The sequence below is a fragment of the Pinus tabuliformis genome, chromosome 7 (genome assembly GCF_031772625.1).
Source record: "Pinus tabuliformis cultivar Carrire ecotype Pingquan chromosome 7, CPIR1, whole genome shotgun sequence".
NCBI lineage: Eukaryota > Viridiplantae > Streptophyta > Pinopsida > Pinales > Pinaceae > Pinus > Pinus tabuliformis.
Genome location: NC_142293.1, coordinates 1,898,540,073 through 1,898,612,161, shown reverse-complemented (window position 1 = coordinate 1,898,612,161; position 72,089 = coordinate 1,898,540,073). Strand labels below are relative to the sequence as shown.

At 39.2% G+C, this 72,089-nt stretch overlaps 1 protein-coding gene across 1 annotated transcript; it reads left to right on the top strand.

Annotated features, from left to right (window-relative positions):
• The first annotated feature begins 27,936 nt into the window (after positions 1-27,936).
• Positions 27,937-65,142, top strand: LOC149256062 (uncharacterized). The gene is made up of 2 exons (XM_089457377.1): positions 27,937-28,259; positions 64,685-65,142. Exons 1-2 carry the CDS (start codon positions 28,062-28,064, stop codon positions 64,844-64,846), a joined length of 360 nt encoding a protein of 119 aa, XP_089313503.1. The 5' UTR covers positions 27,937-28,061; the 3' UTR covers positions 64,847-65,142.
• Positions 65,143-72,089: the final 6,947 nt, after the last annotated feature.

The following is a 72,089-nucleotide window of genomic DNA, read 5'->3' as shown; positions in this document are numbered from 1 at the left end:
TCGGATTACTTTTACTGATGCCTTCTTTAGGTGGTTCGAGCGGCAGGATATGGCTTTTTCCGAGTATCCATATATTGGCATGGATTTCCGAGGTGATCCGGATTTGGTACTACCGGATGGCGAGCAGTGGGGTGATCTTGGTAAATATTTTGACCTTATCACCGTTTATTTTTTTATTTATAATGTCCTTGTGCTTTACTCTATGAAGACTCTAATCAAACTCATGTGTGCATGCAGATGTGGGCCCCGTCTGTCCAACAGTTCGTCCAGGAGTTCCGGCCGCTGCCCTAGCAGGGGAGGCTCCAGGGAGGGCTATTTTCCGTGACCTTGACTTGGCCGAGACTCTTGCTGTTGTGCAGGAACAGGTCGAGGGTCTTACCTTCGGGATTCCAGATGGACGGATTGACGAGTTGCCTCTGCGATTGCAGCGACATACTGCTGGTGTTCCTAGACGATGGTCTCGTCTTCTGCGCATGATCGCACAGGCCGTGGCATGTTATCATGAGCATCACTAGGCTAGGGTGCCCCCCAGCCATTTTTGAGTTTTGGGGTCGTATGACCGATTTTGTCTTGGTTACAGAACATTATATGTAAACCGTAAACAGTTATATATTTTTGATTTTCAGGGTTTATTCCAGTTTTTGTGTGATCCATGTATGAAACATCGATGATGCTTCTCTTTTTATCAACTTTGCAAATTTCTATCTAACACATAGTTTGCTAATGCGTCGGTTAATGTGTTTAAGTTTCTGGAAATGTGCTGATATTGGATAAAATCAAACTGTCTTTCCAAGATTTTAACTCTTAGGAACTTGCGATAAATAGCTGGATTTCGGACAGAGTAGGTACCTTTGAGCTGTAGTACCACGAGCTGTGAGTCTAGCCTGACGACTAGCCGGCGTATGCCCCGGGTGATGGCATCAGAGAGGAGCTCTATCAACGCGCTATACTCAACGATATTATTTGTTGATTGACCAATACATACCCCCCTGAAACTCATTAACTCGCCGCTTGGGTTAAAAATGGCCCATGCTGCTGAGGATAGGTTCCTCGAACTACGACTCGCTCCGTCAGCATATCCAACCCATGGTTCCAATGGATTTGACATCTGCAATAAGTGTAAAAAGCGGATTACTTAAACCGGAACAAACGCTTTAGCGAAAACAAAAATGTAATAAAAGCATACAGGTTACTATTAGGCATAGTAACGCTTAAGGTACAACCCGTTGTAGGGTTGCGCCAGTGGAATTCCGTCATAGTCTACCAACTCGTAGGCACCTTTTGCTAACACACTTTTAACAATATAAGGGCCCATCCATAAGGACTTGAATTTCCCAGCTCCCAATTTATCGGATTCTTGGTCATAAAGCAAGACCAAATCACCTTCCGAGAAGACACGGGGTTTGACATTTTTGTCGAACTGCGCTTTGACTCGTTTCTTATGGGCTTCGTTGGCCAAGGCGGCATCACGACGGGTTTCATCCAGCTGGATTAACTCCAAGAAACGAGCTTCTTCTTCTGAGGTTCCGGGGAGGAGATCAATTGCGAGTTTAAGGGACGAAATTTCACACTAGATTGGTAGGATCGCTTCCAGGCCATACACCAGTTGAAACGGTGTGAACCCAGTGGAATTCCTTACCGATGTTCGATAGGCCCACAAGGCCGAGTACAGGATCAAATGCCATCTTCTTTTGTGAACCCCTACCATCCTTTGCAGCATGCGCTTTAGGACCTTGTTGATCGCTTCAACTTGTCCGTTAGCTTGCGGATAGTATGGAGTAGAGCTGTCGTGAGACAATCCTAGTTTGGCAGTTAATTCAACCATCATGTGATTGCGGAAATGCAATCCATGATCTGTTACTATGGCCTGTGGAACGCCGAATCTAGCGACCACATGATTAAAAAAGAATAGGGCTGCTGTTTCACCAGTGTTATCCAATGTAGGCATCGCCTCGGCCCATTTGGTAAAATAGTCAACTGCGACTATAATATACCCATGCCCCCCGGTCGAGGTGGGGTTACATTGCATGAAATCGATGCCCCACTTGGCGAAAGGCCCCACAGCTATTATTGGCTATAAAGGAGCGGGGGGTCTTCTGGTTTTGCTATCAAAAATCTGACATGCATGGCAACTTCTAACTGCGGTTATGCAATCTTTGAACATGGTTGGCCAGAAGTATCCTGCTCGTAAGATTCTTTGTGCTGTAGCATATCCAGATTGATGCCCCCCACAGGTGCCTGAATGACATTCATTCAGGGCTTTTTCGGCTTCCGCATGGGTTAGACACCTTCTCAGGACCGTATCGACACCCCGACGGTAAAGCGTATCATCGACGATCATGTAGTCTTTTGCTTGGTATCGAATGCGTTTTTGTTCTGAGTGAGAGGTGTTTGGCCGAAACTTTTGGGTTTGGAGATAAACTATTATATCTCCATACCACTCATCACTTGCTGATATCAGAAACAAACTTTCGTCCACGATCGATTCTTTGGACGTTTCATCGTTGGACGATGATGGGAGATCGCATAATAATTTTGCGAAAACTAAAGCTTTCTTTGATTTGGATTTCACAAATTCCAGATCAAACTCTTGAAGGATAGCTATCCACTTTGAATATTTGCCCCCAAGCAACTGTCGCGACAGTATATAAGTCATGGGGTTGCAATCTGACAATATAGTGGTCTTCCTAAAGAGGACGTAATGTTGAAATCTTTGTATCGCTTGAACAGCTGCCAATGCTAGCTTTTCAACATGAGAATATCTACTTTCCGTATCATTTAAGTTTTTACTTAAATAATATATAGGGTGTTCACTTCCATCGACTTCTTGAACTAAAACCATTGCTATGGTCGTATCTGCTGCATCCAGATACAGGTTAAAGTCCCTTAGATAGTCTGGGGCGTACATTAATGATGCTTTGACTAGCGCTTCTTTCAAAGCATCAAAGGAAGTTTGTGCAACCTGGTCCCAGACGAAAGGTACATCCTTTTTCAGGAGACGGGTATAACCTTTAGCAAGTTCTGCGTAATTTGGAAAGAACCTCCTCAGAAAGTTTGCTTTCCCTTGGAGTTTCTGAATCTGAAGCAAGTTCGAAGGTGGAGGCAAATTAATGATCGCCTGCACCTTGCAAGGGTCGAGACGGATCCCATCCTTGGAGACTATAAAGCCAAGTAAATGACCAGAACCGACGCAAAACACACATTTGTGCGGATTGAGTCTTATCTTGTAATGTCGGCAACGCAGAAATATTGCTCTTAAATGATGCGGATGATCAGTCCGCTTTTGCGAATGAGCCGGAAGATCGTCGAGATAAGGTTGAACGATGTTCTTGATGTCATGGAAAGCATAATTCATTGCTCTCTGAAACGTCGCCCCTGCGTTCTTTAAACCAAAGGGTAATTTTCGATAAGCGAAGGTGGCCCACGGACAAATAAATGCAGTCTTTGACTGGTCCTGTGGGCGGATATTAATTTGATTATACCCGGAAAATCCGTCCATAAACAAAAAGATTTCACATCCGGCACATTCATCAATTATCTGGTCGATGAAGGGTGTAGGGTAGTTGTCCTTTGGACAAGCTTGATTTACATCCCTATAATCGACGCACACTCGTATTGTTCCTTGTTTCTTCTAAGGGTAAGAACAACATGTTTAGGGACTTTGGATCCCTTAGATTATGGACATTTCATGCTCTATGCTGTAAGGCACAAAAATGTCTATAACACAACTGTAACTCAGGTTGGATTCCCATCTTGGGAAGTAATCCCTTTGATTCCTGAAACATTTTTTCAGATTGGTTAACAACGTCAACCAAATCAGTTTTCAAATTTGAATTACAACCATAAAATGCTTCATAATCAATATCATTCTAGGGTTTGATGATGGTAAGCACAAGATTCTTGCTCAAATTCACCAGTCTTTTCATCTGCCCTGCATTAAAAATCGAAAGATTTGTTTATTTTTGTTGTGAGCTCTCACAATATATTCTATTCCATTTTTGAATATGTGATATTTGTTTTCATGTCGACAGAAAATAACTCTTTTGTCATAAAGGTATGGGTTGCCCAAAACGATGCCACATATATCTAACGGCACAACGTCAAGCTCCACTTCATCTATGAATTTTGCAGTGATTGTGAATTTTAGTTTACAGTGTCTCGTAACCTACAATTGTGCATTATTGCATAACCATCCAAGGAGATACAGTTTATGATGTGGAACGGTTTCAAGATTTAAACTCTTGACAATGTTTTCTGAGATAAGATTGGCTTGAGAGTTGCTATCAAACAGTGTATCAATCTTGTTATGTTTCGATATCACCCTTATGTGAAACAATTCTATTCTCCTCTTTTCTTTTGGAGTTTCATTATGTAAGTTTGAAGAACTAGTCCTGGCAATGGATTCCTTTCCTTGAAACCCCATGGCTGTCATTTTCATTTCATCACCTGATTAAGATCCCAAATCCTCTTCTTGAGTGATTACAGTTGTCTTTTCTTTTCCCTTGTTGTTGAATTTCTTTGGTTTCATTTCAGGATGAAGCTTCCAACAGTGAACTTCATCGTGACCCTCTCTGGAACAATGTTTATAGATTGTTTTCTCTCCTTCCTTTTTAATGGATGAATTTTTCTTTCCCTTGAAAACCTTTTCTTTCTCTTTAACCTTAAACGACTTTCTACTACCTTCTTCTAAGATGTTTTTCCATCTTTCCTAAAGATGAGTGGCTTTCACACACACATAATCTAGATTATTGGATTAAACATTAAGATAGTATGCCTAAGGTAACTTTGTAAACCTCCTATGTACTTTAGGAATGTGTCCTTTGATTGTAAATCCACACCTAACATCAAAGACATTTTTCTAGATTGTTTTATGTAATCTTGCACTTTTTGACCTTTAATCTGTCTAAATTTTTAGCAATTCATGATGGCCTTTTGCATATAAGCTAGAAGGTATTGCCTTTTGATTGTAGCAATGAAATCATTCCAAGAAATAGAGATATTACCGTATTTTTTAATCTCCTCTTGAGACTTTGATTCCCACCATACCAGTGTTGAACCCTCCATTCTCAAGGAAGTTAACTGATTCTTTATGTCATCCTCTTAAATGTTTTGAATCTTGCAAGAGACCTCCAACTCACGATTCCAATTATCAATCTTCTCTGCATTCACTTCACCATTATACATGGGCAACTCGAATTTAACATCAAGTTTTAAAAAAGGTCATTTACCCGTTCCTTTTGAAGAATGATGATGAGTATGAGTAAGGGTTCTTTTAGTGGAAGAGTGTGAAGATGCTTGTGAAGAAGAAGATTAAGAAGATGATGGAGAGGGTGGAGGTTTGTCTCCATTCCCATTACCTACTTTTCCATTACCTCCTCCTGAAGAGCCTTCTTCTTTGGGAGGTTTGGATCTTTTTCCTTGCAACTTGCTATTCCTCTCTTCATAGAGGACCTTCACCATCTCTATCATATCAAAGAAAGTTTTTTTGAACGTATTCTCATCTTCTATCATGTTTGTACGTTCTCCTTCATGATACATGATCTCTAGAGTCTCAACTGTAACTTGAGGCTAAAATGGTGTTGGAGATTGTAGCAACCTTGCTCTTCTTGCCCTTAACCCAACTTCAAGGCTTCCAACCAGCTTTCCTTCACCTCGTTTAAGTTTTAACCTTGTAAGCATGACATAAACTTTCAAACAATTAAATCCTTCTTTCACAAAACAAAACCTAGTGTTCTAATACCAAATTGATGTGATTTAGAATATTAGTTTGCAGTGCTAAGATCTTCCTTAGTTTAAAAACAAAATGTTTTCATTGTGCTTAAGGATTCATGAATTTTTTTTTGCAAGTGAAATGAAGAGTTTTTATGTTAATTTTATGAGCAATTTAACATAAATTAGAAACTGAACAATACAATAAACATGTACAGAACATCATCAAAATACATTACAACAAACACATGATAAAGGAGTTCACCCCTCTTAGGCTACGTCTACTTGGTCCAACTTTCAATGTCTTGGGCCTCTCTATTACGCTCAAAAGTGTAAAATATGTGTTTGCAATGCTCAAATGCTTTTGAAACCTACTCCAATCAGTTCATAATGTCCAAAAATGGCTATCTAGCCTCTTTTTGCATCCAATTTGGTGAAAAACTAAAGAAGTTATGACTTCTTATTCTTTTCCCACTATTTGTTCCACAAATTGCTCCACAAATTGCTCCAAACCCGAAATGATCCTACAAATTAGCTCTGAAAATCCGCTATCTGTGTGAAAATTTCTCTGCACAGTGGGCCATAATCTGCCGACATTGATTGCCTTATCGCAAATCGCAATCAGTGAGAACTGGCAGGCTTAAGGTTTGTGTACGTGGTGGGCGATTGTGTGATTGCGATGTGGAAGACCCAACGGCACTATAAACTAGAATCGATAAACACCTCGCATTCGAGAACTTATCACAAATCGCAATTCGGCAGTGAATCAGCGGGTAACCATAATGCGAGGCTATGTTTTCCTGCGGTGTGTGATTGTGATTTGCGATCCATCGCATCGCAACTCCAGGTATGTTGGGTCTGATTTTTTGTAATGCCTTCGCTTCGCTAATGTGAGATTGCGATCCATCGCATCACACCTCCGACCGATTCTTAAAGGCCTTCACGCCTGCCTTATCACATCGCACCTTGGCTATTCTGGGGCCGGATTTTAATTCCAACCCGCTTACGATTGTGATTTGCGGCATGCAAGGGCCAATGGTAGCTTGCCACTTGGCTCCTCCTCATTCGCTGAAGGAGCTGCCACATCATCCAATCCAGCCATGTGTCCAAGTCAAACCTGAACTTTGGCTTGCTCTAACTTCTGCATATGAGCTTGGATTTGAGTGTCGTTCACACCTTTGGAATTATAATGACAAGCTCTTCGATCTGAAGCTAACTTTATTAATATTCTGACACATTGATTTTTGAACCTAATTTTGAGCACCTGATCATGTGGCCATACGGCCTAAAATATACATGAAGTCAAAATATGGCTATAAGCCTCCTAGTAGACTAATCATAGTACTCATGGTAGCACGCCACTATGTGAGCCATATTGCACAGTGGTTGATTGATATGCCAGGCACACCAATAGTATGTCGCTACAGTATCATAGGGAGATCGTCAACCCTAGTCTCATCGATGCCATGGGTCAACCCCTCCCCGTGATGCTCAACCTCTGCTAGGGTCTTGGCCACATTGAGATCCTATAGTACCTCTCGTCCTATTGCAACAACCTCTATTATTGATGGTTCCTATTTTGGGTCTCCTACATGATGAAGATAATAAGATCCCACTGGTTGAATGAGTCCAATATTTGCATGTGTACAAACCAATAGTTTAATCTCGGATACATAAAAAATCACAAAAAAAATGTAAAACTTATAAACACAAAAATGGTTAAAATATTTTACCTATGGCTCCCCATCGCTCACCATCAAGAAGCATGAGCTCTAGGTCTCTATGGAAGTCCACCCTTGCGTATGGATAATCTTCTATCATAATGAGTTGTATGTGCATCCAACTGAAGAAGATAGGTGTGAAGCTCATTGATGATGGACCTACATGCCAAGATATGAGATCCACCCACCTCCTCATCCGTGGGACTCTCAGATATGCGGGCTCAAGCGCGATATGTTGTGGCCCAAGCAATGGAATCCACTCTAAAGAAAAAGAAACAAAAATTAAACCATAGCCAAAAATATCTAATTGTCCATCTTTTGCATTAGTCAACTACTCTTTCATGTTTATGAATACCCATTCACTCCAGTTGAATACTGTCGGCTCCATACATTCTAGAGCATATTTCATATGTGACTTATTTGCCACATGAAAAGATGCACTGCCAGCCAATCTGACAATAATGAATAGGATCATTCTTAAAGGCAAACATACTACATCCTTGATGTTGATTTTTCCATCCTTAGTCGGTTGGGATCTCGGTCAACAATATGCACTAACAAAATATTTGACTATCTCTCCACCACTCCTTGAACTAGATAAAGAGAAAGTGGCACCTCTCCTTGATAAACCAGTCAAGAAATATATATCATCTACCTGTATTTATAGTGTATGTGCACAAAGTAAGAATGCTTGCACTTGAACGTCCCATGCATGGACAAGATACCTCAATAATTATATTTTATGCCTCATACCAGAAAGCGAGAAGAACTTTAAGAGTCCACAATCTCTTAAAGCCTGGAATGTGGCAAGATCATTAGCTACAGTCAAATCTTATTCTTCATGTTCTCTTTTCCTCCATATTAAGGCCATTTTGTTCCAATATATACCTAAAACATCACAAGGACGATCAGTAGGATGATTTCCATGAAAAAAACTAGAGAAATTTTGAGGCAAAGAAGAAAAACAAAGTTGGGAATTTCGCCCCAACACACCCTCCTAAGGGAAGATAGTGCGTTGCAACACTGCCCCCAGTGTCTTTTTCCCTTTTTCAGCGCAACTTTCGACCTTCTGGGGTTGAGTTTGACCTAATGTGAGGTATTAGAGCCCTAGGTCCCTCAAAAACTTGAAAAATGTGCATGAAATCACAAAATGGGGCCATGAAAGGAAAGAGAAAGGTTCTAGCTCCTACTTGGAAGTGATGACGCTTGAAATGATCCACTAGATTTATCACAATCAGCTGCATAAGATTGGGGGAAAAAACACTCAGAACTCACTCTCCAAGAGGTAAATGTGAAATGGTAAAAATGAGTTACCTTTTTCCCATTTTATGGTCATTTTCATTATTAATTTATTAATGTTTTGACGTAAATATGACTTAGTTTTGCTATAAAACATGTATTTTTAATCTTTCGGTGGTGTTTTGAGCAAGATGACAGTGGTTTTAATGGATTTGACGATGTTTGAATTGAAATGGGTCATTTTGACCAAGGAGCATACTTTTATCACTTTTTTGGCTCTATAAACCTATGAAAGAGGAACATAATGGAGTCCTCTTCCAGCTCTTTTCAGACTCCCTAAACATGAAAATAATTTCGAGCTCTTGTCTTTTTGAACTCGTTAAAGCAAATGAAAAGATGTCTACTTAGCATAAGTTTAATCCTTTTCTAGACCTAGCTAGACTATCTATGAAAAAGGAATACCTTAGTTGAAAATGGCTAAGAGGTTCTCCTGAGTATTGTTTTCTACCTTTTCAGACTCAAGAGACTATCTATGAAGAGGAACCTTTGGAGTTTTCATTTTTCACCTCTTTTTCAAACTATCTAAATATGAAAAATGAGCCAAGTTAAACTCTCACTGGACTCGTTAAAACATCAAATAGTGATGGACCCGTCGAACATGACAAGACTGAACCACTCCTTCTTAGGGTGCGTTAAACATACTCACAGGGACTCATCCAAAGGATGAACTTACAGATCAAGCATATGTTATCTTCCTCAAGCTTGTTAAAAAATAAAGAGGTATTGGCTAACAATGGTTGGGTAAATTTGGAAAATAGGATACTCTACCTATTATGGCAACGAGTCACTCTTAAACACGACACTCTTCCACTTCATCTCCGTGCTAGTTAGGTTGAGAAATATGCTTGTCTTTTGGTTCATCACACCATTTCAAAGCCTCCATTTTTGGTTTTGGGTCAATGCGTCCAACTCCATTCAGTTTCACTGATGTGTTCAAGAGAATTCATTCAATTGATTTATGCTACAATACTCTTAATATTTCATTCCATGTTTGTCATTCTTGAACCAGTTTCAAATGAAAGTCATTTTGTCTTAAATCATGATACTTGTTTCATGTCATTGATGAGGGATACATCATGTCCCTCCTACAACGAGTTGCTTCATGTCGACATCAACTTATTATCTAGGAAGTTGACTTGGAGACTCTTCCTTAAATACCTTGGATCTTTCATACATCAATGGAGAGTTTCCTCACTCTCGGCAACAGGTTTTCATCACTGGCCTATGATTGACATATTTTGTGTGGTGTTCCAATTCAACTCATTCATTCACACCATACATATTGTACTGTTGTAACTTAAGATGCATTAACATCATCATTGTTTTCTCTCACGTATGTTAATGACTTACATCATGGATCAATAATCAGATGGTGTCTTCCATGCTTAACTCCAGTTCATGTATTCGCATGGTTAGACTTGTACATTAGACGATCCAGTGAATGAGATATAAGACCTTGGATATAGTTCCATCCATCTGAGCCGCGATTTCAGGATTAATACAAGAACACAATGTATGATGACTATGATCATGCAAACAGTTATCCAATCATGGGTCAACCCTTTGTCATCAGTGGACATGTCTTATTGATCATTGTACATGTAATGTTAAGCTTATGTGGTGAGAATGGGTATGCCTCCCTAAACAAAGATATCACGATGAAAATGTATTGTAACAGATGATGATCCAACCAGTTGTTCTTGATCCAAACTTGTCACAAGGTAACTCACTTCAGTCACCAGTTTCCATTTTTGATTTTGTGCTTTAGGGGATAATCTGTTATAGTCCATTTTGTCACATCTAGTTAATAGGCCTACAAATTGGATCCATCAACATCCATGAACACCTTGTTATCATCCCTACACAAAGGCTTAAGCATGACTCTCTCGAATCCTTGAGTTTTTGACCTTGACTGCTTCATTCTAGTGATTTTAAGGCCCAACGCACCCTGGCCCTTTAGGGACCCGTGTTCAGAAACAGGTTGCTCAATTATGCACCTAATCTGATAAGAGCAGGTTATCCCTTATTGGGGGTGCACTAATTCTAGAAATTCGGGAAAAATAAAAAGAATCCCAAAGCTTCCAGGAGTTGTTACAACCAATTACACTGGATAATAATTTCGAATCCTATCTCATCCTACCTTGGAGATTTCACCTCTTATCCCTTGAGCTCATCCTCCCATAAAGAGTGGATCTCAAGCCTAGATTGCTAAATGGATAAGAATTCCTAAACTACCATCCTCTCCTATATATTTATTGCCATCCACAAGCTAGAGGTTGGATTTTGGAGACTAATCATACCCTTATGCTGTTTCTTTGGTCATAAGAGAGTTATCATTCCCATGCATTAGGGTGACCTTGAGGTGTACATCATGGCAAGGAAGGACAATTCAACTTGGGAGATATCTACAAGATCAGCTTCCATTTTTGGTTGTAAACTCTCCCCCTTTCATATTAATACAAAGAGTATATCATTTTCATATATGTGTTATGTTATGTTTACATTCATATATTTAAATGCTATGTTGATCCATTGAATAAAATGATTGGATAATGCTACATAGATGTTGTAGATATTTGGATTGTGTTGATTGTTTATGCAAGTTCTAATTATAGTGATCAGAGCTATGGTTGGAGCTTACAAGCCAAGAGGAGAGAAGAGCTTGCGACAAATCACAAGTAAGCATATTTCCATTCTCTAACTCCTCTAAGGAAAACTTTATAGTCTTTGATTTCTATTTTTCTATACCAGGCCACTAAGTCTAGGGAAGATACTTATGTTCGCAGTCGTCGATCTCGTATAACATGGGGCACCATCCCCTCACTACAATATGTATCTGCAAGAAAAGTATCTCATTTTTCATAGGAAATCACTAATAACTAGAAACCCTTATGAGATAAATTCTCTAATTACCTTCTTGGAGGCTTACCATGAGACCAACAATGAATAAAGAACCTACCATGTGAATTATACCAGCATAATATTTCCTACTTCATGATCCTGAATGGAACCCTAACCACTTTGTGGAGTTTTTCCAATTAAAATATTTTGCGTCATATTTGAACAATCATGTTGTCTAGATAATTACTCACCAAGTAGCTAAGAACAAATACATCTATAACCCTATGGGTCACAAGACAATACTATAGACCCAAGAATGTTCTGGTCACACACTTTAGCTAGGAAAACTCCCATCGACATGCAAAGTTCATGTCCAAAAACAAACGAGAAGCTATTAATCATTGCGGGGCATAGATCGAGGTGCTTTCCAAGGCAGCTAAAGAGGAATGTGCTCAATGGCGGAAAGAAACCACTAAATATGTGTGCCAGAAAGGTCCATTGGATCCCAACAACCTTGAAATGGCTTTAGAAAGGGTGCACACGTAAATTAAATGCATGGAGAACCGTGGGAATGAATGGATAGGCCTTAAGTTTCACTAACCCGTGATTTAGCTACCAACCTAAAAGTATCAGGTTGATTATATCACGACTAAGAAAGAAGAGGTTTCCCACTGGAGGGAAACCGAGAGAAGAAAAGGTTATTTATTCACCTATGATGTAGTTGACGTTGGATACAACATCAACAACCTCCAGAAGGGTCACTCAAGTCTGATTTAGATTGAGTATTGGATTACATGGGGACAAGCAACACTTTTGGCTAGGGGAGATAATGGACATGCAAGTTGGCATCCTTTCAATACCCATTCACTGCTTATTTAATACTTTTTTCCCATCCCCATACTACATTATAACCCATTTTGTTCACAACGATGCATTTTCAACCAAGGCACAATATTTATCTAATTATGTCAATGTTAGTGTTCATTCTTATGTATTAAGGAAAGAATCAAAATTATTATGGTAGCTAGTGCAAAATTAATGAGGAATGCTTCAAAGACTCGTATAGGTACCCTTGGAGGTGAAAACCAAGTATTTTAGGAAGTTCAATTGGTGCAACACCTTTGCGTTGTTGCAACAACTTACATTGGTGCAACACCCTAGATCGCATTGTTGCAACAACTCCAACACATTGTTACTGCAACACCCCACCAAAGTTGTAACATGTCCGTAAGTGTTGATGATGCAATGCAACTAAGTACGATGTTGCAACTTGCTGGAGTATTGATGTGACAACACAACTGAGTATCAAGTTTGTAACACATTGGAGTATAGATGCTACAACACCTCACCACACCAACCATAGAAGCAACCACTACAACTCTTTACCTATTACAAACTCGTCAAAAGTTGTAGTAGCACAAGCACAATCAACTATTAGGTGCACAAATGTTACTTCCCATTTACCATTGGAGGGATCAACAATTTGGTTAAATGGTCATCTAACATGGAGAGCTTGACCATAATAGATTTAACCCAATCTCTCTCCTATCTCAGTGGCTAAGTGAGTTAGCCTATGTTTTAGTTTTCTATCTTTTGGCTATGTTGTTGCAATGACGAAGAATAGCCTAAGAATCATAGATTCTCAATGTTGTCCCTTGATTTTATGATCAATTTGAGAGATTGAAAGATTGTATAAATACCCTACTCTACTTGAGCTAGAAGTGGTTGAGAGAGAGGAAGTAACTGAAGAAAATACTATTGTAATTATCATTGTTGTTAATTAAAAAACTTGTTGGTCCCTATTTCATTTCCTATGTGTGCAATCCATTGATAGTGTAAGCATGTTGCTACAAGTTTAATCAATGCCTCACTTAAGGAGGTAGGCCCCCCTCCTTAATTTGGTATTATCAATATTTTAACTAATGTATTTTTCTTAGTTGCAATTACAATTTAAATAATGTGATTATTTTCTCTATTTCTTAAGTATTCATGTTGTTGCAACTAACTAAGAATTTACTCTATTTTCTAATTCATAATTTTTCTACGACTCGTTAAGCTATTTAATAGGTGTTGAGGAAATTAAGAAATGATTGGTTCTATTTTCCAAATTCTACAACATTAGCCTTGATTCAACATGTTGAGTTATAATTTTTGAATCATAGTTGGCCAATATTGCAGTATCTTATCAATTCATGATCATTTCAATTGTAGAGTTTAAGAATGAGTAGTTAGCTTGATCAAGTCACCCATATACTTCCTTGTCTATGTGTTTACTTTTCAGCAAGAATGATTTATTTTCATGCCTATATGTTTACTTTCCAACAAGAGTGATTTATTTTCTTGTTTGTGTGTTTACTTTCTAGCAAAATGATTTACCTTCTTGTTTGTGTGACTACTTTCCAACAAAGAGTGATTTAGCTTTCTACAAGAGTGTTGTAGTTAGTTTTTCAATTCCTACAAGTGTGAAGAGTGATATTTCAATTCATGTAAGTGTGAAGTGTGTATTTCAATTCTACAAGTGTCAGCCTTTCAATTCCTACAAAGTGTGGACTAGTGACTTGTGAAAAACATTAACATCCAAATCTGTCATACTTAATTATTACTACAACCTCTTTGGCATTTACAATTGTATTAACATATATGGTGCACGATAATTCGCAAGTTACATGTGAACACTGAATTGGCAATTAAATGTACAAATTCTTAATTATCTACTAAGTAATTAAGATGTAATTGAAAGGTTCACCCGGGATAATAATGAATATCATATCCATAATTGCATTTAGAGTTTTCTTGCACCAACATGAAGGTGGGTTGAATAAGGGATTTTTCTTAAAGCAAAGGTTGGAAAAGGAATGTTCACATGGTATTAAGGCTAATGGAAAACCGATTGTTTACCCATAATATTATTTATGAGCCATGTATGAGTCTTTAAGATTCCTCTTCAATATAGCCTAATCGTCAGATATTGTTTTAATAACTATGAGCCCATCTATCTAATTGTCTGCTCTTATTGTTACATTTTGGTTCATAGCCTCAACTTTAGGATGACAATCACGTTAGATTGCCTAATACTAGGAGTAAAATCATTTTTTTCTCCATTCCACATGTTTAAAATGCTTATTAGCATATGATCATCACATTGTATGTTTTATTTTACATAACTGAGTAACATTTTTTTATTATGCACATATTAACTATTTAGATAAAGTACTTGCCAAGATCTTGGAATGCAAATGTCAATGCACAAGTGATGACTCAATGAGTGGTGATTGTTCATGTTGTTTGTATGATTATATCAAGTAAATCTTATTACATTGTATGTATTTAGAATTTAAAGGGTAAATCTTGGTGTTTATGTGTGTGGAATTTCAACACCTAGTTGTCCTAGTGACAAAAGGAGACAACATGAGGTATGTCACAAATTGTGGTGCCAAAGAAGACATAGAAGTGTCAATGGAAATATTATGTGTGAGTGGGGTAAATCTACCGCCCCATTTTATAGGAAAGGAATGTGGGTACACTACAATATGGTATCACAACTATAATATTAACATAATTTTTGCTTATTGGGTACAAATGGAAGTTCTTTGTAATCGCTACTAATTTAGAGAAAGTTATTATATCTTCAATTTTAAAGGACGAGGTCACCTAGGCAATGGATTACTTTGCCTAGGCAATGATTATTTCACCTTTTGAGAAAATAGACAAGATTGGTGAAGGAATTGGTCTGCTTAATAAACATATTGTGTATAAGGGTGAAATCACCTAAGATTTGGATATATCAAAAGAAATCGCTCAACTCAATGAAGAAAACATAGTTGCCCACTTCTAAAGGTGAATTACAAGTATAAATATGTTTGAGTAGGGGAATCTAGGTACTGAATGAAACACTAACAAGGAGGAAAAATTGGTCATTTCAAACTCAAAACTATTAATTGAAAACTACACAAAGAATCATTATATATAATTCCCTACATGCAAAAAAAAAGTGCATAGAAAGAACACAATGGAATTTAATGTGCATTATAATGTGTGTCGAAAAAGTAAGATGCGAGTGGACCTTGTTGGGATAGTAAGAAACCTTGTTGTGTGTATGGAAAGTACAAGAGGAACATAATCAATTGAGTAATCAATTGTTATGAAATTGGTTAGAAAGGAAAAAACAACTTAAATGAAAATATGGTTATTTCGAAGTTGGATTTATATTGTTTCCCTCCTCAACCATGGTGATTCTCGTCGCTAACCATCATGGCCTCACCGAGGGTTTTTTCTCGTCTTTCATTGCTTTTTGCTTGGTGGTTACCATAGCTTTGTCATAGGTTTTGGCAGAACTGTCAGCAGTTGAAGTAGTTCCTCCTCGGGGTTTCATTCCAACGTTACGGTTTCCACTTGCAGGGTCTCATCTGACAGTTTTTTCAGTTTAGGGTCGCCCTCTAACCTTGCTCAGTGGGAGCATGGTTTCCTCTATGATATTCATGGAATGGCCCCGCAAATTTATCCATGGCTGTTGTCAGGTGAATGGAAGAACAACTTCTTGATTATTCTTCAGATTCGCTGGCTCCAGAAGACATCTGGGTCAACTACTCACACCCGTCAACTGTTGAGTCTACACTGGAAGGTAATTGTTTATCGGCCCCTCAGGTAAAGGAACTTACCTCACTTTTTGATATGGAGGTCTCTCTTCAAGACTTGGGCAACTCTCATCTGGTGGTGGCTACGTTAGGTGGTCTTTTTAGCTTGGGTGAAGGTGTTGAATCGCCTTTCCTTTCCATTCCTTCTCCCTCTGAGCTCCAAGAGTGGTCTCGGGCTCCCTTGACTCTCTCAATCCCTCACGGAGGTGCAGGCATCTTGGTTGGGGAGACTAGTGGTTCTCTACTTGCTTCGCAAGGTTTTGACGCACAGGCTGGATCCCGGAACTCAATGCCTTCATCCTCAGCTCACTTTCCCTTTATTTTGATTCCGCCCTCGGGGTCTTTTAGTGGAATTTTAAGGACTGACATAAACATGGAGGAGAATAGGTCTTCAGACTCTGATGACAACGTTCCTGAGGAGGGTGCCCCGGTAACTCTTCCACCATCCCATCGCGAAAAGAAGAAGTCAAAGCTCTCCAAGATACGTGAAAGAAATAGGCGGCTAGTGTTTGGCACCGGTATTACTATGGCTCAGGCAGCCCTTACAGAAAGCATTGTTCTCGTGGGTAGGGTTTGAGGCAAAAATTATACCCCAGCACGGCTGAGGAAATGGACCACCGAGGTTTGGGGAAATCTGTTGGCTCAACTTCCTGGTATCATCACCCTGTCATGGGATGGTTCACCCTGATTTTTTCCTAGCCTGTTCAGGTCGATTGGGTATTAACCAGATACTGGCACATTGAAATGCCTCTGGTGTTGTTAAAGCATTGTCTCTGTTGTTTGATCCGGACAAAGAAAATCTAGGTGCTGGGCCGATTTGGGTTTGTTTGTCGGGGCTACCACTTCAGTTTTGGGTGGACGAGGTCTTCAGAGTCATTGGTGATGATTTAGGGGTATACCTTGATCATGATCGGGCTTATCAGGATATGGGTTGCTTGGCTTTGGCCCGCATTTTGGTTCACCTTGACACCAGAGAGGGTCTGGTGGAGAGCTACCTGCTTCAAATGGGGGATGTTACGCGCAAGAAGATTTTGGACTATGAGGGCATCCCTTTCCGATGCCGAAGATGCCATGAGGTGGGTCATTTATACAAGGATTTCCCTCTCTTGTCCAGGGCTCATCAAGAGCCACCCAAAGATTTGGTCTCAACCAGTACTCAAACGGTGGACTCAGATTTTCCCATTCCAGAGGCGCAACTTGTGGTTATGGAGTCGCATATGTTGGGTGTGCAGATACCTACCTCTCAGCCAGCCTCTTCGACTATTGGGACTGCACTTATCATCCCTCAAGTTAGTGACTCAGCCTTTGTGGGTACTTCTTCCCCCCTTCTCCTCTGATTATTGTTGATTGTATGGTTTCTGATTCTGTTTCTACTTCATTATGTTCTGGGTTGCTCCCTAAGTCTAGCAAGTTGTGCTCCCCGGTATGTCCGATTCTCTCGGCCCCTCCCTCCTTCCCAGAATCTTCTCCTACAACCTCCTCCATGTTATCCATCCCTAGTCGGGGGGGCAGCCTGACCTCCAGTGGCTCTCACTGGTATTTTCTCTGCTCTCTTCCTGCCTCTGAATAACTGGCCTTCGGTCTAGAAGCGGATCCCCTTACCCCCATCCCCCAAAAACCTCCCCGTGGCTAATAGTCCAAAATCTCCAAAGCCATTAAGAGGGCCAATGTGGAAGTGGCCTCGGGAGTGCAACATCCCATCAACTGGGTCCTTAGAGCAAAGGGTAACCCACTTCCTGATCTCCCATGAAGTGCCTATCCTTCAACTGCAGGGGTTTAGCCAGCCCGAAGAAAAAAGCAAAACAAAAACAAAAACAAAACAAAAAACTAGCTTTAAAAGGGCTCTGTCAATCAGATCATTTTGATGTTATTTTCTTGCAAGAAACCCTTGGTGAAGGGAGTTTGGTCAATTCTTTGATTATGAGCTTCCTCCCTGATTGGGAGTTCCACTTTCTGGATGTTTGTGGTCGTTTTGGAGGTTGTGCTCTGGGTATTAACAAAAGAACCATTTCTCTTCACAACGCTTGGGGAGGGGAGGGCATTCTGGGTGTTGATATTACCTTCTTGGAGTTAAACAGACTATTTAGGCTCATTAACATTTATGGGCCATGTCACAACAAGGAACGTTTTTGGCATAGCCTCTTGGATGTTGACTTCATGCAAGTTGATAACCTGATTATTGGCGGAGATCTAAATTTTTCATTAGGATTGGCCGAATCTTGGGGATGTCGGGCCCAAAGTGATCACCTCTCAGCTATTTTCGAAAATTTGTTGGATTCACATGATCTCCTACCCATTGTTTCAGCCAAGATCCTCCCGACTTGGAGAAATAGAAGAACTGGTGTTGGGGTGCTTGCTAGGAGGCTCGACTGTTTTTTGATAAAGGCCCCGCTCCTCGCCAGCTTGAACCTCTTCCACCAGTGGGTGGGCTCGGGGGGTATTTCGGATCATTCCCCTATCTATTTGGAGATCAGGGATAACAATTCTAAACCTCCAGCTCCATTCAAATTCAATCTGAATTGGCTTCCTAAACCAGACTTCCATAAATTAGTCACTGATTCATGGATTCACTGTCAACCTATCGATCATCTCTACCCAGCTGAGGTTTTTTCCAACAATTTATCCCGCATTAAAGCTAAAACTATCATCTGGGCTAGGGAGAAGTGGAGAAGATATGAGGCCAATCTCCTTGAGATTGAAGAAGCCCTCAAAAATCTAGAAGCGTCAAGGATTGACTGTTTTGCTTCAGAGGGTTCAAAGGCCCATTTAACACATCTAGAGTCGAAAAGATCCAAATTACTGTGACAAAAAGAAGACCTCTGGAGACTCAAGAGCAAAGCTCTTTGGTTACAAGCAAGAGATGAAAACTCCAAATTTTTTCACAAATTTTCCTGTGGGAGAAAAGCAATCAACACTATATGGGAGTTGCATGATCAGGATGGAAAAAAGGCTAATAATTTCGAGCAGTTGGCCGATATGGGAGTCTGTCATTTTAGCAAAATTTTCAAGGCCCCCATTGGTGTTTCCCTCCTTGAAATCATTCGAACAGCATAAGATCTACCCAAATTTGTTGCCCCTGATGATTTAGAATCATTAAACTCCCCGGCCATTAGAGGGGAACCGGAGGCGATGCTGAAATGTTTCAAAAGGGATAAAAGTCTTGGTTTGAATGGGTGGCCGGTGAAATTTTCAGTGCCTTTTTTAATCTCATTGGCAATGATCTATTACTGGTCATCGAGGACTGTAGAAGCTCAAGCCGAATGTTTGGGAGTTTTAATGCGACCTTCTTGGCCCTCATCCCCAAATCAAACAATCCCTCATCCTTTAATGATTTTCGCCATATTTCCCTTTGTAACAGTATCTACAAAATCATTGCTAAGATCATCTCTCTGCGTATTAAACCCTTTTTGTCTCAGATGATTTCCCTGGAGCAATTTGCCTTCCTCAGTCAGCGCCAGATTCATGAAGCTATAGGAACAACACTCTTATTCATATAGGTTTCCCCCATGCCTTTGTCGCCTGGATTATGTGTTGTTTCACTTATGTATCCTTCAGTGTTCTCATAAATGGTGCAGCCTCTGGGTTCTTTCATGTGGAACGCGGGCTAAGGCAGGGATGCCCTCTCTCCCCCTTACTCTTCCTTCTCATTATGGAAGGTTTTAGCAGACTGATTAAAAATGCTCATGTGGCTAGAGATCTAGAGGGTGTCAAAATTTCGGACATGACCACTCTCTCCAACCTTCTATTTGTTGATACTTGTTTTTCTAAATGGATCTATTTGCGACTCACAAATGTTCAAGAATATCCTTTCTCTCTTTTGTAAAGCAACAGGTATGGAACCAAATTATGTGAAGTCCTCAATTATATTTGTAACTTGCCTTCCTAATGAGGCAAGATTCACATTACAATTGTATACCTATGTTTGTTACAAGTTGGATGCAGGTTTAAAATATCTAGGTTTTTGTCTGAAGCCGAATGGTTACTGTATTGTCAATTGGGCTTGGCTCCTAGAAAAAATCGAAAATAGAATCAATATTTGGCAGCAGTGCTATCTCTCCAAAGTGGGTCGGCTCACCCTTATAAAAGTTATTCTGGAGGCAATCCCTGTTTACTGAATGTCGTTGGTTTAAATCCCTAAGGGCATCTTAAAAAGAATCCAACAAATATGTTGTCGCTTTCTCTAGAGGTGCAAAAATGTAGGGAATATTTATGCTTGGGTAAGTTGAGACCAGAATTCCAAGCCCAAAAAGTTGGGGGGATGGGGTATAAAAAATCTGTAGTTATTTTCAAGGGCACTTGCAGCAAAAATGGGATGACATATTATCAATTCTCAAAGCCTTTGGCAGCAGGTTATGTATTTCAAATATATCTATCCCCTTCCAATGTTGGATTGGATCCGTAGAGCTATCCTGCCCCTGGCTGGTGCTTCTATAATATGGAAGGCTATTACACAGTCTCTTCCCATCATAAAAAACATGTTGGCTTGGAAAATTGGTCGAGGCACTCCGGTGAGATTAGGTACAGATGCCTGGGGTGAATGCGATAATTCTCACATTCTTCCTCATGATCTATGTCATTTTCTTTCAAGGTCGAGATTCACACATCTCTCACAGATTGTTGTTGTGGGACATGATCAATGGATGCCCTAGCATTGAATGGATCATCGGTACTTAAACATCCCGGATAGATGGATTGAGGACTGGCATGGTTTCATTGGGGCTCTTGAGGATGCCAATATAAGGCTATCTGACCAAGAAGATGTGCTCATTTGGGCCACAGACCCTCACGGTAGATACACTCCCAAAGCTGGTTATTTGGCAGTTATGGCCGATCGGGAATTCGGTGATAGTTTTTGGTGGTGGTGCCATCTCTGGAAATTAAAAGCCCCCCCCAAAAGCAAGATTGTTCATATGGTGCATTCTCTTAGAAAAATCCCCTACAGAGCTAAACCTCAAACGTCGAGCCTTTCATGGCCCCTCAAGATGTTATCTCTGCAAAAAGCAAGAAGAGGACACAAACCACATGTTTCTGTCCTATCTGGTGACGGTTGATTTATGGGTCAACATTACAACAAGTCTGAATATGTCGATGGTCTAGTCTAGGCAAAATGTTGGGGAGGCTTGGCTTAATTGGTGGAACAGGGCCAACACTCACAAAGCTAGAAATCTTCCCCTGATTGTTTGTTGGGGTATCTGGATCAACAGAAATAGGAATATCTTCTTGAACGCCCCGGTCAACTGGTTAACCTCCTGTATAAATTCGTTAGCCATTTACAATTCGATCCCAGATGATCCGAACAGCAAGCCTCCTCGGGTTATCTCTCCTGAATCTATCGACTTCAGCTTCCCATGGGGATATTTTGATGGTTCAACCCAAGTTGGGGGTTGTGGGGGAGGGGCTATTTTGCACATCAATAATATTGTATCCTACAGAATTCAAGTTGGTTTGGGAAAGGGTACCAATAATTTTTCTGAGCTGAATAGTCTCAAATACCTTCTCCTTTTTGCGAAGGACCAAAATTGCCAAAAGATTCAGATTTTCGGGGATTCTCAGTTGGTTATCAATTGGTTTAACGAAGTTCACCAGTGTCACTTGCACACACTCAGAAACTTGATGGAGGATATATTATCGTTAAAATCTCAATTTGATTTTATTGTATGCTCTCACATATATAGGGAAAGGAATGAGATCGTTGATCGTCTTTCCAAAGAGGTCGCGCAACTGAACAGAGGACAATGGGAAATCCAGGAATTCAGGGAAGGGGTCTTCTACCATTTTTTCCACAGGCTATTCATAGAGATGCACAAGGATCTTTTGGAGTGATCCATGATCACTTCCTTTTTGCTTTTTGTTCCATCGCAGTTTAATAGTTACTTATGGACATATTCTATGTCTTTTTTGTTTTATCCTTGATGTATGTTTATCTCTATGGACATCTATGATGTAATTTGTATAACTGGGTTTCAAACTTATGATCTGCTATATTACTGAGACTGCATCTCATACATGTTGGATTGATACAATATGTAATTTTCTTAAATCCTTAATGAAAATTGCGCCTTTTTCCTTGGAAAAACAAAAAAACAAAAAACAAAAAACAAAAACAAAAACAAAAAAAAAAACTTAAAGGAAAAGATGGATATAATGGGAGGGCAAATTTTACTCAAAACACCCGTAGATTAAGGAATTCATCCTCCAATTACACTTCCTTATAGTTATCAAACAATTCGCGTGAGTAAAGGAAAGAAAGTCTAGTAGAATAGTGCCAGAAAAGTTTGGAATGAGGGATTAATTTTTCAAGAAGAATTCATGTATCTCACTCACTATCACATATATTTTATTGAACTTCATGAATGTATCTTCACATAGATGTCTTTATGCAAATATAAGCACAACATCTTATTGAGATTTAATGATAGCACACTCTTGATTAAAATTTGACCACGCACTCTAGGAAAAGTATTTAGGATCAGGTATAATGGTTGAATGAAATATCCAACCATGAACTAAGACTCAACAAAAAAACATATAAATATATTTCGATGAAATAAATTATTAATCACCCTAAATAGGTTCATCTTAACATCCAACTTGATGACACCTAACACACATTGATAAACACCCTATTATTATGCATTTACCTCGCTTGACCACTTGCTCACACTTGAATGTCAGTTACTCATTCTAACATTCTTTAAGAGATCACAAGTATATGTTGGGAAAATTAATTATCTTAATAAAACAAGTAATTCACTCACACATAAATTATCAATTAGGGTAATTATGCTTATTTCAAGTTTATCATGCATAGTATATGCAAACAACAATTTCCAACTGATATTGATTAGCTCCTAATTATTCATAAGATTCCTTCTACAAGAAATTGGCATTCAATCAAACCCAATTTCATTGTAGTTACTCACACTTGCAAGAGTGGAAATAAATTCAAATAAAGGTCTCACTATTAAACCACACTTGCATGAAAATAACTCTCTACATACAACTCTAGAAATAGTAATCACATTTGCAGAAATGAAACAGGATTCATCTACTCTAGGATAAATGTTGTAGATAAGAAGTAAGACTCGTTGAAATCAACAAAGGTAGCAACACACAATGAATAAGGATCGATCTAGTAATAGTTATGATGGCATGTGAGCGACTTGTATTCAAGTATTCTCCAAGATAACTTAAACAAAAAGTAACAACAAGCAAGAAATTTGTAATAGAAGTAAACCTAAATAAAGGGAATTGAAACACAAAAACCTACAAATTAATTAATTAGAGTAATTATGCTACTTATACAGACGCAACTATCCCTGCTAAAAATGAGGGACCTTCCTCCTTAGCGGGTAGTTGGTAAACTTTAGCTCAAAAGCTAGCACAATAGAAGATAAAGTGAACCACAAACTCGTAGGAGATTGCATTAGCTCTGAAAATAAAATATAAATATGCATAGTCTGAAAAATAATCATGTTTGCCACCATATGGGGCTGAGATATCTCTTATTATAGGTTTATCCCTTGTATTTAATCTTAGTAATGAAATAAAAAACAACTATGAGAATCTTTCAATCCTTGGGATCTTCAAAAAATAATAACTAAAAGTCTTTTCTTGAAACAAGTTACAACAAATTATTTGCAAATAAAGTTGATACCATAACATGTGCCTCATTTTAGTGAGTAGCTAAAATACTGTGAATCATAACCTTTGTGGCCAAATTTGTCACTTTATCAAGAAAATTCAATCCTACTGGCACAATGGTCCCTGTTGACCATGCTAAGTAACAATGCACACATTAGCTCCCAAAAATAGCACGGCGAATTGTGTCAATGCAAAACAAATATCAACATCGGAATAATATAAGGGTTATTGGTTTGGTGTAACAATGTCACAAAACCTTGGAAAAACAACATCACGTTGTCTAGAAAAATGGAGTAACAACATGTTAACTAGTTGGGTCATCTTATAAATATTCTTCTTTATCATTTTGTCAGTAAAAGTTCCCAAAACAACCATCCTCTAATAAATGCAAGAAAAATTGCATGAGTTAGAGAGATATGAGAGAGCGGCATATCTTATTCAAATTACAATAAATTTAATAAAAGTATGTGGTTATGAGGGAGATAATGGTAAAAAAGGTAAGGAAAAGAGTGGTGAAAGGGATTTCAATTCTTGGACCCAACATTTCCCCAACAACAGAAGCAATTGCATATCCTCATGCAGAGCCATCAATCGAACTTTAATGCATGTTGTGAGTATAACTCAGTGAAATTATAAGCCATTACTAGATCCGTAGTGATAGCCCTAAACCCCTCAGAAGAAATCAGGTCCAGACACCATATCTCTACATTACCAGGCTTCAATTGAAAATAATGTTGAGACCTAGGCACTGGAAGCCAAATCAAAGGAAATTAGAACTTCAATCCAAGCCAATTAAGCCCACAACGTCTAATATAGTTGACAAAAACTTGTATTTTTCAAAGGTCATGCAAAAAATATTAGTAGCATTATGGGTCTTTATCCTTCATCTTCTTATCACTCACTTTCCATCTTAATTTGCTACCTTCCAGTGCACGTTATTTTAGATACTCAATACTTCTAGAATAGAATTCCAAGACTTTTCTTTAAACCTCACACATTGTAGTCATCATGTATATATACCGAAGAAAGTTGTCATAATTTCAAACCACTGCTTCAACAGGACCAAGTTCCTCTCAGATCTACAACACCTTATTTTCCTAGTTTGTTGTTACAACCTCATAGGCTAATTTCCGATTTATTGTTGAGACGTTGTCATTGTTGTCATTGATGGCCCAAGAAAAAGGAGCCTTCATTGAGTAAATTAGATAGGGCTCATTGTATATCATTGCATCCTAGTTTGTAGTGCCCTCCCTGTGGTATCTAGGATTCGAAAATAGCTAATGTTGAAGAACCAACATAGAGCTTGGAGATTCCCAAGGTTGTTGTGGATCCATATGAATGTGTTTACTAAGATAACTACAATAAATCCATCATAGGTCTTCACCGAAGTTGTACAGTTTGTGAATATAACCTCTAGCTTATATGGAAGAGATACATGCAATCCTGTGGTGTTGCACAACCTCCGTCCAAGAGAATACCATGTTCCATAATGAACGAACCCTCTCCAACATAATATGGCACTGAAGGTGAATAATAGAATATAAGAAATACCATTAATGTGTTCTAGAATCATGAGGTTCTTGATGATAACTTAGCCTCTCAGTTTACTTACCTTTCAATTAAGTTTGCCCATGTAGAGACATATCCTTTCACTAAAACAAATTTTAAAAAATATCAAAATTTATGCATAGAACAAGTTCAAGTGAAGTCAACCTACTTCAGAACAAGTCAACCCCTCCCTCTCAAAAATGTGTCGATTCAGTGTGACTGGACTTATATAAATTTAAACCATCCTTCCTCCATTTGGATCCATCTTAGTCAAGCAAAAGTAGAAGCAATTTCGGCTTGTAAGAGGAGATAGGTTCATATCTCATGAACCTTAGGACACATTTAAGAAGGAAAAATTGTTTTTTTATTATGGTTATTTGAGTCATGTATTTTTGGTAATTATTTGATCAACTCTGGAGATATTTTCATCCCTTTTGTGCATAGACTTTATCCTTTCTTTATGAATAGAACTTGGCCTATGGAAACCTGAAGAAAACTAGGAATATCAACCTAGAACTTGGATAGGACTCGAACCTATGGAGATTACAAGCTTGCGTTTTCACCCTCCACCCCTTCTGTGACTAATTTCAAACCCGAGTCATCACGGACCTCAGCCCTATTCTGAGCAGACCTTAGATCCTATAGGCAGATTTGGGAATTTAGTTGGGGAACTCTGTGACAAGTTTTGGACTGTGGAAAAGGAGCATATTCAGGCTCTCTTTTGAAGCAGATTTGGCTATAATGGAAAATCTTTGAAGACCTTCATGGACCAAACTTAAGGACATATGTGAAGAAGACTTATAAACACCTTTAGGAGAATAATTGAAGATTTTTTTTTAGAAAACATGAAACAAGAAATTTAGGAGACATTGTTCAGAGCAAGAGAAGATCTTTATAGATTTTCTTGTAGCAAACATTGAAGCAACATTTTGGAGCATTCCTGAAGCCAATTGAAGTAGAATTTGTATCAGAATTTTTGTAGACTTAAATACACTTGTGTGTAGACCTTTAAGGCCCTTATTTGAAGCCATCTTGAACCACTTTTGAGCAGACCTTGAAGAGTAACTTTAATGGATTTTTGAAGGAATTGCTTGTGAAGGATTTTGATGAAGTTTCTCAAGGTTGGAGCAATGTGAAAACTGAAGTATTGGTATACGTTGGAGCCTAGATTTCTATTTGAGGATTTGAGTCTTCATTCAAGGTTGGGTCCTTGAAGAAATTTGATATTTTGTTGTATAGGTTGGAGGTAAAATTTTGTAAAACAATATTGTAGTCCTCATTATTATTTTCAATGATAAAATTTATTCTCCGTTTGTAGATTAATAGTGCTTTGTATTGTGGAAAATATTAATTAGCATAATAATTAAAATTGAAAAAAATATTGGTTTACCTCTATCTTGGTATTTACAACAATTGGTATCATAACCAGTTCCTTCAATCTCAACCTAACAGTTGGAAGGAAGAATCCATAAAACAAATGGCAAGGTAAAGAAGGAAAGCCTCAAAACCCTCTAAATATATCTCCTCCCTAGTCATGAAATCAGAAGTCAAATAGGTTGGCAAAGCTCCCATGTTCAATGGAACAAACTATGTGCCATGGAGCAAAAGATTGCAGTACTATTTGATGCCTCTAGGAACTAGTGGCGATCTGAAATGATCATATGTTAAACTAAAGTAGAATTTATTAATGCCAACAGTGAACTGAATGTTAACTTAAAGTGCTTTAACCGTGAGAATTGATTGAAAAGGGATGAATTAACGATAATATTAAAACATAAGAAAGACGTAAACAGAGGTTAAAAGTAGGAAAAACACAATGATATCAGACAACAAGATTGATTACGGAGTTCGTCCTTGATGGACTACGTCTCTGGGTTCGCGTTCAAGATGGGTGACCGCTTTATTAGGATTGAATCTGAGGAGGTCGATTACAAATAAAATTAACCAGACTGATCATGCACGCATGCACTTCTGGTCATTGTCACAAGAAATCTCTCTGAATTAGCTTTCCAACGCCTATCACAGTTCCCAATTCTGACTCTAGATGCTCCTGTTACACTGAAAACAAAAACTGCCTATAACCTCCAGAATCTGCACACAAAACTTCAAAACCACTAATGCCTTCTTCATGAAAAAAATGGTGAATTTATAGGGTTTCAGGTACATCTAAAGTCTCCCCAGCCAAGATTGGCATGAATACTGAAATTAGGGTTCGGTCTTATGACATAGAGCCACCTTAGGTGTTGGTTCATAGTGATTTCATTAAAAATAGTTCAAAACTCAACTAAAAACCCAAAAATGACTTTACAATTACATTTAACCGTTGGCAGTCAGATTGACTACATGGAATTGGTTGACCGCCCATGTGAATAGGTTGTGGTCTAGCCACAAAAGACCACGGTGACCTTATCCCCCACAGTTCTGGCTACCGAAGCGATGACTCCGAAAATTACACTTTTGTTTACAAGGGGATGACTTTTAATCACGATCCTCTTGAAAATGAGTGTGTGATGTAAATAGCTTATCTTCTTAAATTTCTTTTAAATTGATGTATACCATGATAGTGACGGAGCAATAGCATACAACTCTGCGAAATTCAGGATCCGCCATTGTTGAGAACAGGAGAAAATACGTTGTTGAGGCAGGAGAAAAGATCGGAAGAGGGATGGGCATGTTTGTGTATGGAGGCACCAAAGCGGCCGCTCCCATCGCATGGAGTGCACGCCTGTATATAACTCTTGTCAGGGGCCTCCCTGGCACCAGGCAACTCCACAGACGAACTCTCCAGGCTCTGGGCCTTCGCGTGTTGCATCGCACTGTCGTCAAGAATAACACATCCACGGTCAGAGGTATGATTAACCAGGTGGGTCATTCAATCACTCACGCCATGTCATTTTTTTTAATCTGCTATTGAAACACCCTTTGTTCAGATGGAGGAACTATGAAACTCTGTATCGTGTACAACAACAGCTTAAATGTGGTCTCTTTTTCGCTTTACATGCTGGATAACTAGGGCATAAAATGCACCTTTTTTCTGGCGAGGCATTGCTCTGCTCCAGCGAGCCAAATCCAGCCTAAACACCCAAAAATGGTTGAAATATATGCCACAGATGCAGTCAGAGACGTAAAAAACCCTATGGCAGCCAACACATGCAGTCTCAACAACTGGATTTCGTCATTACATCAATGAAAAACCAAATTTTAACTGATTCCAATTAAAAAAAGCCAGAATTGGACGTCGTAAAGGGGTTATTTCGTTCACTTTTGATTTTACAGCTTTTGCCTTATTAGTGTCGGTTATCAGACGGCATGCCTACGAAGAATAAAACCTGGGTCATAGCGGTGATAATCGCATCCACTTAGGAATAGACCGCAGCGCAACAGACTAATTTTAGACTAATTTTAACAGGATTGCAAACATAATTCTCCTTTCGCAGGATATTGTTGCTTATACTTCGTTGATTTTGTATTGCTCGGCAACTTTTGCCCTATTGTCTTTTGAAACTTTTGTACACAATTTTGTTCAACGCATAGGTTAAATCTTAAAAGTGGTTGAGAGACACCCAAGAGGCTGCACCACAAAGAGTGGGCTTCATTCAACATAGGTGCCAGGTATAAGGGGTAGTTATTTTGCCGATGTTGCCTAGCATTTGCAACCAGCCTCATCCCTTAGAATCTCATTACATTTAGTTACCTGGTGGGCAGCTAAATAATCTGTTGACCTCCTTCTGTTGACCTCCTTCACTCTTACCATGGCAGTCCAGATGGGTATGGCAGAACTGTTGGTAGACATAGTAATGTCAGCACTGAAAACACCGCAAATTTTGATGCCATATAAGCAAAGACCAAACTGTCCTAGTCAGGCTAGTTCAATCTTAATTTTGGAAGCCCCAATATCGAATAGATTGGCAGGAAGCTAGTGTCAATATTACATTGGTAGACAGGGAAATCCCTGTTCTTTCGGCAAACAATGGGCCAAATAAGATTATCAGACCCAAGTCTCTCTGCTACTGGCCAGTAAGCTCAGCATGTGAATCTGTATATTCTGTATAAATGAAAATTTCCTTTTACTCGCTTAAAAGGAGTCTTTTGACCTCACCAGTGCACTTTTGCTCTGTTGGTACTATATCTTGCCTAAAATTTCCCGACAACTTTCTTCCAAACTATCTTTGCAGAAGGACATTGCACAAACTATTAATTGAATGTTTCTTCTTCTTTGCTCATTGGAAATCTGAAAGAACCAGCAGGCCCTCTCTTTGTTGGTTTTCCCTGTGGGAATTTTTAATGAAATGTTAGGCACCTAAACATTTGAATATTCTGAATTTCCTTTCCCTGTTCTAATGCTGAAAAGTGTAGCGAGTAAGGTCTTCTTTGCCAGAGATTGATCGGTCGAATTGCTTATAAGGAGGATGAAGGCACATCTTTGATCGTCGTTTTGTGTGAACACAAGGTTGTGAGACAAGACAATAGAGAGCACAAGTTTGTGTGTGTGAGCTAGCAGAGCTAGGAAGAGCGTGAAGGAGAGGCCTATACGCAGTATTTGGTAGAGGAAATTCTTGCTGGTATGCGCCAAGAAATAGGAGGAAATTTCCAGGGCTAGCACAAGGATTTAGGAGCTAAGGGCATGGTTGTTGCAAGTAGGTTTTGAGCTAAGTACTAGCAGGGAGAACGAGCTTGTTCTCTAGAGAAACAATTTTCCTTGTAATAATTATATTTGCTCAAACTTTGTCAATAAAATTTCTACAGCTAGCAGAGGGTTTTCCTAGTTGGGTTCCCTAGAAATTATTGTGTTTTTGCTATCGTGTGACTGTGTTTTATTTCTGTTCTATTCCGCTGCAAATTGGTAGAGAAATTATGTGTCTTGGGTTACAAATTAGTTTAAGATTTGTTTATTCAAGCAGTAATAGAATTGCAAGGAAATTTTACATGGTATCAGAGTAAGGAATGGAATAAAGACAAGCACAGGTCACAACTGCAAATATCAAGATGAAGGATAGATAAGGGAGCTGCAGCCTAAAGGAGTCTTGCCAAGAGAAGAAAGGACGAAATTTGAATTATCTTTTCTGTGTTTGGGAGGTTGAGATAGACAGAGGGCAGGCCGAAGTGTTTGAGGACAAATTTGGGCAAGTTTGCTGTGCAAGTTTAGGGTGCTCTTTCTTTGTTCAGGTTGCAGGTTGCTCTGTGTTATTGCAGGTGGACGAATCTCCTTTTTGGGAGGGCCGCGGGGCCTATAAGGTGGCTAAACCTTGGCCACAATCACATAGAACAACCGCACAGGTGTAGGAGCCTTGAAATGGAGGAATTGCACAGTTGTATGAGGAGTTTTAGGGCAGAGTATTAGGGCTGATATGGATTGTTAGAAGCCCTAACTGAAGCCAAGAAAAAAAACTCAGAATACAGTGCACAGGCTGAGGAGATTTCTAGGGCAAAAATCATCATCCAAACAGAGGCTTGTTGTGTCCTTCCAAGCTTTTTTACTAGGTTGATGTGTCCAGGTTGGACAACTTGTAGATCAGTCATAGTACAGTATTGTGGAGGGCTGTTAGTGGCTGATTTGTGCCCTAAGTTCAGCCTATTGTGAAGGACTACAAGGCTGTTAATGTGTAGGTGTTGGAGAGCTCTCTGGGGAAGGGGGATGGTGTACCAAGGATTGAGAGCAGGCCACTGTTTAGAGGGAGCCTCTAACTTTGTCTCTTGGAAAGGGAGGATCACGATAGTGTTAGAAGATAATGGGGTGGGAGAGTTTAACAAGCGAGCAATAGCGCCACCTCAAGTTCCCTAACAATTGGCTCAACATAACAAGAGTGATATCAAGACAAGGAGAATTATTCTAGAAGGGGTCAGAAATCATATAGTTCCTCATATCCTTGAGAAGAAGACAACACATGAGCTGTATCAAGCCATCTTACAATTATATTAGAGTACTAGTGATACTAGGAAGCTTGCTCTTAAGGAGAAGCTAAGGAGTATTCAGATGAGCCCATTGTCACGTATTTGTCATAGTTCACTAAGGTACGAGATGAGCTAGGTGGTGTGGGTGTGATTGTACCAGAGCATGACCTTGTGAGTTTTGCTCTTTTAGGACTTCACAAGTCTTGGTATGGGTTTTAGGATGCTGTCAGTGGTAGAGAAATTTTCCTTGTTGGGAAAGGTTATGGATTGACTGCATTCAAGAAGTGATCCAAAGAGGGACCAAAGATGGTAGATCGATGAAGACAGAGGAAGAGGAGAACTTTGCTTTGGCAGGCCAGAGTAGCAAGGCCAAGGGCAAGGAGGGCCAAGCAGTGGCGGAGTCCAGGTAGAAGGGCAAGAAGAAGGATCTAAGCAAGATCAAGTGCTTCCATTGCCATGAGTTTGGACACAATGCCACTAAGTATCCTAAGCGGAAGGAGTCCAATAAGGATCATGTAGTTGCATCAGTGAAGGTAGATGCATTTTTTGCCTAGTTTGAGAAATATTTCTCTATGATAGCTTGCATGGCAAGCTCAATAAACAACAGTGTATGATATATTGATTCGACAACATCCTTCCACATGACCGGGAATAAGAAGAATTTCAGCCACCTGAAGGAGAAGGACATGTGGTTTCAGATTGAGCTAGGTGATGATTGTATGTATGTGGCTATAGGAGTTGGTATTGTTAGTTTTTAGAGGGAGTCAGGTAATCCTCTCCATCTCAGAGATGCCCTCTATGTTATAGGATTAAAGCAGAATCTTGTTTCGGTAGCTACCCTTCAGGACAAGGGTTATGATGTCATCTTTCATAGAGGTAAGGCTTACCTCTGACACTTAGCTTCTGGATGTAAGAAGAAGATTGGTGTAAGGAAGAAGAATCTCTACAAGTTCCAGGTAGAGACAAGTGCAACCTTGAGCAACAAGGTAGGGGGAGCTTAGAGTATAGAAGTGATGGTTGAGAGGGATTCCTTAAAGCAAGAGCATATTAGAGTACCTGAGAAGAAGCTACTCAAGATGGAGCCTCAACTAGTATCTCAATTTGAGTCTAAACTAGTTAGCAGTTGGGTTGACCAGCAGGATGATGAGGAGTATAGCCCAGGGCGAGTGGAGGCAACCACTCATTTAGTGACTCCCAGTAGGGAGAGTTTGAACCAATTGGGTAGAGGATTTGTTTAAGGGAGATTAGGAGAGAGTCGAATCTTCGAGTACCACCTTCAGCCATAGTAAGTAGGCATAGAGGTACATAGGGTACATGGCACTTATGATTGAAGTGATGGACTCGCAGTGCATGGTTGGAAGGAACAGGTCTTCAGATCAGGTTCCACAAAAGAAAGTAGGGAATTCTTCTAGTTTAGAGGGAGCAATTGTAGTAGTGGAGAACATGGTAGTGTTGGAAACAAATTCAGGTGAATGAGGTTCTTCCAGAAACACCTTCCTCACTAAGAGGGAGTGTTGAAAAGTGTAGCAAGTAAGGCCTTCTTTGACTTATGCCTCAGTCAAAGAGACCACAAGCAATCTTGCCTTTAGCGTGCACAAGTTCCTAAAAGTTAGGACGAGTTCATGAAGCATTTTAACTCATGCAGATACTTGGAGGCTTAGTTGTTTGTCTCCTAGTGCGAGTTAGAAGTTTCAATGGTTATTTGTGGCTAGTACGAGTTACATGTGTCAGTTAGACTCAGTTAACTAGTCAATCACAAGTTGGAGTTCCAAAAATAAATTTTCTAGATATAGATGGGTTGAATTGCTTATAAGGAGGACGAAGGCATATCTCTGATCGTTGTTTTGTGTGAGCACAAGTTTGTGAGACAAGACAATAAGGAGCATGAGTTTGTGTGTGTGAGCTAGTAGAGCTAGGAAGAGCGAGAAGGAGAGGCCTATATGCAGTGTTTGGCAGAGGAAATTCTTGCTGGTATACACTAGGAAATAGGAGGAAATTTCTAGGGCCAGCGCAAGGATTTAGGAGCCAAGGACAGGGTTGTTACAAGCAGGTTTCGAGCTAAGTACTAGCAGGGAGAATGAGCTTGTTCTCTAGAGAAACAATTTGACTTGTAATAATTCTATTTTCTCAAACTTTGTTAATAAAATTTCTACAGCTAGCAGAGGGTTTTCCCAGTTGGGTTCCCTAGAAATTATTTTGCTTTTGCTATCGTGTGACTGTGTTTTATTTATGTTCTATTCAGTTGCAAATTGGTAGAGAAATTCTGTGACTTGGGTTACAAATTAGTTTCACATTTGTTCATTCAAGCAATAGCATAATTTCAAGGAAATTCGACACCTAACAGGTCATAACAACCGTTTTTTTTTGAAATAGATCTTTCATTTAAACTCTATTAATAAGAAATATGTATAGGAATTTAATACAAAAAGGTGGGTCACAATTGCAACCTCCACATCCTTATTCCAAGTTCAAACGGAGGGTTGGTCTATGTCAACTCACTCACTAACATAAAATCTACCTGACGATAATCAAAACATCGAACAATAGTTAGGCCTACATACTATAGTGATAAATAAGAAGCAAGTAACAATGATTTATGTACCAACAATCTTATTCCAAGTTCAAACGGAGGGTTGGTCTCTATCAACTCACTTACTAACATACAATCTTCCTGACAATAATCAAAACATCGAACAACAATTAGGCCTACATACTATAGTGATAAATAAGAAGCAAGAAACAATGATTCATGTACCAATTGGTTTGTGTTTCTTGCTAATCTGCTTCTTTACGTTTATCTAGCCTTCTTGTACCTTGGATTGAACACCAGAGTGAAAGGTAAGTCTGAGTTGCATTTTATTCAAATGATACACATATAAATTCAAGATGTATGACCTTTGGATTCATCTTCCAAGGTCTCTTAGACTCTTGATGACAATTCCTATTCCTCACCAAAACCCTAACATATTAGGTGTCTAACATTCCATTCATTAATTTGAATGGACATATGTGACAAAGCAAAAAGATGAAAGACAATTGCGAATGGCTAAATGTGCTCTTTGAATTTGGTGGTTTGGGATTGCCACAAACCCAATGGGAAGAAGCTGAAGTCTTCTACTAAATGGTTGTTTAAGGCTTACCACCATTTTTTTGGAATTTGACTCTAGGGCTCAATAATACCCAGAACATTTCTAAGTTTAACTAAGAGTTGATGTCTTTTGTTGATTAAGTGCTCGCCTAAGTTGCACGAAGCACCGAACCGAGAGGGAGAGAGAGAGGACCCATAAATGATAATTTAGAAGGAAAACCAAGTTTACATTAACTCTCATAAATGATTACATGATGGTCGAGTTTCAGAGTTTTGAGTATGGGTACGACCCGAAACGCCGGGTTCCTAGAAGTGCAACATAGGTGCTCGCAAATGGTGATTTGAAGATTATTGCATGCTAATGGTGGTTTGAAGATGATTGCAAACTATGGAATTGTTGATTTTTGGGGAGCATCGGAGGTATTCCCTGCATGCCAATGGGCCTCCAAAATTGGCCAAACGATTTGTTCACACATGTGAGTTTAGAAGAAGAATTTCTGAGGTTTGACCAAGGATTGAAGCTGCTTATTGACCACCATTGACCAAGTTTGATCTGCCATTATTCGACTAAGATTCTTGCTATTGTTTGAATTAGTTTTGACAAGTTTTGACTGAGAAAGAAAGCAAGTTTTGACTGCTGAGTTGACCACTAAAATTAAGATCTATTAGACTTGTTTTGATTGCAGTTCTAGGCGCTTTAACCATAGGGGATTTGACCATAGGGCTAAGCTTACCTCAGGTTGAATTTTGGCCCTTTGACCAGCTGACCTCAGGTTGAATTTTGGCCTCTTTGACCAGAGTTGACTTTCATGCATTTTTTGGAGGCTTTGATCAGTTTTGACCAAATTTGACTGATAATTTTTATTGAGGTTTTGGCGTAGAATTTGACCATATTTAATTGGTATTTTGGCACAGATTTATAGGGCAATATTGGACTTGAAATTATACTTGAAGAACAATTTCTCCTTAGTAGAAAAGTTTGTTGGGTTTTTCCCAAGGTAAAAGTTGTTTCTATTGTGCTAGGCTATCTCTTTTGATCTTATTGTCTTTACTATATTATTGTTGAGATTTTTTGTGTATAATTGCTCAGTGATATAAGTGGCATAAAGATAATTTGATTGGAAATCAATAGGAGTAATTATCAAAATCAGAAGATCAATTTCAATGGTAGAAAAACCAACATGGTATCAGAGCCTTGTTGAAAAAGAGTAGCCACTAAGACCAAGCATTTGAGACAAGCATTGTAGCAGCTACTAAGATGAAGCATTTGAGTCAAGTACCCTAGTAGCTTGATTAATTTTTTGGACTACTTGCTTCAAATAGCCCCAAGTGTTAGAGTTGAAGATAGGTTGGATGCTGCCATAAATTTCAGATCATGGAACACTAGAATAATCTTTATCATGGAAGAAAATGATCTTCTAAATCATTTAGAAAAATATATTCCAGAACTAGAGGGTGCTGAAGAGAAGACCAAATATAAGAAGAATGAAGCTATGGCAAAGAGAAACCTAGTAGATTCTATAAAGGATCATTTGATCCCTCATGTTTTTGGTCTAAAGAATGCCAAGGCAATGCATGGTGCTATAGTAAAATTATATGCAAATAGCAATACTAATAGGAAGCTAGCCTTGAAGAATTGTCTTCGCAACATTAAAATGACTGGATCAGATTTTGTTGACTCTTATGTTGTAGGGATCTATTCAATCAAAGATGAACTCGTAGCCATTAGAGAAACTATTGAGGATAAAGAACTTGTTTCAGTTGCTCTCAATGGGTTTCCTTCCTCATGGGAACCATTTATTCAAGGAGTTTGTGCACGTGGACAACTACCTTCACTTGATGATTTATGGATTGATTGTGTTGAAGAAGAAGCAAGATTATTGTCTAGAAATGACCCATAAGAACTCGAGAATGAAGAATCTCAAGCACCTACAACCCATACTAGAAAAGTAAGGGAAAGAAGAAATTTTGGAAAAATTGGCATAAGGAACTTTGGAAAAGTTGATAAGAAATCCTTTGGAAAGTTTGACAAGAACTCAAGAAGAGGACATGGTCCCTCTCAAAGAAGGAAAGATGTGTTACCCACCACCAGTTGGTGACCCCATAGGAGAATTCTTCTCCTAGATTTGTCTTCAGCTGGCAGTTAGTAGCCCTCGACAACCACTAGTGTAGCCGATATATGTGCCAATTGATCTCTGCTCCTTAAGCCAGTTGTATGCCCCCTCACCCATCTGTCAAGAGTGTATGTTTGAAGGTGGGCCATCCAATCTTAAAGGTATGTCTTTCATTGTGCCCTCGCTCATCTGTCAAGGGTGTATGTTTGAAGGTGGGCCATCCAATCTTAAAGGTATGTCTTTCATTGTGCCCTCGCCCATCTGTCAAGGGAGTATGTTTGAAGGTGGGCCATCCAATCTTAAAGGTATGTCTTTCATTGTGCAATCAGGTGCTTATGCTTTTTCCTTAGGCACATTGGGTATAGATTATTGGGTGACTTGGAAGGAGGAAGGGTTTTGACTGTAGACTAGGTCCCTCACCTTAAATGGGGGTTTAATCCTCAAACCTAGTCCCATGGGATCTCCCTTATTAGCTTATAGCTTCAAGATGGGCACTACTTGGGAAACCCCGATTTTGGTTGCGTGGTCTCATTTACCCGTTCCACATTTTTCACTCCACTCTACACATTACATGCCCTATTTCATCATCTTCCCTCTCTGGGTCCATAAGGTTCTGACATGTTGAAAATGTAACTAGTTTTGGTCTTCGTAATTGTCATTGTACTCGTGTCATTATGTATACCTTATGTTAGAAGAAAAAGAAAGAAAGAAAAATATTATTTTTTGGCATGGGTTTCATGCTTCATTAAAATAGTCATCTAGGTCAAGCATGCATTTCAAGCTTTTAGGGTTTGTCAAGTCAAGAAAATATTTATATAGAGTCAAGAGAGTCATTATCTTTTGTATAAGACCCTATTGGGCAAGTTGTAACTTGTAAATAATTTTTTTGAGTCTAAGAAAGTAAAAAAGATCTCCAAGACCAAGTCGGCCCAGTCAAGAACAAGTCAGCTTAAAAGAGGCTTGTTACTTCTCAAACTAGTAGGAGGCATAAAAGGGACTCCTAAAGGGACAATTGTTAGGTCAAGGGCAACAATGGAGGCTTAGCCCACTGTCACCTCAGCTAAGACTCCCTACTCTTTACGGACTTTCACCGATGGGAGGAGACCTGGTATATAGAAAGTCACTTGTGAAGGATGAATCAACCAATGGATGTGAAGTGACCTTAATGATCCTTTTCCTAGAAGGGGGTTAAGAATGGAGCTTACTTGCTCTTCAAGCAAGGTACAAAGATTTATAGGATAAGGAGGTGAGGATTTGAGGGTTAGGTTAGAGGAATATGCCTTGTAAAGGAGTTTCCCAATCCTAAAATCCTTATTGAACTTGACTTCCCGAATAGTTCTTAAGGAATTGACCTTTCAAAGATATGGGACCAAGTGGACCCACCCTAGGTAAGGAGAGAGATCTAGCAACCAATGATGTTCTTAACCCAGACAAGGAAGGGGAAAGGATCAAAGCAAGAATTTCCAATTGAAAGTGTCAAATTGATCCTAATGAGGTGCTAGCCTAGGGAATACCAGGGCAAAGTTTGATCTCAGAGCTAGGGCTTGGGTTATCTCACAACTCCACTGTCGGAATGGCTTCAAATTTGGAGGAGGCCTTGAGGACACACCAACGCAGTAGAGGCTAGGAGATCAAACTTTTTCTTTGGCTATTTTGTCGAGAAAGTGATGCCCTAGGTGACCCAACTTGGCTAGACCTAGAAGAGAAAGGGAAAGGTGGAGAAAAATGTTCTTTGAGTGATCACCTATTGGTGGACCAGTGCCTAATCCCTTGGGGAGAATGGAGTCTAGGAGAATGATGAGAAAGGAACTCGTATTTCGGTCAAGGAGGCCTTAAGGACTACTTCGCTTGGCCTTTAGGGCAAGAAGAAGAGACCTCAAAGCTTTTATACTTCGCTTGGAAAAAGAGATGGCTTATCAAGATAAATTCATTGGTGGAATTATCCCTAGGATATTTCATTCATATACATGGCCCAAACATTGAGAGATGCTATATAGAAACAATAATTCCACAAATTTGCAATTATGCAATGCAACAATTAGCCCTAGTATAGCGAAAATCCCATTCAATGCATATGACAAAAGTAAAACAAGAATAACATTAAATGTGTGTACTTACATGTAATAGAACATATCCAACCATCAACAATTTGACAATAAAGAAGCTCCAAGATAAAATACTCCAAACATCAAAATTCATCCATGCTCCAATTCATCATCCCAAAAAAAGTGCAAAATTCTCTAAAGAGAAGAATGATCCAATCCAAAGTGATGATACAAATGAATTCATGTCTCTCCTATTTATACACTCATTAGGAGTTCGAATTACCTAATTTGAGCCTACATTAGCCCATCAACTAAAATAATGTGCAAATAACTATCTATTTGTGACAAGCCCACCAAACCAGATCAATGAGCATTCCGAGAGGTCGAAGGATCAATAATGCATGTCGTTGGGCTCTCTAAGAGGCCCGATGAAGTCCATAAGTGCCAAAATGATGAGTTGGACTTCCAAAAGTAATGGACAAGGGGTTGTCCCCTTGTTCTCCACATAATAAACCCGTGGTGCTCCCAATGGCTATGAGGGCACACATGTGACCTCATGGGTCTCCAAGTAAGTCGAAGATGCCTATAGATCATCTGTAAGGGCTTAGATGATGGTGTAGGTGATGCCACATCATCATACAAGTCTTGGGTCAACTGCCAAGTGCATGGTTCATCTGTGGGGCTGGCTGGGCAAAGGTGAACCAGGTGCATCTTCCTCGTCCAATAGGTGAATCTTGAGCAATTTCTAAACATCTCTGTGGATCCATGGAGTGCTGTCTACTACTGTGGAGGCCCATGGCTCTCAACACACACCCTACATGTGCCAATGTAGCTCGCTGGAGTGTTAGGACTTTGTATAGGGAGACCAAACCCTAGATGGAGACCACATGCAATCCTCCATAAGATCCAATGCGTCCCATAGTCTTCCAGTACAACAAGTCATCATGGAAATCGAGTAAAAGAGCTCACAAACCATGGACCATAGGTGGGGACTTCATAATGGCTTGCCCTTTCATAATGGGCTTTGGCATGTGCTAATGTCTCCAAACTCCAAATGGGGTTAACCAAGTTTCCCATTAGGTAGTTTCTACTTTTAAAGGGGATAATATGTCCAAGTTACATTCTTTAAAAGGTTGTGGCATGTGATAAAGAGGTGAATGGCGTAGGGAATGAGAAGGGGCAACCTTGGGCCACATGCTAGGGTACAAGGGTAGCTAGTAGAAGAGAAGCTCACACTTGGCTATGTAATGTATAGGAGGGAGCAATCGTGGTACATGAGGTGCCCTGACCTTGATTTTCCATTTTTCTTTATATGCCTTTTGCCTTTTATGATTTTTCTTTAATTATCTACTTGGCGCTCAAGGGGTAAGAGAACGATGTGTGAGATACAATGGTGGATACCCCCTTTAAGGTAGGGCGGTTCAATGCCCACCAGGGGTTGGGATAATCATGGCTTCCTATATAATGAAGGAGGTTCATAGAACCTATAGCAACCAGGGTGATGGCCATGATTATGGGGTAGAGCTCATGTATTGGATTTTGCCCATGTGCTAAATGTGTTTGTCCCGACCATCTTTTGCATTTTGTGGTACATTTTCCCAGTTGAATGTGGCCAATTATGCTTTTACTTTTCTTTTCAGTTGCATCAACCTTCGGGGCATCATTCTAGGATTGACCCAAGGTGTGGGCAAGGGGAAGGGGAGAGCTAGCCCTATGTGGACCTAGTGGAGGAATGTGGACCCAAGTGGGAGAAATGATGAATGGGGTAATAATGAGTGGAAAAGGGGGAGTATATGTGGATGAGGGAGTGGGACCACACAACCAAAATCAGGGTTTCCTATGGAATACCATCCCTAAAGCCAGATGGTCAATAAAAGAGATCTCACTGGACTAGAACCCAAGGTTAATATCCAAAAAGAGGTCTAGGGGACAAGAGCACAGACTTAGCCCATTCTTTCCGCTGAATCCCCCATCAATCCATGCCCAAAAGTGTCCATGATAAGCAAACTACAATACTCATTTACCAAATGACAAGGCATACCTTTAGGTTTGGGAGGCCCACCTTCAAACATATGATCATGGCAGATGGGTGAAGGACCACATGGCTGGCTCAGGTGGCAGAGAAGTGGCACAACGAGCTAGTTGGTCGTTGTTGGTTGCTCGCTGAGGACCATCTTGGAGAAATTTTTCTTCTAGGGATATTGCCCACAAAATGGTGGGTAACAAGGCCTATTCGACCACATGAAAAGAATATATAAAGGAAGGGAGCTTGATTCACTTGGACACACTTCTACAGTTTGATCTCAAGCAAGAAGAAGAAAAAGCAACAAAAAGTATAGGAGAAAGAAGCATCCTAAGATGCAACCGAAAAATTGAATATTGTGATCATTTTCTCACATGTGCGAAGATTCTAGGGTTTTTGTAGTTGTTGCAGGGCCGAAAATTGCAGGTTGAAGTTGTTGAGAAATCTAGGCTATGAATAGTTAAAAGATTTCTCTACTTGATATTGCTTGTGATATACTTTTACTTCTTAGCTTATCGTTTTTTCTTCGTTATGTTATTATTGTGTTCTTTTCATCAAGACAATTACCAATATGCACAATATAAGACAAGTGACACAGTATGTAGGCTTGTTAGGCAGGGCCAAAACCTATCACCTCTTGAGAGGAAAATCTGATCAAAATTCTTCTTCTAGATCTTCAATTGATGAATACCGAGACCATGACAAAGGCCCTTGACTCTAGTATCCTCCCAAGAGCCTTGTAACTAACCTTAATGCTCTGCCTCTTCCCTTCCTCGAATTTCTTCTTGATCTTGAAGTGCTCTCCTTGGCTTCCTTTAGAGAAACTCGGTCTCTATCCTTCGCACTGCTTCTTCTAGTCTCTGGCTCGGTCACCCAGAACAAGTACCCTAGAAGAACCCTTCCTTCGCTATCTCCAGAAGAAACTTCTCCTTCGCTGACCCTAGAAGAAACTCTCCTTCGCTAACCTAGAAGAATCTCTCCTTTGTTGACCCAGAAGAAACTCTCCTTCGCTAACCTAGAAGAAACTCTCCTTTGTTATGCTCAGAAGAATCCTTCCTTTGTTATCCCTTCTTCGCACTTCTGCTTGGAGCCTCTTCTTCGCACTTTTACTTGACCTCTTCTTCATACTTCTACTTGACCGAATGCTTGTTGAGTTGCTTGCCTCTAAGTGAGGCTGAGTGTGGCTATATACACCTCAACACATGTCCTTTAGGCCGACATGATCACTAGTGGTTAGTCCGACTTCTTCTAGCAAGTTCTTCCATCGTTGTAGGCCGACTTGAAGAGGATAAGTGATAAGGTCTTAGAGGATACTTTACATAGACAAGTATGACCTTTTACAAAGTGTAACATGACTTCATTACATGACAATGACTCTAATATTTTATGAGTAGATGACAAATAATTGCTAAAGGCTCTCAATGGGAGCCTTGACTCAAAAATAAAATCTCTTGCTCATGAAACCCATGAAGCAAGCAATACAATAATTTTATTTTTCTTCTTTACGTCTCATTACATTAAATCATAATTACATGTCAATAGGAAGACCGAACCTAGTTACACTTTTCAACACTCCCTCTTAACTAGGGAGGTATTCATAATGGTACTTGGTCATTCTTAATCTGAAGAATTTCTCATAAGAAGAATTTGGATTGGTAACTCATTTGTATAGCATCATACCAACCAACATTGTCACATAGCAAGGCCTTGACTAACAACTCAATCTATCCACAAGATCCGAGCTCAATGCTGGCGAGACCAATGATTTATAGACACTCTCATCCTTGTCTCTCTTGGAACATCCCTTACTCGGGTACTCAGGGTGTGTTCCATGAGGACTATTCTTATTTTGGACTCCCCAACCCTCAAAGAATATTTGTCCTCCACGACTACTCTTCTATTGGATGCCCTATCTCATCCTCAAAGAGTATCGGATGCCAAATAATTACCCAATCATCCATTCTGTCTTCCCAGGTGAAGATCAGAATGATGTGTCTATCTCTCCCTCTCAGATAGGGAGGACATATTCCAATAAAGGAATGTACTCATTTTGTTAAATTATGGTATGTTCTATGCTTATAACAGTTTACTTCTTTTTCTTATTATATTCCACCGATTAGCAATCACATATCTTGAAGTCAATAGGAACTAAAAGTTCTCCATCATCCCATTTGTGGTTTCTCTTTCTTCTTACAAGCTTCTCCCTTTGGAAGCGTAGGGCCATACATTACATATTTATTTACCCACCAGTGGATTCCACATATGGTAAGCCCCAATAATACCACAATGCTCATCATTCCCTTCAAGGAGATTACCCAACCATCCATACTACCTTTTGATTCATACACAAATTGGAGAATGCCTAATAATTTGCCTTAAAAATACTAAGGCTACATTGGCTTTATTACCACAAAACCTAGTAGCCTAGTGTAAAGCTTCACTAGGCACTCTAGTTCTAGGGCAACAATGAGACCAATCACCATTGCCACCTAAGCGGTTATTTCCCATGCTATTTTGTGGATGGATATTATCCCCACAAAGAAGGTTTCCCCAATAGGCCTTAAAGATTAAGTAACATAAGGAATTCTCAGGTTAAATACCCTCCTAGGAACCTATTAATTAGACACATTATAAATGTGTTCAATAAGATAGGGCTTTGGGTGAGAATGAAGTGGTGAGTACAAAGAACCTATGGCTAAGTCTAGGGGTCGAGATAAGTCCTGAAGATGCTCAAATAGATTCCAAACACATGCTACCATCAATTAAGCAATTGTTGTTATAAATTAAGGTTTGAGATAACAATATTCTAGATCATTCAAAATTTATGACAACTATAAAAATAGGCTATAAATGATGATAAACAATAAAATATCAAAGGCTATTAAATTAGTAAAGAAGGGAAGATGAAAGCAAAATTTTCAATGGTTGAAATGCACAAAAAAACTAGGAAACCCTTGACGTTAGTGTTGGAAATACTGAGAGGGGGGGATGAATTAGTGTTCCTATTCAATTGTTACTTTTACCAGTTAAATCAATTATATTTAGAACGTAAAATAAGCAATATGAATAAATGCTTTTATTAATATAATCTTTACAACGAATCAAGTATAATATATAGGGCTCTAACCTTTGATGAAGACACCGATCTTCAATTCCCTAGGCTTCAACCTGTTGCCAAGCACCAACATGGTCTTTTGTGAGGCTCCAACCTCTAGGGCACCGACCCTATCTTCTCAACGCACCGACCTTGCGTTTAGAGGCTCCAATCCCTAGGGCACCAACCCTTCTCTGGTACAAGCTCCGACTTGGTTTCTTGAGGACATCGATCCTCTAGGGCTCCAACCCTATCCTTCAAGGCACCTACCTTGTTTGTTCGAGGCTCCAACCTTCAGGGCACCAACCCTTTGGGCTCCAACCCACTACTATACTTTGTCTAGATATGTTTTATAGTAATTCACGACTCCCAAAATCTTCTTCATTGATTTCTTGTCAATCTATAGCTTCACTGTAGTCTCCATGCTACTTCATCAATGACAACCTGTCTTCATATGAAGGAGTCTTCACAATTCTTCATATTGCCCAATAGAGTCTGCAAAGTTACCTCATGATGATTTCAACAATGCATCATGATCTTCAATAATATCTTCAAGATTTGCTGATGCTTTTCAACAAGATATCTGCGCTAGGCCTCAATGTCTGCACAAAAACAACTCTCTGTTTCTACCCTTTGTTCTTACTGTCACGGTAACTGCTTCAGGAGTAACGCTTCAGGAGTAATTGCTTCAGAGGAGTGACTGTCGCTGCTTCAGGTTGTGCGTTCAAAAACAATCCTGTCTATGCAGTCTTTTAACAGGTCGTGGGCTGTGCTTCTACGGATTCATTATAGGTCCAAGCCTTTCAATGAATAACCCAGTCAACAGAATGCTCGACCTTCGACTTCCTTCTTCTTCTGCTGGACCTTCGGCTTTTTTCTTTCGCTCGCTCAACCTTCGGCTTCCTTTCTTCTGTTCCTTCACGTTCACGAGTTGTGAACTGTCCTACTTCTCTGTGATTGATACCCGAGATCCATCCTTGAGGTGAAGCATTTGACTTGTATTTATACGGGTTTCACCAATACCCAAAAGACACGTTTATTGGAGGGAGGCCGACTTGTTGTATGAGGTCGCACATTACAAAATATATCGGAGACTTGTTTATTTCCAGAAATCTCATAGTAGAGGCTATACCCATATGGAGGTTTTACAAGTGTGCACATGCTCTGCCTTACGATATTGCAGATATTGATACTGTCGACGGAGTGGATGCGATATTCTATTAAACTGTCTTTGATAACTCCATCGGGTCCACAACTCTATCGCAATCGATGGTTTGACATCCCTTTGAAACTTGCGATTCAACGGATGCGATATTATGTTAGTCATATTATAATGATGCAACAGGTCCGCAATACTATCGCAATCATCGGATTTGATTGTAACATTCTTATGACTTGTGATACGTAACTTTCGATAGGCGCATGCGATATTACATTACGGTTGTTACCATAAACTATTTTGGGTCCGCGTATTATATCACAATCATTGTTTTAGTGTGACATTCCTTTAAGACTTGCGATGCGAAAGTTCCGGTATAGCGGATGCAATATTGATTAGGGCGTGTTATAATGGGACCATCGGGTCCGTAACTCATATCGCACTTCAGACTTTTTGGTTTTTGGCCGGTGATACATTAACTCCTCCGATATGTTAACTCTTCTGATAACACTGTTTTCTACCTTTCGGCTCTTTCTCTTGGGAATATGTGATATTTCAATAAAAGCGAATTGTAATAGAATGCTCCTTCGCCGCAATGCTCTTTTGATGTTTGTTGCTCCTATGGCTTATCTTCCAATGATAACTTTCGATAGGCGGATGTGATATTATATTAGGGTTGTTACCATAAACTATTTTGGGTCCGCATATTATATCACAATCATAGTTTTAGTGTGACATTCCTTTAAGACTTGTGATGCACAGGTTCCGGTATAGCGAATGCGATATTGATTAGGGCGTGTTATAATGGGACCATCGGGTCCGTAACTAATATCGCACTTCGGAGTTTTTGGTTTTTGGCCGGTGATACATTAACTCCTTCAATATGTTAACTCTTCTGATAACACTGTTTTCTACCTTTCGACTCTTTCTCTTGGGAATATGTGATATTTCAATAAAAGCGAATTGTAAGAGAATGCTCCTCCGCCGCAATGCTCCTCAGATGTTTGTTGCTCCGATGGCTTATCTTCTAGTGATAACTACTCTTTGATTCTCGATGGCTTCTAATGACTTCTTTCTCTTACTCTGTGGCTTCACGATGTCTTCCGATAGTTTTCTGATGGCTTCTCTTCTTTACTCTTTCTCTTCCGATGGCTTCCGATATCTTTCATCCTCGGGTCCACTGCTTCTATTATATCTGTATTCAATCCTTGGGTCCTCATATCTCATCATATCATCATTTAGTATCCCATAATATTGCCATATTGACATCAATGACAATCTAGATCAACAGTTAGCCCGAGAATTATGGCTAAAAATGCATGAAAATGATATTTTTCCCTTTTCAATTAAATTCAAACCCTAATCCTAGGTCTATGAAATTTAAGGTGTTTATGCTATTTAATGTAGATTTTGCCAAACCTTAAACGTAGCTTACCATGAAAAGTAAGAAGATAAAATTTAAAAGATTGTGACACAATGACTAGAGCTTTTAATTAGTTGGGTATATGGAGTCAAAAGGGTGAGGTCAAAGGTGGAAGACCTTGAATGGAGAGAGAGAGAGAGAGAGAGAGAGAGAGAGAGGCAAACCTCTAAATCTAACTGTAGCGACTTTCACAAAGAGGAGATCTAAGGTCAAGGAATGCTATTCAGAGTTTCTTTGATGGATATTTGTTGACAAATCTTGTATATGGAGATTTTAGAGTCATAAAAGATACAACATACCATGAAGACTGGATAAAAACCCTAATTCTACGACATCAACAAAATTGAAGAAAAACTTCACAATAAATTAACATCATTCACTGTAGCATCGCTTCATCTATCCACGTAAAGTTCAACCATGCAATTTTATCTTCCCTAAAGCAATATACGAGCATAGTGATCCATTGCATCTATGAGAGAAAAAGAAGCTGGTGTGCACTCTTTTACAAGAGAGAAATGAGTGTGTGTGATAATGATCCTCTTCAAATCAACTCCCCTCTATTTATATGAGGCTAACCAAGTCGATTTGGGATAAATCAAAACTGAAAGCCCTAAAATAATATTAACTTCAAGCCTTAAAATAATATTGTAGGTGTTAACAAGTTAAGTAGGTCACAAGTTAACCTTAAAATATATCCCTTTCAATGATATAACAAAAGAATTAACTTCTTTTTACCCCCCACGTGTGAGCAAAAAGGCCTCCAAGGGTGACATCATCACCCAAAGGTGAAGATCTCCATCATTAGGTGCAAAAGATGAGCCACATGGGTGCTCCTCACTTAAGCCATCTCCTCATCAACAAGGTGTTTGATGGTCAAGCAAAACGCTCCTCATCAAGATATCTCCATCAATCAAGCTCAGATCTTTATCCTAGGCCTCATTATGTTAGTTTTCTAAAACCTAGCTAGCTAATTTGCGAATTTTTGCTAAGTAAAGAGTTGAAATTGAACTTTAACTTTAAATCACAATATGCTAAGTTTCCTAACTATCTTGCAATGGAAATAAGCAACAATTGAAGACAAACACACAAGTGAATAATACACACAAATTTACCCATGAAACCCCAATTGGTGAAAATATTGCAATCTTGGTGTTTTTATATTATTTAGCTCAACAAATCTTCAGAAAGAGATTACAATCATGGCGAAAAAGCTTCCCTTTGCCTCTGCAAACCCTCTGCGCACTGATCTATGCCCTTCTCACAATCTTAGCCTCACTTCTGCGCCCTTGTATGAACTCGTATGTCTTGTACGACCTCTTCTATTCCCTAATCTTGGCCTCTGAAGAAGTCTGCGAATTGCTGGAAGTGATCTAACACTGAATCAACCTCTCTCTTCTCTCTAAGTCACTGATTTGAAATCCTAGTACTGAGCTGAATACTCTTCTCCCTTGCTGAGTTGACCACCAAGATCTTCTAGTGCTTAATGACCAATTTTTGTGCCCTTTTCCGTCTTAAAAGTCAACTCGGGTCCACCATTGCCACGAATGGCTGAGATCGATCCAACTTTTGACTATAGGAAAATTTAAATTTTCCTAAGTAAAAAACAATAGAAAAAGTAATTTCTGCACCTTGGCCCCACTTGTGGGTCCCTCTGCCAAATTTAGTGCACCTGCTAAATTTGGCAAAACCCTTCCTCCTCTAACTTCATTTAACACTCCCTCTTAGAGAGGAAGGTGTTCTGAACTACACCCAGTTTGTCCTTGAAATAGACAAAGCTCCCTCTAGGCAAAGCCTTAGTCAATATATTTGTTGTTTGCTCTGCTGTAGGAATGCATTGAAGTCTGATCTTGCCCCTCTAAACATAGTCTCTGATATGATGGTACCTGATCTCGATGTGCTTGGAGCGGTCATGGAACACTGGATTGTTAGAGAGCTTAATGCAACTTTGATTATCACAGTGTATGACTGTAGGCTCCAACCTTTGACTAAAGAGTCCAACAAGTAGCTTCGTCAACCAGATGGCCTCATAAGCTGCCAGGATGGCAGACATGTATTTGGCCTCTCCTGAGTTCAGTGCCACTGATCTCTGCTTTGTGCTGAACCAGGAAACGATTGCTCACCCAACATTGAAGGCACAACTAGAAGTACTCTTCCTGTCTGTGGAACCCCCTCCTCAATATGCATTTGTGAAGTTTTCCAACTTCACTCCATCAACCTGTTTGTACAACAACTCATAATTGACTGTGCCTTTGAGGTATCTGAGAATATGTTTAGAAACAACCCGCTATACTCTAGTAGGCTCTACCATGAATTAACTTAACTGGTTCACTGCATAGAAAATGTTTGGTCATGTGTTCACCAGATACATCAATGACCCTATAAGCTGCCAATAGAGAGGTATCAATTCACTCTGCTCTGTTAGCATTTACCTTCGTCTAGTTTGTGACCAAAGGTGTGGCCATGGGCCTGCATATGGATTCTCTTGAGAGTCTCCAGAGTGTACTTTCCCTGCCCTAAGAAAATTTGTCCATTTCTCTACCAAACCTCCAACCCAAGGAAATAATGCATGAGCCTTGTTGTCGCTCAAATTGTACAAGCACGGTGTGACAACAACTTAGGTTGGGGGCTATCACTCTGATCCCCGACCTCTCCATTCTAGTTGTCTCCCAACAACAGGCTATGGGGGTAGTCCCTATAGAAGATGGAAATGAAAGACAAGTTGACAACCAACGAGTCTGGGAGACACGATTGAATGGCCTAGCCACTTGGTTGATTTAGCAAGATTTATAGATTAGATTAGATTTAGATGTGAGACCAGTGCCTTATGGAGTCAATTTCTTGCTTTATATCAATTAAAGACCAAGTAACTGGATGAACAACCGTTGCTTGAATGATTAACTATCCTATATGTTATGCAAATCCTAAGACTTAGGTGTGATGCAAGGATCTTGGTTACTTTTAATTAAAAATCCTAAGACTTAGGTGTGATGGAAGGATCTTGGTTACTTTTAATTAAATTCCTATTTTAGGTAGATTCTCCCCCTTAACTATTTTGAAGTTAGTCTCTAGAGTAGTTTGTGAGAAAGAGACCAAGGGGAAGCAATGAAAGGCTTGATTAATGATACCTCCCCTTTGGTACTAACCACTTGGTGCCCTCAACATTGCAGAGACGGTGACTTTGACAATTGCAAGGCCACCGTGTTAACCACTTAGTGCTAGGATCCTCAAGCTAGATGGGAAAGGTGGTTCTATTCTCTATCAACCAAGCTTATGTTTGGAGGTAAGTTATTAAATGCAAGACTTGCTTAAGATGCTAATGCAAGATTATTGAGTGTTTTCTTGAGTTAAGAGTGTTTAGTGTTCTTTAAGTACTTAGTGTTGATTATCTTATAACAAGAGTACTTAACAATGAATTGAGAGACAATCTTAAACAAGACAAAGTGCTAACTTAACAAGTGCCAACAAGATACAAGAGATAACCAAAAGATACAATTGCCCAAGAATGAAATAGATGCTCTTCACAATGATTCACCAATATAGAGTTTCACAATAGATATCCACTTAAAACATGAACTATAAATCCAATGACAATTAGAGCATTTATCCAATTAGCCAATGATTCCCAACACAAGATGCCAATTACTCAAGATGGACAACAAGATTGTCAATGCTCTTATGCAATTAGAAAGCCTTCCAAGATATGCCAATGTGTGAGGAAACAATAGATACCAATATTAGATCTATTCACTTAGGCAATCAAGATTATTAGATTATGAGATGAATGTGCTTTTATGGAGTGAGTTTATTAGATATGAATTAGAAACCTTTTGAAACCACACAAGACAACAATGTGTTAGTGCCTTAGAAACAATAGAAGCAATTTAACAATTAGCCCAATAATAAACTCACTTCAATGCTAACATACCAATGGAGCAAGAACAAGTATAAGCGCTTTATGTTCCTTATGATCTTATCAGTGAGCCACAAATTAACTTTATAACGACGAGTAAACTTATGCTAGCACACTTTAAATGCCAAGATGAGCATGCAAAATACAAGTGAGCTATCCTACTATCATAACTACTTTGCCAATCACTGATCTCTTAAGAAGTTAGGATATCTTATGATGCCAATACCACTGTCAAATATATCAGACTTCAGTAAGTAATCACAACAGAGATGACAGTCATGAAATTAACCAAATAATGAGTACCTAATAAAAGCAAATTCACTTATTAGTACAATAGACACATTAATGGTTGATTTTATGCTAATTAAGTGAGACCTTTATCATTAGTATGGATCTTATTAGATTGCTGTAATAAGACAATGAGGGAACTTAGGGTTTAGAGATCAAACCCTTACACTCAAGGCTTTGAAGAAACTTTCCCAACTTCTCTCAATGGTTAGGTCACCTACAACCACCAAAATTGTGACCAATACTGTTGCAAAACACTAATAGATTAGCTCAGAACTTAAAAGATCACCCACAGAGATTGAGAGAGGCAAATGAGGCAAGGATGAAGGCTAGAAGAGGGGCCTCAAAACCTATTAGGCCTGCGGCTTTAAGGGAAAGGCAACGACAAAGGGCTAGAGGCTTTGTTAGGACCACAACAAGGGAAGGACAACCCTCTAAGGGCTGTGACATGCTGCCAAGGGGATAGCAAAGGGGAAAGAAGGAGGAGGATGTAAAGGAGAGGCTCACGATAGGCCTAAGGAAGGCTGCTAAGTCTGCGACAGGGTTGGAGGAGGTTGCCGAGGAAGGATAAGGGAGAAAGAGGCCACGGGAGAGGGAGCAGAGGATGAGAAGGGGTAGCAGAAGGCAGGTTGAGGCTTGCCTAGAAGGCTTGCGACATGGAGAAGGAAGGAGGTCGAGGGGATGGGGAGGCCCAAAGGGCCTGTGACCAAGGCTTAAAGGCCAAGGAAGGGTTACTGCAAGGCTTAGAGGGCCTGTGACCAAGAGGAAAAAGCCTAGGGCTTGACGACTACGGGTAAAAGTGGAGAAGAGGGCAGGCTAGCGGATGAGGGAAGAGGAGGGATGGAGGGCTGGAAGGAGGCTGTAAGCCCTGTGGCCAGGCCTAAAGGCTTAAAAAGGTTGACGTCAACGCTGATGGGGGCCACGACAAGGAAGAAGAGGCCAGGTTTGGCCTGTGGCTAGGTCTAGAAGGGTAGACAACTAGGCTAGAGGGCCATGCCGGGCCTGGAGGCCCTAAAAAAATTATATAAACCCTCGCAAAAATGTGAATTAGCTTCAGATCTTCAAATTTGTTCAATTTCCTTTGGTGTTGGCCCTGCAAAACAAATTTGGAGACTAGATCTTACCCTCAAGGGCCTAGATCTAGCTCAAACCCCAACAATTTTTCTTCAAATGGCTTGGATCTCACCTGCACAAATGAAAATAAGAGTACCCAAAACCCCAATATATACAATATTTGAAAATAAATTCCCAAACCTCAAAATAAGGGTTACAAAAAATTGAAAGATTTTTAAATAGCTTGATGCATTTCGAAAGATAGATAATGACAATAGCTTGATGCATTTCGAAAGATAGATGTTAACCACAACATTAACAAAGTAAGAAAATCACATAAATTTCTTGAAGCCCAAACAAGGTCGGCCTGTGCCTATAGTCTACGAACTTGGAGCCCAAGGGTTGGGGAACCTGCAAACTCTATATATTTCTTAAGAGAAAACTATTAGATCATACAATGAATCAGATCACCTAAGATAAGCCCAAAACTTACCAATAAAATGTTCCTATCATCGACAAATGAAATAACAATTCATAAGATAAGCCCAAAACTTACCAATAAAATGTTCCTATCATCGACAAATGAAATAACAATTCATATAATATTGAAGCACAATATAGGAAAGCACATACCCAACATGTACCACAGATCAATGAGACAAAGACACCATGAACTGAACCCCAAAGTCTTTTATTATGAATTTCAAACGTTCCCAACAGAACAGTGGCTTCACACTAGTATTACAAAATTACATTTAGACCAGAGTCACTATCATTGTTTTGAGAAGCAAATGGCTTCTAATTTATAGATGAATCCTCCAAGTGGAAAATAACGACTAGTTGGCTTGATCTCTGTCAAAATAATCTCAACCGTCGATAAATATTTGATCAACTTTTAATCTCTGTCGTCGAAAATATTTATTTTTGAGGAATTTTCGAATTTCTCATTAAAACCATTTTTTATTAATCCAAAAATAATTATTTTGGATTAATTTCCTCAAAAAATTGACTTTGACTTAACCACCAAGGTCCAAGGGCTTAATTTTTCTTAAAAAATCCATTTTTGCCTTGGTGGGGACCTCCAAAATTTGACTTTTTCATGACTCGAATTTTTTGGTCATTTTCCACTTGGAGAAATTAATTTCTCTAATTTTAATTTTTTGACTCTAAATTAATTAATTTTCTGGCTTAGGATTTAATTTTTATTTTGCCAAAAAAATTAATTAATTGACACTTGAGGGGATTAATTATTTTTCCACTCTCAAATACTTTAGCCATGGTGTCTGATTGCGAGGGACCATGCACTAAAATATTTTTTATATCAGATAATTCAAATTCAACCCTCAAAGGGGGAATGCCCGTTCGTTATAGAACATCATAATATTTACCCAATTCTACGACACAATATGATCTAGTAGACCAAATGATTTGTAATAAAATAATTTAGGCAAATAGTTTAAATTATTTCAAAATCACTTAGATAATTTCAAATTCAACCCTCAAAGGGGGAATGCCTGTTCGTTATAGACCATCATAATATTTACCTAATTATCCAAGAAAACAAAAGTCCATCAAATAAATATCCACTCATAATCAAAATCATCATGCATATATAGAATATCTGTTGGAATAAAAAAATCTACTCTAACAAACTAAAACGTAAAGACATAAAACATTAGTGCATAAAAAGAAAACTATCTAATGACATAAATTAAAGGGAGTAGGGTTAGAGATACTATACAAAAGATGCCCTATGGCATCAAATGTCATCCCTGTAGTATAATTTGAGCATCTGCCGACTTTCAGGTGGGTTTGGTTGCTTTTCGGATGTGCCATGCTGAATTCTGGAAAGACTAAGATTTTGACTTATCTGACCATCACGCTACTTCAGGCCATTAGACCTCTTCCTTCTCTTATTTTTTTACCTTTCTTACCAGTAGGCGGTGATGATAATAATTTGACCAATGTAGACCTTTTGTTTTGATTAACCTGATATTCTTCAATTTGTTTTCCAATCATGGCCCCTCCAGTTAACCTGTTTTTAATGGGATCATTGACCTCATGGCAATGAGATGGAGGTTCTTTTAGTAGACTGGAAGGCTTGTGATCGGTCGAAAGGTCTTTGTTTCTTTCACCGTTTGAATTATGCTAAAATTCCTCTATTTTGTAGGTTTAGTAGGAAGTAGAGATCCGTGGCATTGAGCTCAGCTGAGGCCGAGCACATCGCTGCCAGCTTGGTAGCTTGCAAAGCTTTTTGGTTGAGGAAGCTACTTGTCGAGTTGTTCAGTCAGAGGTTGGAGCCCACAGTTATAAACTGTGATAATCAGAGCTTGTTAATTTTAGGTATGTTCTATGCTTAGAGCAATTTATTTCAATTTTCATAGTTAGCTCAATATTTTTTCCAAATTAGCAATCACATCAGCATTAAAGTAAACTACAGATAGAACATAAATCGCAAAAGACAAGCCAAGACAAGAGGACACAAGATTTGGTGCTAGTCAGGGACAAACCCCAATGTGGGGAAACCCTTGATCAATTATTCTTCTATGTTCTTCAATAGTTCAGCAGAGAGAGAGAGAGATAGTACATTTACAACAAAAGTCAACACTTTGACTTTCTATATTTACATGAGATCAGTTGAAGACTTTCTATATCTACATGAGATCAGTTGAAGACATGCTGCTTCAACTGACTCTTTAAGGTGACTTCTTCACCTATCATAGTGCCGCATCTCGTCCACTTGCTGCACCTCACCGTGCTGCACTTATCATCACAGTGCTGGACCCAATGACCATACTATGCATTTCATGTTGTTGCTCCTGTCACTGTGCTGCTCCAATCATTGCGCTGCTCTTATCAAGGATCTGCACCTAATGTTGTACTCATCGCTGATCTGCACTCAATGCTGCACCATCACTGATCTGCACTCAATGACTGCTATGCCGCACTTCATCATCAGTTGCACTGCTGTATTGCTGTCACCTACATGCTACATATGGCAATACTGTAGCTCTGTGATGGAACAGCCTTAGCTGCTTGCTATGGCTTGCAGCCTAGCAAAGCAACTAGCTGCAACAAGAGATTCTTCCAACAGATCTCATGAACCCTTTATACATACCCAGACATAATCTTGTTACAACGCTGATTGCTATACTTGACTTTGCTGTCAGCACTTTGATTCACCAACCAAGTGAACAGTCCTAGGAACAAATCATGTCCAAGCATCTTGCTGTAATACAATAACTCTTGCTGCAGTTTTAGATCCACTTTCCTTGCTGTGTCTAAGGGTCTTTTCATACATAGATAAGGGCTCCTTCAATTAAGGTTTTCCTCCTATATTTGCTGCAGCCAGGATGTCCTCTATTAGGACTGTGACAAAGGGCAACACTGGCCCTCCTTTGACAGCGGATGAGGGCATACCAGAATGCATCTTAAACCTCTGTTTGGAAAATGATTTAATGGACAATTTGACACCTGCTAGGAACCTTATTAGCAGTGGCTTGAACCTCCTTCTTGGACTGCTGTTAGGGTAGATAGGAGCCTCATCAAACTGCAGATTAGGGCTCCTAGATTGGGCTACGTAATAGTGCCTCTTGACTGCATTAAAACTGCGGATTAAATCCCTTCCTTGGACAGCATATAACTCTCTTCCTTGACTGTGTGTGCATCTCTCCCTTGACTGCGTTTATGGTATCAGATTGTGACACTTGATCGAACTGCGTTTAGAGCTTGTCAAGCCTTTCTCTTTACAGCGAATACATGCCTCCTTTTGGTGCCAATGAAACCCTCATTGACTGTGGCCTAGGAGTCTTCTTTCTCTGTGGATATGACCCCTTTAGGACAACGTTAGGTTGCTTAGCATATAGGTCTCTCCTTGAAGCGTAATGGGATCATCCTTCACCTTCTTGACAACGTTTTAGAGTATCTCCTTCCATGGCTGTGATTTGATCTTCCTTAGGGCATTAGGGCATCATGAGGCTTTTTCCTTTAACAACGGATTTGGGCATCATTAGGCCAGCGTATATCCTAGGGCACTCCCTCTAGATCTCATCTTCATCAAACCCAAAAATAGGATAAAGAGAGATCACAAGAGTGAGTGTGTCAAATGACTTAAAGTCCTCTTCTATTTATACTAAAACGTAGAGCACAAGAGGGGGTTATTTGGTTGCTGGCCGACCTTGACGAATTGTCCCATAACACAAATAAATTCATATCTCCATGAATACTTATCGGAATCGGATGATCTTTAGATCAATCCTACACCTCTTGATGAGAGGGATCCAAGAAAAATATCAGCTTCCGTTAATAAGATGACCCACATGGAGTTTGGCCCTAGTTGCCAATTTTAACAGAGTTGCATCAAGCTTTTTGAAAATCCAGTGTTTCATGACTGCTCCAAGCACATCAAGATCAGGTACCACCATATCAGAGATTGTGTTCAGAGAGGTAAAGTCAGACTCTAGCATGTGCCTACATAGAACAGACAACAAATATATTGACCAAGTCATTGGCAAGGGGCAGATATGTTTACCTCAGAGATAAATTGGGTGCAGTACAAAACACCTTCGTTTCTAAGAGGGAGTGTTAATTGGAGTTAGATATGGAAGGGTTTTGCTCAGTGTTACTTGGAAGCGGGAGCGAAAGCAGGTGCGGGAGCGACATTTTCAGAAGCTCTCGGTTTGGGAGCGAATCCCGGAGCGTTTTTTATATAATATATATATATATATATATATATATTTTTTATATATTTTTTTGATCAATGAATGGATTGAATTGATTTACAATGAGCAATGAAGCTCAATAAATAATACAATGTATTTACAGAAACAACAGGTTTCTACTAAGAAATAGAAACAACATGTTTCTAATAAGAAACTGCTAATAAGATCACATACGATCTTATCTACATAAATGAGCATTAAACACTAAAATAGCATTATTCTAATACCCTCCCTTAATGCTCAATCTATTTACAACACCTATAGACCCTCTGAATTTTACAAACTTATAAGGACTAAGGGGCTAGGTGAAGATGTCCGCTCGCTGCTCTGTGGTGGGAACATACAACAACTGAATGGATCCGTCTTCAACAAGCTGTCGAATGTAGTGACAATGGGTTTCCACATGCTTTGTTCGTTCATGGAAGACTGGATTCTTGGCGAGTTTGAGCACTCCCTGATTATCACAGAACAAGGGAGTAGGACCTGCCTGGGAAATATGCATATTCGCAAGCATACGTCGAAGCCAAACTGCCTAACAAGATGCCTTAACTGCTCCTTGATACTCTGCTTCTGTCGAGGAGAGAGCCACTGCCTGCTGCTTCTTACTAGTCCATGTGACAGCACCTGATCCCAAACTAAACACATACCCAACTGTAGATTTATGGTCATCAACCGAACCTGCCCAATTGGACTCTGTGTAACCACTGAGTGTAGGATCTGAACTCTGAGTGTACAAAAGTCCATAATCAAGAGTGCCACTCACATAACGCAGCACACGCTTCGTTGCTATCCAATGATCAACCTTAGGAGCTGTCATGAAGCGTGAAATGTAGCTCACTACAAAACTGATATCAGGTCTAGCGGCAGTAAGGTAGATGAGGCTGCCCACTAATTACCTGAATAAAGATTCATCTACAAGTGGTGAGGATGACTGAGCTGAAAGTTTGAGCCTGGTTCCATAGGAGTCGTGGCAGGTTTGCAATCCTGCATTCTAAACCTGTCCACAAGACTTCTGGCATACTTGGACTGAGAGAGAAAGATGTTGTTCTTAGTCTGCCAGACTTCAACCCCCAAACAGTAATGAAGAAGTCCCAAATTTGTCATATCAAAAGTGCTGCACAAATCCTGTTTGATCCCATGGATCAAATGCGCTGAACTGCCAGTAATGATAAGGTCATCCACATAGACAACCACAAACAGAATATCATCACCAGTATGTTTGATATACAGGTTTGCATCAGATGGACTCCGCTGAAAGCCATGATCTGTTAGGTGCTTATCAATTTTCATGTACCAAGCCTGGGGGGCTTGTTTCAGACCATAGAGTGCTTTGACTAATCTACAAACTTTCTGTTCTTGACTGGCAACCTTGAATCCTGGAGGCTACGTCATGTAGACTTCTTCCTGTAAGTCACCACTCAAAAAATCACTGTTTACATCCATCTGATGGACTTTCCAGCTGAATTGTGCTGCTAAGGCAAGGACGAGCCGTATGGTACTCATCTTGGCGGTAGGAGCAAAAGTTTCCTCATAGTCTATGCCTTCCTTCTATGAGAACCCTCGAGCAACAAGGCGAGCCTTATACTTGTCTAGGGTTCCGTCAGCTTTGTATTTCACTTTATACACCCAGTTGCAGCGAATGGGCTTCTTCCCTGCAGGAAGATTAGAAAGGGTCCAACTGTGATTCTTCTGAAGACTCTGGAATTCAGCTTCCATAACCTATCCCCACTCAGGTATACCCTTAGCCTCTGAATAGGTTTGAGGCTCGAAAACGCTGTGTAGGTTAGCCATAAGAGCAAAATTTACTAGAGGTTGCTGTTTGCTCTTATTTTTGGAAGTTCTACCTTCAAGGAGCTCATTATCCCGGAGATCACCAATAATTTTAGCCCACCATTTAGGCCAGAGAGTAGAAGAACCAATATCTGGAGTAGGTGGAGAAGGCTCAGGAACAACAGGAGCAATGAGAGGAGGATTATTTTCCGGAGGGAACTCAAGTAGTGCATCATCAAATACTGATGCTGCATCATCCCTCCCATCAGGTGGACGTAACGGAAGAAGAACACTGTGAAGCTGATCCTCAGAACACTACTCAGAAGGAGGGGATTGAAAGAACCCTCTGTCTTCATCAAATACTACGTCCCGGCTGAAGATAAGACGACCAATGTCTATATCTATCAGCCTATAGGCCTTGTGGTGATCACTATACCCTGTCATTATGAGTTTATGGCTTTTGGAATCCAACTTAGAGCGCTTAGCAGCTGGAATCCAAACATATGCAACTGAGCCAAACACTTTGAGGTGACTGATCTTAGGCTTACGACCAGACCAAACCTCTTCTGGAGTCTTCCCCTTAACAGCCTGAGTAGGTGATCGGTTAAGAAGATAGACAACAGTAAACACTTCTTTAGCCCAAAATTTGTTCGGAACACTCCTGTGTTGTAACATGGAACGAGCCATTTCAACAACCGCACGGTTGCGACATTCGACAACACTGTTCTTCTGAGGAGTGTAGGGTGTAGTTAACTCGCGTTCGATGCCATGGGTATCACAGAAGTTGGAGAAAGCAGAAGAACAAAATTCCCCCCCGTTATCTGTCCTAAGATTTATCATATTACAACCAAACTCTTTTTCAACTAAGGACTTAAACTTCTGAAAGATACTAAATACATCAGATTTATGTTTTAGAAAGTACACCCACATCTTTCTATTGAAATCATCTACAATAAGCAAAAAATATTTGCAACCAGTAATTGAAGATGTATCCATAGGACCACAAATATCAACACGAATTAACTAGAGTACCTTAGATGCGCTCCAAAATTCGCCATCCTTCAATGAAGACTGATGTTGCTTGCCAGCTTGACAGGCGCCGCACGCTCCCAAATGGTGAGTCTGAATATCAGGTTACCCTGACACAAGTCCCTTCCGAGATAGTTGAGAGAGATACTGGATGTTTAGATGCCCATATCTCTGATGCCACAAAGTGCCGATGGGAGAAACACGTGCTGCTAGAGCCACTTCTGGAGAGTCACCAGTGTCAAGAATCCTGTGTAGGCCATGATCCTCTAGGCCAACAGCAACCGTAAGACGAGTTTCCCTGTCAATAATGGAGCACTTGTGCACACTGAACACCACGTCGAGCTGAGGAGAGTTCCTCATAATCTGGCTAACAGACAACAAATTAATTTCCATACCAGGAACATAGTACACATTCAGGAAGATGAGTGTGCACCCATCACACTAGATCTGAACTATACCTCTGCCAACCACTGTGTACTCCTCTCCTCCGCCGAATACCACAGAATCACTAAAAGATGAGAAGTCAGTAAACCAGTCATGCCTGTGAGAGAAATGATGTGATGCACTAGAGTTAATGTACCAAGCAAAAGACGGGGCATGATCTGAGGACCTCTTAGCCATAAAGGCGTAAAAGGCAGATTCATTCTGCTCGGAATGTTCTGCAACATTCGCTTTCTGATGAGACCCTCCCTGCTTCTTCTGTTCAGAAGCAATCCTCTGTTGGCAATCTTTCTTCATGTGGCCGAACTTGTGATAGTAATTACACTGCACATTTTTCTTCTTAGCAGGACTAGAAGGCTGAGAAGAACCTTTCTGCTGAAAGCACTGAGAGGACTGATATTTGGCAGCAAAAGCATTTTTTGAGGAGGCTGATGAAGAACCACTGCCAAACTGTTGTTTCCATCGATCTTGCTACATGAGTTTGGTGCATAACTCCGGAAACTTCAGATCAACATTAGTGGAGGTAATGTTGAGTGTTTCTATGAAGTGCTCATAAGGTTTTGGTAGACTTTTCAGAGTGATGACTACCATATCTTCTTCCTCCATGGTTCGACCAATGGCTTCGAGCTGATCTCGAATGCCTTTAATCTTGTTAAGATGTTCCTATAAAGACATACATTCGTCCATCATGATGGAGAACAACTGATTCTTTGAAAGGAAAGCTTTGCTTTTGTCGGATGTCTCGTGCAATACCTTCAAATGTTGCCAGATTTTGGCAGCTGTCTTGCCGAAAGGAATTTGTTGTAACTGATCATGAGTCACAGAGAGTTTGAGAAACATAACAGCCTCTCGATTTCGATCATCAAACTTATCTTGATCTGCACCAGGTGTACCAGGACTGAGCTCTTTGCCCAAAACGAGCTGGTCAAGACGCCTATATTAAAAAATGGTCAACATTCTCTGTTTCCAGATGTTATAATTGGTGCCATTAAAGCGCTGACTGCCTTCCAACATCAGGTTGGTTAGCAAGGCCATTTGCACGTTTCCCAAGACACAGAAAACAACAACACGAATTTCAATGCAGATGTCGGTTGATCCGGACAAAATCTGACAGATAAAGAAGGGGATTTGCTGTTGCCCTAGGTAGCCTCGGAGAGAAAAAACGAGATATAGAAGTGCCCTAATTCCTTCAGCTTTAACCTCGGACAACTAGCTTAATGCATGAATTGCTAGCAAAATGCCGTAAAACATCCGTTCGGCAAGTGTATTTGCAGAGATGCAATCAATTCAGTTCTTCATGCAGTTGTCACGCCTTCAAAAAATTCCAAAATCCTATACATTTTGGCAAAGAAGCGGCTGTCGAAAATGAGAAAGTTCAACGAGTAACATACTTAAGCAGAAACTTCACCGTTGCGTATGAAGTCCAATTACGAAACCAGAAATTTCACAAATAAAGCACAAAAAATGTGCTGCCGCAGCCTACTGAAATTGCAAGAACGCGTCTCAGAACCCTTTTTTCTCAAGCTTGGAGTGTCCAAACATACCACAAGAGACTTCCGCGGCTCTTGAGCAGAATGCGTTGACCAATACGAAACCACATAGAAATTCTGGCCCTAGGGCCTCTAGACAAAACCCAAACGCCTCGCTGATGTACCGCAGACTGGGTCTCAGTATCCTTTCGCTGCCTTAAGACTTCCTCAACCAGAAATTGTGGTGACCAGCCCACCGAAATTTACAGAGGAGATTTGCTGCGTATGGATATTCCTAGACGGATCGTAACCTCTGACGATGCCGAAATGCAAGGCAAAATGAGCGTAAAAATAACGTTTTCCAGATTTTCTGTAGGTTGACGCCAAAACGAACAAATCGCAGGACGAAAACGAAGAATTGCTTTCCTGCCACAAGAAAACACTAAAGTCGGTCCTTGTGAAAACCCACGATACAAAACAAAAGTGCGAATTAGCGACGAGATCGTTCACCCTCACAGAAATCATCCGCTTCAATTCGGGATCTCGGGGACCAAATGGCGATGGCAGCAATCTCACAATGATGATTCTCGGTCTTCTTAAGAGAATTTGGCTACAATCATGAAAATATTCACGTCTAGAGATATTAAAATCCCAACCCCATCGGATGATCAACAACGTCAGATCAAAACAACAGTGATTCGATTAATACTCTGTGAATGTACCCATTAATTTTTTTTTTTCCAGACTCCTAGAGAGTGATTTCGAAATGAAGCACGAAATTTTTCAAACAATGAATGGATTGACTTGATTTACAATGAGCAATGAAGCTCAATAAATAATACAAATGTATTTACAAAAACAATAGGTTTCTACTAAGAAATAGAAACAACAAGTTAAGAAACTGCTAATAAGATCACATGCGATCTTATCTACATAAATGAGCATTAAACACTAAAATAGCATTATTCTAATATTTTTATATTTTGATACATATATGTTAACAAAAACATGTAGAATGATGAATTAGATATAAAAAACATAAAAAGACATTAAAAAACATAGATTGATCATTGAACTATATAACAACAATCATCTAGAAGTTATAATCTTCATCAATCACATCCACAAGTTAGTAACATACAACATATTGAGTCTCATGCATCATGATTCATAAATCTTAAAGTTTCAACTTCAAGCTTTCAAAATTGAAAATTCAATATATAACATTTATCATCATTGATCACCAAAGTTGTAAGCTAAGCAACCATTACAAGAAATAATATCTAACATGAAATGAAATGTTATAAAATGAAACGAAATGAAACAACTTTCATGAAGCATCATATTCATAATTCAGAATCATTACCAATGAGTTATAATTGCCAACTTCAAACTTCAAACTTAAATTGTCATATATTGTTTACAAAAAATATCATAATAAATATGAAAGAGTCAATAGTTATGAAAACTACTAGAAACTATAAAAGACAAGTAAACTGTAAATCTATTATCTACTACTTCATGTGGCAGATCGTGGTGGTCTTCTAGGGCTCTTGTATCGTTTAGGGGCATCATTTATGGCAGAAACCATTTCGTGCCAATAAGGTGAGCGAAGAACATTGAATGGTATCCCACATGCATAGAGAACCCTGTAAACTTTTGAATCCACATCATTCCTACACCCTTCATCAAGGAAATCTGATATGCGTCTACGCCTTAAACTTGGTGACGCTGTGTCTCCATATCCACTGCCTTGGGAGGATGCTGAAGGAGTTCTTTGTGCATGTGATTGTGAGCTTGGTTCAAAGAAACCCTTTGACTTTTTAGATTTGTATTGGGCTTCCTCCTCTTCCCTTATGCATTTGGCTTTATCTGCTGCTGACACACCTGTACAAGTTTTGATTCTTATTTGTTTATCTCCATCCCATGGCCTTTTCCCGCAGAGGGCTTTCTGGCACGGGTGCATGAACCTATGTAATTATTGTTGCAATTGGGGCAATGAAATTTAGTGGTTCCACCCCCTTTTTCTGCTTCAGACCTATTAACATATTTCCACAATGGAGTTTGGTCTTGTTTATTTTTTTGAGACCCATGTTCACTCTCCTCCAATTCCTCCTCTCCGGGTTTTCATCAAATCCATTATGACCCACTTCTTCATCGCCTTCTTCATTTTCAACCCTCCACTTTCTACTCTCCAACACCATAATAACCAAAAAAGGAACCAAGAAGAAGAAAATGCCAAGAAATACAACCCTGATATTTGAAATTTGAAGTTTTGAATCTGCAAAAAAATGAAATGGGAATGGGAGAAAAAAAATTATTTATTTATTTAGGATTGAACATTAAAAAAAAAATTGCTAGAATAGAGTCTACCTCTTTGGCTTCCAATATCCCCTTGCAAATCCTTGCTCCTTTCTCTTTGCTCTCTCCTTTTTCCTTGCTTTCTCTTGCTCCTTGCTCCTTGGCACTTGCTCTCTCCTTGCTCCTTGCTCTCACTCTCGTTCTCTCCTGCCCCTCACTCTCTCTTGCTTCTCACTCTCTCTTACTTTCTCTTGCTCTCTTATTCTCTCTTGCTCTCACTCTCACTCTCACTCTCACTCTCACTCTCTCAATTTCTAAAATAATGAAATTCATTGGAGGGAGGGTTTATTTATATTCGCTCCCTCCCTCCCTTTCCTCCCTTCTCTCCCTTTTTTTTAGTTGTTTGTTTATTTTTTAATATTTTCTTTTGTTGAATTGGTTTTGTTATCTTAATTTATTCATAAATATCTTATTTGAAATGGTGTTCTTGTAGTTCTTTAATTTTCAACGCGATTTTTTTGGGCGTCGCTCATGCTGCCGGGAGCAGTCAGGAGCGATCACTCCCTGACCGCTCCTGAGCTATAAAAATTGCTTTGGGAGCGACGCTCCCCAATTTGATCCGGAAATAGGTAGGGAGCGATTTTTTTGTTTTGTTTTGTTTTTGTTTTTATTTTAATTTTTGGGAGCGTGCTCCCGATCCGCTCCCGCCTGGAGCGCTGATTGGGAGTTGGATGGGGGGAGGGAGGGTGGGGGGCACTCCCCACAACACTGGTTTTGCTAATTTTAGAAGTGCGCTAAATTTGGCAGAGGGACCCACAAGTGATGTTAAGGCTTAGCACATGATATTGCACTGGAGAATTGTGTGTTTCAGCTAGCGAAGAAGGGTTTCCAGATCAGCGCATTAGGGTGGGAAGAGGGGCTGAATAGCCTCAGTGATTTCTTCAATCAACATATTTTTCTTTCAGGGCCGAGTTAGCTTGTGTAGAGAGGCTGTGTTAGCCTTTAACAACTGCGAGTTAGCCTATAACAACTGTGCAGACAGGAGGGCCGAGTTAGCCTGTAACAGCTGTGCAAACAAGGAGGGCCGAGTTAGCTGTAACAGCTGCGCAGACAAGGAGGTCAAGTTGGATAAGAGTGTGTAGAGGAACAACGAATTGAAGGGAAAATTTTCCCTCTGATTTGTAATAATTATTTGAGATCTTTGTTGAGCAGAATAATAAAAACACACAAGTTGGCAGGTTTTCCCCAGTTGGGGTTTCTTGAGTAATGTTTTGGTGTATTGTTTTATTGATTGCTTGTGTCTTCATGAATTTATTTTCTGCTGCTATTATTTGTTAGAATTCTCAGCATACTTAATAAAAGTGTTTGGAGTTCAGTTTTCAGTTTCTTCATTGCAGAATTTTATTAAATTAGCAGCTGGGTATTAGAAATTTAACATGATTTAAAGCATTACATTTTTGTTTTTCAGGTAAAGAGGCTTGTTGCAGTTGAAACTGAAGAAATGTACAATGCTAGAATGCAGGCACATGCTGCATCACGTGCTCTTAGGCCACCTATTGTTATCTATCATCCACCACCTTCCTCTGCTCCCCAACAATCCCGGCAGTTGGAGGGACGAGTTCAGTCCTGAGCTGCCAGTTCTCAGCTTTTATTGTGTTCAAGAAGTGATGAATTAACATTTTTTATACTTCGTGCTTTCAAACTACCATATACCGACCAGGAACACTAGTCTGTGTTCTATTTGGACCATACTCGTGATGGTTTGATTATACGAATCATTGTCTCAAATACAAAATTTGTGTTCCATTTTATGTGAGATCAAAGGAGGGTTGTTTGTTCATTGAGAACTTAACCACATTTCGTTTTCTTTTTGGTTGTAAATGCTCATATTTATTGGCCACTAATATTATGCTGTTTCATTCTCTACCTCTTTTTGTTTGTTTATAAAGATATACTTCTTTAGTCGAAGATGTAAATTAATTTCTGCTGTTGTAGGTCCTTAACGCTGTAACAATCAGCCCATCTGGCAGATTATAACAAACCATGCAAGATACAATTGTCATTTGTTGTCTTGGTTTTACTGGAATATGTCAATCTGGACTGCTTTGCGTATAGCTCTTCCAGTTTATGGTTTACAATTCAGCACAATTAAGAGAATCTTTATTAGTTGTTTCCAGAATCTGACTGATTTGTTCGACACAGGCATTTATATCATGTCAGGGTTAATAGCAATCAGAAACTCGCATTAACTAACTTTTTTGTTAGTGACATTTTAAGTAGGACAAATAGATGTTGGTGATGACATTTGTAACTGCCTGATTTATCTATCCTAAGACTCGAATTAAAGAGGTGACATGATGATCTATCAAAAGTTGTCTGGAACAGATATCCGACAAATTTGAGATACTGGGGTATCTAGTACCAAATCGGTGTCATGACAGGCTACTGATGACACGAACTATCCTTTCAGTAACATACCATTATAAACTTTTTATATTTTTGCCAACTTTTTGAATTGTTTAGCATGAACGAATTAGTGTCCTGGAGGATGCTGTCAGATTAAGTGCTCTTATTTGTCTAGGTAGTGATATATGCAGTGAGTAATTCTTCATGGTCAGTTAATTATGTTGCCTGTGGAGTGAAGTGGGGACTAGATGATTGAGATGATGAATCCAAGTGCAAAATTTTTGTATGAAGTTTCATCATAATATGAAATGTTATGAGTCTTTATATTGAATTTTTTTAAGAAATTACAGTGAAGATCTTATTACAGAATGAGTGTACCTTCTTATACATGATTGCTCATCGAGCAAGTAATTTCCACTTGTGAATGTGTGATTTGTTCTACACAAAAAATGAACGATAGTCTAAACTATAATCTAAAGTCTTAAAGGGAATTTTAGTATAAAAGCAAGCTTTATATCCTAACCTCTATTATGGCTCACAATATTGACTTTAGAACCAAACATTCTTTAGAAGCTTCTTATTTGAAAACAGTTATTGGCTTAGGTAAAGCTTCATCAACTTGCCTTGTAACCCTCAACCCTCATAAAGATGTAGCTTCCAAGTTGAATTCCCAGGTTCTATAATTCCACTTTCTTGAAGTCTTGTAACCTCATTATGGATAGTAATCCGCATGCATGCCTCAAAACCCTAATGAGGGATAATTTCCAAGGTGCACAAGATCTCAAACTATCTAAGCAACCATCCATATCAAACCGTATCTACACTACATCCATTCATGTCTTCAAAGCACAAACTTCTTAAAATGCATAAAATTCCCTTTCTTCACTAAGATCATCATTTGTTAAATATGGCTTGTGTTCGAACTTTCACTTGAGAATGTTATTAGCTCGAAATCAATAGTTCCAAGCTGTGCGCTGTTTTCTCACGATAATGACATTCCATCTCCTCTTTGTCTTTTAACTGATCTGCTACAATTGTATATAGAGTGCAACATAGTCCTAGGTTGTGTATCACTCTTGTGTCACATGCAATGGTATTTTCTTCAACTAAGTTGAAATCACGTCTTTTGGAGTTTGAGAGGACATGTTGGTGATCCTCCAATCCATTTTTATTGGCAATAGTCACTAGGTGTTTGTGCTTGTACAAACTTTGTGACTATTAGATTGCTGAAGTTGCAAGAGTAGAAACCTTATCTTTGAAAGGTTTGAGACTTTTGTTGTGGTTTCAGATTCTTGGACTCTTCTGTGCTTTGACACGATATTACAAAGGGAGATGCATAATAACACAATATGATATTATCAATGAAGTTCTATAATTCCACTTTCTTGAAGTCTTGTAACCTCATTATGGATAGTAATCCGCATGCATGCCTCAAAACCCTAATGAGGGATAATTTCCAAGGTGCACAAGATCTCAAACTATCTAAGAAACCATCCATATCAAGCCGTATCTACACTACATCCCTTCACGTCTTCAAAGCACAAACTTCCTAAACTGATTAAAATGCCCTTTCTTCAATAAGATTATCATTTGTTAAATATGGCTTGTGTTCGAACTTTCACTTGAGAATGTTATTAGCTCAAAATCAATAGTTCCAAGCTGTGTGAGCCATTTTCTCGCAATAATGACATTCCATCTCCTCTGTCTTTAACTGATCTTTTACAATTGTATATAGAGTGCAACATAGTCCTAGGTTGTGTATCACTTTTGTATCACATGCAATGGTGTTCTTTTCTTCAACTAAGTTGAAATCACGTCTTTTGGAGTTTGAGAGGACATGTTGGTGATCCCTTAATCCATTTTTATTGGCAATAGTCACTAGGTGTTTGTGCTTGTACAAACTTTGTGACTATTAGATTGCTGAAGTTGCAAGAGGAGAAACCTTATCTTTGAAAGGTTTGAGACTTTTGTTGTGGTTTCAGACTCTTGGACTCTTCTGTGCTTTGACACGATATTACAAAATGAGCTAGATCATTAAATGAGGAAAGCCTAGATAGGGTTGAGTCACATAACTAAACTCAAAGGGAGATGCACAATAACGCGTTATGATATTATAAATGAATAGCTAGTGCATCTGATACAATGGATGTCACCTCTCTATATGTGATTGTTAATTAAGCAAGTCATTTCTACTTATTTCTAGAGTATTTTATACAAAAAATAAACAAACACAAACTATAACTGAAGTCACAAAGAGACATTATTATAAATTCCAGTTGCATTTCCTAATAGATTTAGTTACATAAGTGATGAGAAAGCACAATAAAGTTATTTTTTAGTTACTTTAAAATATTTCTGGTGACATTCAAATAAAATACTGCTGACATTTTCCCTAAGGGAATTTTGTTACAAATTATCTATTATTGAATATGTTTTTGTTTAAAAAAAATTATTTTGTATGTTTTTTTTCACTTGTAATTGAAGTTGAGAGTAAGATAAGATCTAAGTATTATATTTTTAGCAAACTATGCATGTTAATTGCAGAATGGTTTTATTTAATCCATGTAAAATGTCAATTTTATCTAATTTCGTTTTTTAGGAACTCATTGTAATGTAATAAAGGCTTGCCAATGAATTATAGTTAAGATTAATAGATGTATGGTAGTTAATTAACTAGTGTAGCCATATATATTAAATGGCTAATAAATGTCGATAGCCATCAATACTTATGTGCCATATGTAATGTTGGGATAGGAGTGGAGGTTGGAAATAGAAAAATAGTTTGGAAACCCTTGAGTCCCATATGTAATGTTGGGATAGGAGTGGAGGTTGGAAATAGGAAAATGGTTTGGAAACCGTTGATTTCATCTGGTGGATTGTGTATACGATGAAAAAATTCCTCACAATATTAAATCTATGCCATACATATTTAAAAGAAATGGAAATTTTAGAAGCCCTATCCCAAAATATACCACACTTATTGATGTAATTAGAACGGTCCCCAATCATTAATAAAGTCACACTATACAATTAAATAAATGAAAAGTTCACTAGAGGTGGATTAAGGTAAAGGTAGCTACTGTAGTGATAAATAAGGATGGAGTTGTTATGCACTTATGTAATTTTTATTTTCCCAACATTTGTATTAGAGGTTGTTCTCTTGAAGTGGTTAAAGGGAGTTCCCTCTCTCTCTAATAGGGTAAATACTATTCTTTTGGTAGTGAACTATTGACTCTTATTATTATTGTTCCCTTTGGTTCTTAGCCAATGGTACAAGGGTAGTGACTTCCACAAGTATACATTTTTTTTGGTTTTTTAGATTATGGTGTGACACAATTTTGTTTTTGATTGGGAATTAGATTACAATTGCACTAGTGCCACGAGATCCAGAGTGTTGAGTGTCAGATGAAATTTTTAGAATAGGCTCATATTAGAATCTTCAGACAATAATGATATTTTGGACAATATTGAGGTAGATAATTCATTGTGAAGATAGCTTTCCAAATCTATGATTTTGTTTTCAAAAAAATGAAATTTCTATTTTGTATCATAATTTTTTGCCTACTTACAAACTTTATTGGAGTTGCATTTTCGTAAAATGTAGAATTTTGACGCCATTTAAAATTAAGATCATATTAACAATTCTAGGTGGTGTCAAGGGAGATAAGTCGTCAAAAAGTTGACCTTCTAAAGGTATTACCTTTTGTTTTTTTATTGTTTTATTTTGAGTCAAATTCATAGCTCTATCTCCTAACATGATTTTATCTATGCATACAAATCAAATTAAATTTGTACTTACACCATTCAAAGCGTAATGCAACTTCTAAATTAGAATAGTTCAAGTAAGGATTAAGAGCCATACATCACAAAAAGGAGGAAAAATGATCAAAAATACTGACAACAACATATCAAGGAGGATGAGGAGGAAGTACAAGAGGTGCAACATGATAGCCAACATATTCATTCATGTGGAAGTTGATGCGCTCAACTCCAGATCGCGAAGGCGCTCATTAGTGCAACGAAGATTGTCTAGCTGTTCCAGAATCTCCTTTTGACTAAATTGAATGTCATTCATATATGCAACTAGATCATTATGGTCCTCATACTGGTGTTCTATAATAATGTCCATATTGGCATGAATGCCTCTAAGTTGCTCAACTATGGATTCCAATGAAGTTGGAGCATCCACACGACCTGGAGAATGGTCTGGAGTGTGAACCACCTCATCTTCACATTCCACACCTACAAAATTTCTTGAAGAATAAATTTGGCCATTGGCTGGAAGACCTGCAAGGAAATGATCACCACCCCCACGACGTGGTCGCCCTCGATGACGCGACATTACCACCAGACTGGGAAGAAATTCAAACATGATTTGAGAAGGGACCCCAAACCCCCAGGAGGAACAAAAGTAGGAGCACCGACCTGAAACACAAGGAGACTTGCCTTTCCTCGAAGCGTTAAACACCCAGAGTGGAAGGGCCCTGGAACGAAAGGAGATAGACTTACATCATCTAAGTAATTTCCAGGGATACCCTCGGCAACTAAACCAATGACCTCCCAATTACTTGCTTCATTCACCCAATTAGTCGCAGAGCCTACCCACAAGGAACTAACCCCAAACCAACAACAACCCAAAGAACACAAGGGGCGAAAGATAGAAATTAGCAACCACTGACTCGAGACACAAAAAAGCAGTTGTCTATAACGCGACTTTTTGAAAGCCTTTCCGACGGGTTTTTCCGGCCGAAATCCGGCAGGAATTTATTGGAATCGCAAGTTTGATAGTTAGTTTCTGCACAATGAAAGCGTCCCAGGGGGTTTTCAGGGTGCTGAATCCAAATATGCAGTTAAAAAACCATTTTAACTGCAACAAATCAATATTTAACCTCAATTTCTTCCGCCGGATTCCGTCACTGGAATCTCCAAAAAGTCACATTATAGACAACTCCCACAAAAAAAGGTGGTCACAAGAGCCAAACCAAAACAAAGACAGTGATGAAATCCGAGCTTACAAAAAAACCAGCAAGAAGCTATGACAACGACCAGAGCATGAGAAATTGACACCCCAAGACTCATACCCTAGAGCGGCCTTTGGAGAAAATCATCGAGGCCACCCTCCTGGTCCCTTTTCCACTCCACAAGACCCCATCCAGAATGGTCCCAGAATTCATCCACAGAGTAAATGACAAACCAACCAGAAATACAGAAACATAATAGCGGGGTTACCTTCGCAATACAGAGAGAACAATCCACCTTGAGCCCATGGTCCAAAATGGTGAAAATTTACCTAATTGCCCAGCCAAGCTCTGTGCCAAGAATAATCCTGCTGCCCAAAGTCGTGCTCGGGTCCCAAATGCTATTTTGAAAATCAAATTTAATCCAGACCACTGCAAGACGATTGACCACTACGCTGTGCCAACTGAGCCAGCACCCAGGCAAGCACACATGGTCTCTGTCGTGAACCTCTCTATTCTACCCCCACCCAAAACTCATCGCCCAGGTTACAAACATTGGAATGATTTCCATAACAACTTTTAACGCCCAAGACTTGGCTTATGGAGAGTTCACACGGTAGAGGTATCGTCGTCGTGAGCCACACTTAAAACCTAGCATGCTTGCTACATGGGATTAGGGGACAACCCTGATACCCGATTGCCAATCATTTGTCCACCCCCATCGGGGGAAATATATTTTAATATTACATGAATCCATTTTCCTTCTTTTTCCAAATCCATTTTCTTTCTTAATAATATACGTATTTTTAATTTTATTGTTTTTTTTCTTAAGATATATATATATATATATATATATATATATATATATATATATATATATATATATATATATATATATATATATATATATATAGTTTTAGTGTTTTATATTTAAATATAACTTCACAACATTATTATTTATTTATTTTTTTTCAATTTATTTTAAATTTAAGTTCAATTTTTATATAAAATATTCTCATCGGAATGATGCGATGGAATATTTTTTTGAAAAAGTTTTTGCCTAACCCTTTGTTGGAAACACTGAGAGGGGGAAGGGGTGGAGTGAATCAATATTTATTTACAATTGCGATATTATTCCAATGAAGATATTGATTAAACTAGAACACAAGATGTACAACAAGAAATTAATTTTATTAATAAAAATGATGATGACTCCAATCCTCTTATAAACAAGCACGCTCCAACTTGTGCAATAAAATTCTAACTCCTTCAAGGCTCCAACCTTGGTCTCAATGAGGATCCAACCTCTTATGAGGACTCTAATCCTCAAAGACAATCCAAGCTCCAACATGATTTCCTACAAGGCTCCAATCTTGTATAAGGACTCTAATCTTCTAGGGCTCCAACCTTCTCTACTCAATCCTGTAAGGTGACTTCAATACTTCTTCAAGTCTTCCAAAAGCTTCTTCAACAATATTTGAAAGATATCTTCAACAATACTTCAACAAT

Excerpts from the sequence above, each read along its gene's own strand:
- LOC149256062 (XM_089457377.1), top strand. The coding sequence starts at position 28,062 with ATGGGCATGTTTGTGTATGGAGGCACCAAAGCGGCCGCTCCCATCGCA. Across the intron at positions 28,260-64,684 it reads TCAGAGGTATGATTAACCAG|GTAAAGAGGCTTGTTGCAGT; the intron begins GTGGGTCATTCA and ends TTTGTTTTTCAG.